This window comes from Helicoverpa zea, chromosome 6 (assembly GCF_022581195.2).
Source record: "Helicoverpa zea isolate HzStark_Cry1AcR chromosome 6, ilHelZeax1.1, whole genome shotgun sequence".
NCBI classification, from domain to species: Eukaryota; Metazoa; Arthropoda; class Insecta; order Lepidoptera; family Noctuidae; genus Helicoverpa; species Helicoverpa zea.
The window spans coordinates 5,894,363-5,966,451 of record NC_061457.1 but is presented as its reverse complement, the minus strand read 5'-3'; the positions used below and the strand labels follow the sequence as shown (position 1 = coordinate 5,966,451).

Below are 72,089 nucleotides of genomic sequence, written 5' to 3'. Positions count from 1 at the left end.
CGAGCACGACATCTGTTACCAACTTCTGATGAATTTATAAATAAGACTTCTAAACATTCAAAGCAAACTATAAATAAAGTTTAAAATGAATTTAGTATTTCATTATAACAAGCACAATCATAAACATTGATTACATTTCAATATTCGTTGAATCCACTTCGGCAGCCAGAGTTTGTGAGCCCGGACGAAACTCAATCATATCTGCTGTGCTCTTGAATAACTTTCTTCTGTTAATGGCGAGTAGATAATATTCTAAATCAAGATTACCTTAAACTCAGTCGCTTTAATTTTTCAATTTATGTTATTTTTGATGATTTAGCAAACATTTTTTATAGGTATTCGTAAATCATACGTGTATGTCCGTGAATCGTGTAAGTAATCCTATAATCATTATGTTGCCTGGGAAAATTTTGTTTATTAAATATTATTTTAAGCTAACTTGCAAAATGCATTAACGTCTTTACATAAAACACATAAATAAAATATATTGTTCGATGCAGAAATAAATTAGCTATCACAACATTTAATTTTCAGATTAGTTTTTAAGTAAGTCAAAATAAAAATAAAGCTATGTAAACCTTTCTACTTCGCTTGTATTTTTAAATATAAAATATACATATCTTGGCAAGGCAGTGAGCTCCACTAAACCACGTATACCCTTAATTATAATTAAAACTTTAATCACGTTAACCAAAGTTACAAGTAAAAAGCCTGCACTAAATCTGAACTCATTGCAACTTTTAAAAACTTATGATCGCTGCGCACATACAACCATTATATTATCATTAAAACTTTAACATAATTACGTAGGTGCATTTTCTCCGGCATTAACCTTTTTGAGTTCTTTTGGTTATATTAACCTGAGAATAAAAAGTGAGGATAGACGCTGACGTTCAAAAGTGAAATTACATTTTTATTTTGGTCTCAGAAGTAACAAAGGGAGGTCGCAAATGGCGCGTAGCCGCCGTTAATTGCAGTTAATTGACGGGTGCAAATGAGCCGCCGCCGTCGGCACAATAGAGCGAGCCCGCCTGTCGCCGCTCCCATAACTTTTCTACGAGCCCTGACGCCTGACACCCTGCCCGTCGACGGGCCAGGTTCCTATTCTATTTCAACTTAATAAACCTTTATTATTGCCCCACTAGATAAAAAAATAATAAAGACATATACTTGTATCGAGTAAATACCATTAGTTTCTGTTCCTTTTCCTCAAAAATCACCTTCTATTGAAAAGTGTTCCAAATACCTTTATATGTCAATCATGTTTTGTTTACGACTGTACTTTATGTGTACGCCGGCGAATAACCTCTATGGGAAAGTCGATATCGTATGAATAGCAAGGTCACGGCCTCAAATTTACTGGTAAGTTTCTTTATCGACCTTCCCATATCAAGCAAGGTGAGGCTTTAAGCGGAAATAATAGCACCTCACACGCAACCCTCACATTTGGGGAGGTAAGTCCGTACCCTCTTGAAATCAGGAAGCGATCATGGAGTCCAGAAATCTTTTAACATTCAGCGTCCTCCGCTGAATGCGCGGCACTCACGTTATGTCGGCTAATGACCCCCGCACGGTATTGTAATATAATCACTTCGGAATTAACGAACCGTTTTTTATTCTTAGTACACGTATTGTAAATAGCGGTGGAGGCTGTTGAAGCCTCCCTGCCGCCCTCCCATTTATCTCCCAAGCCATTAATAAAGGCATGAGACATTAATATTTTTTGCTCGAATATTAATTACACGACTATCTATTAGCGCTCGTATTTTGCTTAGATGTTTATTTCAGGTAGCTACGTTAGGTACTCAAATTAAAATAACAAATGTGTTATTTTGTATGGTGGCCTGTAGGTATAAACTACTTTGAAATACTGCAACAGTTTTTATATTAACCCAAGTGTCAGTGAGACTAACTTTATACAAACAATTTATTAAAATAAGCAACACAGTAAGAAAACAGAACAATAAAAGAGGAAATGCCCTAGCTAGTTTTTGTATCTTCTAACAACTTTTAAAAAATAAAGAAAATTGTAGCTTATGCATTTATTGGATATTTCTTACTGGCCAGAAGTTGGAGCAATAAAAAGTTTCGCCGGTAACGCGCACGGAGCGAGTTGGCAGCCGTTACAACTATTCTTGCAGTGCTCAATGTACGCTGAAACAACACAACCCAAGCCAACAAACTGATCCAGCTGTGCAAGGGTTACTTAAAAGAAATAAATCTCTCACGATTGTTCATTCTATTGGTATATTTTTTTTAAATCATAAGCATTTTGTCATTTTTGCTTCTCATGAAGCAACAAAGTCAATGTTCTAATGAGGTCTCGTAACAGTAATAGCAGAAAGAGCATCGCATCGCTGAAATGGATCGATTTTTTGGCACCTACATTGCTGCTTACATTTTACTAAACTATTATTCTAATAGGTACTAATATCCAACTATCAAAATGAAAACTGGCGATCGTTAATGTTAGAAGTATCCTTTCATAATTAGGGCATGCTCTCATTAGGAAGAACTAGTGACGCGGTCAAGACCGCGCCGCTTGGGCGCCCCTCACTGATACCTCATAAATGATCCGCGCCCCATCGCCCTCTTAGCAACACCATCTTATTCCCATTTGTCTTGTGTGTTTGCTTATTTCGATGACGATAAATCAAGCTGGCCCAAACACAATAAAACTATGAGACCTTATGCTTATCTGCTAATGTATGTACATGTAGCTTGTAGCTATAGATGCTCTATTTAGGTAAAGTTTTACCATTAAATGATGACGAAAAGTTTCAGTTCTAAACTAAACAAATTCCTTAATTTATATTAAGAAATATGCCAGAGTTTTCCTTTGTTATTCTGGTTCCTACTTACATAGTGTTGCGAATATTTAATAACCGTGTAGCTGAAATGAAATACCTGCTTTGCACCTCGCGAGTGGAAAACGTCGGCTAAGAAATAATTTCTAGAAATTCCACGCCGGAGCAAGCGCTTAATTTTTTTACATGAACAAGTTACTGGAAAATACATATTACACGCGCTCTCTTATATTTCAAAGTAATACAGAACCATTCAATTTAAAACTGCTTTGAAGTCAAATAATAAATATCAAAGTAAAAGGAATATTTTGGCGAATATAACTCGTAGCCTTTCAGTCGTACTGCTAAATTGATTGATTTAATGATTCATTATAAATACACGGAGACTTAACGTACATTAAAGTGTAACATTTAAATTCGTAGAAAAAATAAAACTTGTTTATCGAGAAATATTATTTATTTGTTCTGAAATATTTATTATAATGAACGGTTGCATCGTGAAAACCAGATACAGAATTCTCTTTTGTATCCGCGACCATTACGGATCAAGTGCATCACAGGTTGGTTGTAGTTTTCTAAACAGTAAGTAGGAAACATGGTATATTGTGCCAGTGGTTGTAGTTTTCTAAGCAAATACAGTAAGTCTGATCTATACATATAATAAATCTGCAGAAAAGTAATTTTTGTACATTGAAGAAATTGACAAAAAAAATAGCCAGTATTTTAAAGGATAACTAACAGAACCCATTTCCATCATTTTTGTCTGTTTGTCTGTTTGTCTGTTTGTCTGTTTATCTGTTTGTTTGTTCGGGATTCACGTAAAATCTACGAATTAAATGCAGACAATGCTTATATACAAAAATTCTACGTAACTTGGGGTATTACTTAGTTTTTGTTTCATCGAAATCGATTCACTCTATCAAAAGATATGATTAATTTTGTGAATTCAAGATGTAAAATATTACGACACGCAGTCTATTTGTCAAAACTGTACATTTGAATGTTGTACTTATATTAGTTGATCGGCCTATTATTAATCTTTATACAGAAAATCACACCTTTATAAGTAACTTCGGAAGAAAAAAAAAATTAAAATTTTGTTTAGCCAAGGTTAAAGTAGCTCCATCTGTGGTAAATAAAATACATCAAATTTGTCAAAGGGGCGAGGTGGTAAATGACAATATTACCATACATTCTTTATAGAGGATTATTATTTCAACAGATGGAGTTGTGTATTTTCCGTAATTCACCATATTTTAACACGTAGTGTAATTTTTCGATAGACATTTCAATAGTGTTTGTCAGTGTGCCACATCAAAATCCAACTATAATTATTACCTTGATGAAAAGAAAATTAATAGTTCTCAGCCAAATTTAAAACGGTGCCATCTTAATTATTTTTTGAACATTATGTCAAAAATGTTGACTTTAGTGGAACTATTAATTATCATTTAAAGTTACAGATGGAGTTCATATCAGGATTTTTTCATAAACATAGTTTAACTTATCTTCCACTAATGTGGTGGCCTTAAAACAAATAACTTTGAGTGAGTAGTATTAAGTAGACCTTAATTATTTTTTCTGATGCAAAATATGTAAACTTAATCCTAGAAGAAATGAGGATCTATCTCTCGCGCTGCTAAGCGTGAGGTAGAAGCCCAGATACAAAGAGCAGATAAGAAATGGGAGCTTTCTCTATTTAATACCATACACACGTAAAATGCTTTATGCGTCTGAAAACGTACAAATTACGCGCCGCATACCAGAGACATGCTTACTTTCAACTTCTGATCGCAAATACACTGTTCACGATTACGAACAGTCTCAGTAAGAGCCGAGCCAAGTCTAAAAAAAAAACCTTTTATATAAAACTACGTTTGATGTCATTTAATCACAAAGACAGAATTGTTCTCTGTTGCAAATCCTATCCACCTATATCCTATCCTAATCCAGAATGCATTGCAGGTGTGCATTGCACAAAAACCAATGGTATCCTATTCGAGAAGTCAAAAGAGTTGACCTGCCAACGTCAGCTTCTGCGCTAAGCAAGTGTTCTTCATAGTACCATCAAAATTACATTCATCGTTGAATGAGGTGAATAAATTTTCAGAAACCACAATAACAGTAGGAGCCAAAGCGTATTATCGCTTCATAGAGCTCTGATTGGCTCCAGGTGACCAAGTCAGGTCTGATTTATTCGTTCATCAGATCTTTGAAAGTGTTTCGGTGGATACTTACTGTCGTCCTGTTTACGTGTGACACAAAATACGGTATATAAACGTCCTCCGCAAGAGCGAAATTTTCCCGGTGTGCGGTAGTGACGCACAGTATACATCACTTATGTTTCTTTTGATTTGCTGGCTCCACCAAGAAATGACAAATTGCGAGCGTACATTCTGAAAATCTTGGCAAAACTGCAGGTTTCAAGTACGAACACATGAAGTGGACTCTCACAGATACGTACATTTTGCCTATTCGTGAACTAATGCAAACATTTCGGTGGAGTCCCGGCTTAGGCCACCACATTAGGCGTGCGCGATCCTCGGGCGTGTGAGTAGCGCGGGCGCCGCGCGTGCGTCGCGAGCGCGTTGCGTGAGCGTCGCGTTTTGCTGCCCTGCGGCATTTGCAGCGCGCTCGCGGCGCGCACGCGCCGCTCTCCTTGACGTTTAACTGCTAAGGCGTTTAGCGGGCGGCGGGGATAGCGGGCGAAGGGGTCAGAACGCAACTCGAGCGCCGCGTGCTCGCCGCGAGCGCGTCGCTTGCACTCTTCACACATGCCGCAGGGCAGCAAAACGAGACGTTCACGCAGCGCGCTCGCGACTCCCGCGCTACTCACACGCCCGAGGATCGCGCACGCCTGATGTGGGGTCAGCCTTACCATAGTGAGTAAGTGAAACTATCCTACCCTATGCACCTGCTGATGATGATGACTCATTTTATCATCCATCCAGCTATTCCCCAACTATGTTGGTGTTGGCTTCCAGTCACCGAATCTGTTTGAGTACCAATATTTTGCTTGGAGCGACTACCTATCTACCTATCTTCAATCCAGTCAACTACACAAGACGATATCCATGGTAAGACTGACAGACTTTCTGGCTTCTGATTAGTCGCAGCAGCTGCAGAAAATGTACAAATGACAGCTTTGTCAGATTCAAAGCATATAGACATAGATTATAGCTGTTTCCTGTGAAAATTACTTACGCACCATACGTAATAATTTTCCAAATTGGCTGACTAGATCCAGAGATATTCACAACGTCACAAACTTTACTTCTTTTGTTTAGATAAATGGTCACATCCACAACACAACCTTGATCAGTGAATCTATGCGACTGCTAAGTGCTAATCCTAATTATACTGTCACGTGAAAGAATGCACCTACGGGATAAGTAGTATTTTGACTATTATATTGCCCACGCAGACGAAGTTGCGGGCAACAGCTAGTAAATAAATAAAACAGTGCGGTTCGATCGATGATAAGGTTAAGGCGATTCTCACACTGCCCCGCATGATGCAGCGTAGCGGGTGGATGCGTTTTCTTCCGTTGCTTGTAAATATCTCCGTTTGTATGGAAAACACACACAGTCCAACACACTGAAAATGCATCCACGCGTAGGTGCGGGGCGAGACGCATGGTATGGCACACCGAATCCCGCAGTGTTGCGCGTGATTTTGAATGGGCGTGATGTGTGTGTTTGAAAATGTATCTCGATGAGAGCCGCCGTGCGTGAATCTACAAAACGCACCTACGCGCGTGAGTGCGCGAAAAGTGCACGATGATGCAGATCTGCACTCCCGCAAGAACGCGCGTAGGTGCGTCGACACGCAATATGCAGCATGATGTGGGGCAGTGTGAAGATCGACTAAGGAAAGCTCGGCACGGTCAGCTCGTGGATGGGTGACCATCTTGCCATGACAAGCACTTCCGTGTTTCGGAAAGCACGGTAAATTGTTGGGTCCCGGCTGTCAATTAAACATCTCTGACAGTCGTAACGGGTAGTTAGAAACTAACAACTATCTGACAACCAGTCTCACCAAGGAGTATGAGACTGTCCTGATAACTGGGTTGTAGACTTCAGACAGACTTTAAAACACAAACTAAAAAAGGTTTAATAAGATGGTACTCAGTAATATATCAAAGAAAAGTAGTTTTCCTCAGTATGTAAGCACTAATCCATTAAAACCAGCGCTATTTGTTCCATTTAAAACTTAATGTCCCATTAAAAGCGTTCTGTCCCAATAAACAAAAAGAAACAAGCTCGCTATAAAACGGAAAATGTCCTTACAAGTTAAAAACTGTTTTGTAACTCGCAACAAAATTAATCAGAACACAAAACTTCTACGAAAAGCTGGAAACAAACCTTTTGAGTTAAACGAAGCTTATATCCATGAAAGTAGAATCAATTACACTCGGTGGTGGAATGCTAAGAGATTGCGAACCGTCGGAATATACCGAACGAGCTGTTTGAGCCGTGAGTGTAATGGATACGGAGCCAGTGGGAAGTCGGATATTAAACCTCGAGCTGCAAACAACATACGCAATAAACCACTCTAGACATTTCCGTTAACCCCAATAATATTCCGCAATATTCTTGATATTCCGCCTGATGCAACAATATTTTACTTCGTTGTGATTTCGTTGGCAAGACTACATGTGACTGGATTGATTTATCTTGTTCTCAATTCTTCTATAAACCGCACTTGGCTTTTGTCAAATATTGTAGTCCAATCCTCCCGCTATGTAGATGAACTTAAATAAAGTATGTCGGGTACCAAGAGCTTTGTCTGGATAGATGGGAGTTACGCCAACTTTAACCATAACAACTGCATTCTATACGAATATGTCCGACTAAAGCCCGTACAGGGAATCGCAATTTTGACAAGACGAAAGAAAACCAAAGAATACAAGATCTGTGTCTTTATAAAAGCTCTTATAACATACGAGTTTATACTTTTCTTTCATCGTTGTCGTAACAAAAACTAAGAGCACTTTCGCGTTTGCGGATTTTCTTGCGCGTATCAGCTGGGCTTTGCTACGCGCTATAGATTCCGAGCAGCAAAAAAACACTCATCCTCTTTTTGCAGAAGTAGTTATCAAATGTTAACGTTGCACATATGTATACGCTCGGTAACACCCTTACGATCCGGGAAAACCGAGCGAAAAATCATCTAGCATGTAAGCCCTGTAAGTCGTTTCGGTTAGTTAGGTATTCTTGAAAGTTACGTCGTATAAAAAGTAGAAAATATACACTGTTTTTGTCATCATTTCGGAGGTTCCAGATTGGGATTCATGACATAAAATTCTTTATACTTACGTTGCGTAAAAAGCTTTGCACGCGGCGCGTTATGAGGAAAAACAACGTGGATAAAACTAAACGCGTTTGTTCGTTTCTTAGCTTTCTTACGGCTGTAGGTTTCACTTACATGATATTTGATATTGTATTTGACTTGAAGGTTTTCTTGTGACAGAAATAATGAGTATGAAATAGTTTGATCGTAGGAGATTTTACAATAAATTAAACGGCATAGATAAAATAATAGTATTTGTTAATGACGAAGAAGTAATTGCAGTCCTTATAAACAATGTCTACAAACAAATATACCAACAGCAACAATTTTTCAAATTTCATTTATTGTTAATTGATTGAATACTATATTCATCAAATGTTCAATGTTTTTTCGTATAAAAAAGTCCAAACAAAAGCCGAACAGCAATATTTTTAATATCGGAGGACATCTGGATGGCCTGGTTGTGTTGTTCGATACCCTCTGGCTGCGAAGTTAGCTGGCACATCAATCATCAGTATTCCCCTCTCCAATTGGTTGACTTCCTCTCTCCTAAATTAAACACGAACAGCCTGTTGCAATAGATGCTTATAACATTTGTTTCATACTGATGTTAATGTGTAAATCTAGCTGGATTATAAATATTCTACGAGATAAAATGTTAAATATAACCTGACCACCAGTCAAGGTCAACTTCTATTCTATTCTATAGTCTATAAACTCCACGTTTAGTTTAAATTGAATCATCAAGTCTATTGTGTATTCCAAAACTTATATAAGCGTTCTATTTGACAAGTGGAAAGTTTATCGGGATTGATATAATTGTGTTCATTTGAATTCACTTATAACACAATCAAATCACAAACTTATCATAATAAATTTAGCTCTGTTATCTTAAAGTTTTAATCTATTTTTACCGCTTAGTTAAGTTCTGTTTAAAAACAATCAATTTTATTTCAGACGGGGATTCTCTCGGCGCATAATCGGATTTTCAGAGATTTGTCCACATAAATCGAAACGAGTGGAATGAAACTGGATTAGAGAGAACATTGAAACTGTTTTTGTATTCAGAAAAGCGTTATTTAGTTGAGAGTTCACTTTAAAAATGTAACAATAGTAGGCGATGAGAGCACTCAGCTCGCTTCGATTTATTGGACGGCATTCATATATAACTGAAACAGATAGAAACCTCCGCCGCTACATAGCATCGATGACACATTTTATCGATGATTTGTGGCCGCTAGTTCCAGTTGTAAGCACTTTTCCATTAATAACATGTCATGTTTCGCAAATTACCTTTGTTACGATGTTTATCACTGTACTATTGAATGGTTTTGGTTTGAATACTGGAATCAACAATAATTTTATCCCAGTTTGTGAGGCTGGACCGACACAGAGGCATTACGTTCAGAAGCGAGTGATGATTATAAACTTGTACATATTACGTAGTGTCGTATGGATGCTTATCCAGAATTGAGTCCACGACCCTCATAGCCCTCATCCTGCCAGGATAATGGTAATAAACGACGCCATTTATTTCTCTGATTATATCGCGAAGAACTCCCGCAAGGCTTGCTTTACTCTTTATATTTGGATTTTCCTTATTCTCTTAGCTTGCAAAAGACACGATGTGCTGTAAATAGAACTATAAACCAGCTTTATGTATATGTAAGTGTATTGTTTTTATAGTCTCTTTATTTTGTGTTAGAACAAAATAGAAAAGACGCTCCAATCAACATACCAGTTTCAGAGACCGTAAAATATTTTTTGCCCATTTTTTTAAAAGAGTATACAAAACGATGTGAAATTAAAAGGTACGGCGAGTACCTTTAGTAATAATCCATAAATTGATTATTATTGTTTGAAAACTTTATATAATGCAGCTCCCTGTATAAATACAGGTCTGCAGAGTTCAAGTCTCGTAGCGCTACGCTCTGCTACGCCGTAGCAAAGTTGACAGTTTGCTACAACTATCAACAGGGCGAACTTTCTTTCTGTCAGTCATTACAGCAAAGTTGAACCTGAGTTGAACTACTTTAGACAGCTGACAGCTTAGTAATGAGTTTGAGAACTAAAATAAAAACTTAAATCACGGCTTAGGTCCTCCATCCCTTAAAAAATCTTACAAATATTATGTTTCTTAACTTGAGGATGATACACTTTTTATTCAGATTGCTATTTGGGCAGTAGTGTTTTTTAGATATTTTTAACAATAATGAGCCAATTTCAATGTTAATATAATTTATATTGTAATGAAGCAACCAAAACAATATTTTTCTTGAAAAAACAACTTTAATAGGTAATCTAAACCAAACAACTTTAATAGATTATAGAATAAAGAAAATATAATAGATTAAAGAAAATATCGCTAATATTCGATGAGTAAAATATAATTTGACATCGTTCTAATTTATATTGTGCTGATGACACAAATAAATTGCATCAATATGGCACGAACATTTGCGAATAATAACCTCGGTAATAACAGTTTGCTATTAAGCGTCCCTCGTATAATATTATGTGCCTATATTGCCATCAAAATTCAAACAGCCATCTGTTTTCATTTGTGCAAAAAAATACTATTTCCACACATTTTTTTACATTTTTTTTTTGTATTTTACTGTCTCTGTTAAATATCTGTAAAATATTCCAGGGCAGCTAGTTCTATATTGAAACTGTTAAATTATATAAGCGAAGCCTATATCATTAGAAAAGTCTGTGATAAAATATTTGAGTAGTAAAATAAAGTGGCTGTGTTACCTAATGACAAAGTAATTTGGGCGCTACGTGCTGAAGAATAATGTGGCCGTCTTGATTTTTAATTAACGGGACATTCTGCACGACGCCTTTGTTACAAAACTTATGTACCTAACTGTACATAGCAATTTACATAATAATTGTTCTTATTCCGTTTTTAAAGGAATTGAGTAACACTTCAATATCTATACATATAATAAAATGATAGGAAAGTCAAAACTGTACATTGAATATTTTTTTAAAAGAATACTTGGGGGGTGATCTATTATCGATTCTGAACCCAAATATATAGTTTTTAGAATTTTTGTCTGTTTGTCTGTATGTCTGTTTGTCTGTTTGTCTGTATGTTTGGTCTCACTGAACTCGAAAAGTACTGCATAGATTTAAATCAAATTTTGCATGAATATTACCTGGGGGCCAGTTCAACATATAGGATATATATTATCACGCTATCACCTACGGGGGATGAGCAATGAACTATAATTTCTGTTAACGTTTCTGCAACAGCGGGCGCAATAATGACACATATTTGAATGTTGAACTTTGTAAGTTTATCGGCCTATTATCAATCTTTACATAGAAAATAACGCTTTTATAAGTAACTTGAGCAAAAAACTGAATTTAAAGAAATGATATCCTAAAATTATAGACGAAGAAAATCATGCAGAAACAGATGTGCCATAAAACTGGTAGTAGGTAAAATATCAATCAAAATCAAAATCAAAAGTCATTTATTCAAAGTAGGCTGAAAATCAGCACTTTTTGAACGTCAAATCTACAAAAGACAGCCCCCAAAACGCCCGCCCTTCACCACTTCCTATGTGTTTTTGCTGGGAAGAAGAAGTGGTGGAACAAACTCCCCAGCAAACAGACAATGAAAACAGATTTCACTTTGTCATGGTATGTTCTTACTTTCAAGAAAAAAATATATGACGACGTGTGTATTTCGCTACTATAAAAACACTACAAGAAATATCAGCGCATCGTCAGGGACATTTTTATAATTCTTTCACCATTAGAAAGTTACATTATCTGCGAGTAACATAGGGTATATTTTATCCCGGTGCGGGCAGTAGTTCCCATGGGAAGCGGCACCCACGTCATGAAGAAATTATGAACTTCCCCACATTCTTAAAAACTCTACATATGTTGTTCTGACATAATATAAGCTATACCTCTCATAAACATGAATATCCATTCATTTCATCCAATAACAAACATGCATCACACTGAAAGTGCATTGCGAGTCTAAGATTTTATTATTATAAAAAAAAACATTGTAATTAATATTCAAACATCCTTAAAAATAAGTTCCTGGTTTTAATACACTTTTTGAGTAATGAAGAATGTAGGCAAAATACGACCGAAACACATTGTGTCACTTCTAAAATTAACATCAATGGTTATAACTACCTGTCACAATACGTCAACAAGATGTCAACAGAAGACAAGAGTTCGTTCGTTCTGAAAACGTACAAATTACGCGTCGCAGGCCAGAGACATACTTGCTTTCAACTTCTGATCACAAATCATCGAGCTAAGAATTATATCACAAATACACCGTTCACAATTACGAACAGTCACAGTCACACGTTTATTATCATTGATATTATTCAGTTACAAAGACAGAATTACTATCAAACGTGTTTTCGCTAAATGTTCTATTAGTTTTTGCAAACATACATTCCCAACTCTGATCTCATGGAGGTGGCGCCCGGGTGTCACCACTGTGCGGACTGTGCGACCTATCGCACCCGGCCCCGGTTTAAACCATGATCTGGAGCGAGAAGAAATGGGATGACAAAGAATGAGGCGGCGGAGCGACTGAAAATTCCCAACTCTCATCCCAGCCACTGCGGTAAGACACCACGAAAGCCGGATGTCGAGAGACGACTCCCGGCCACCGTAGGCGTGAGCGATTAGTTTTGAGTGGGTCATCGACCTTCCGGCTTCTGGGAGACCCGTTATTTCACGCGCCCCTCAAGGAGATTCAGCAAACCCCTGTGAGGCCCACTGGGGCCAAAGCCTGACACTCCCTCACGCTGCTCAAACTGATGGCTGAGAATTACGTAACTTTCCAGGATGCCATGCAACGTGTTGCAAATGCCCAGGCCTTTGGGAGCTTGGTAATCCTTTTCTCCACCTTAACTTGAGTTTTGTGGTGCATGAACAAATTAGAATAGTAATGAATTAGGTCATCTTCATCACGTATTTACCAACTCTTAATGTTCATCATGCACACCCGCTTCTCTAACTTTATTGAAGGATCACTAACATTGTTTCAGTTAGTTTAACTACGCTACTATAGCCCGTTGTCAAACCTTTTAATATCAATTCTGTAGAAGTGTGAATATCGAATGTGTAATATATCGAATTTCAGTTTGTGCATTGCACAAAAACCAACGTTATGATTTTCGAGAAGTCAAAAGAGTCGGCCTGCTAAGAATTATATTCATCGTTGGTTAATTGAATACATTTTCAGAAACCACAATAACAGTAGGAACCAAAGCGAATGATCGCTTCATAGAGCTCTGATTTTCTCGAGGCGATCAAGTCAGTTCTGGTCTGTTCGCTCATCAGATCTTTGAAAGCGGTTCGATGATAATATACCTACTGTTGTCCTGTTTACCTACGTGTGACACATAATATGGTATTTAAACGTCCTCCGCAAGAGAGCGAACGTTTGTGCTATTTATAAAGACGAAATTTTACCGTTGTGCAGTAGTGACGCGCAGTATACACAGCACTTATGTTTCTTCTGATCTGCTGGCTCTACCAAGAAATGACAAATTGCGAGCGTACATTTTGAAAATCTTGGAAGAACTGCAGGCTTCAAGTGCCAACACACGAATTGGACTTACTCTCTCGGACGTATACTTTGCGTGATCGTGAACTAATGCAAACATTTCGGTGGAATTCCAACATAACATAGTGAGTGAGTGCACAGAAAATCCCCGAAATACAAGTAGTGAAACTATGCGCTTGCCTGATGACTCAGTCATCATCCACCCAGCTATTCCTCAATTGTGTGGGTGTTGGCTTCCAGTCAAACCGAATCTTTTTGAGTACCAATGTTTACTTGGAGTGCCTATCTGATCTCTTCAACCCAGTGAACTAGACACCGCGTTATCCATGGTAAGTAAAACTGTTTGACAGACTTTCTGGCTCCTGATTTGTCGCAGCTGCTGCAGAAAATGTACAAATGACAACTTTGTCAGACCTTTGTTTTCTGTGAGAATTACGTAATAATTTTCCAAATCGGTTGACTAGATCCAGAGATTTCCACAACGTCACAAACTTTACTTCATTTGTTTAGATAAATAGTCACAAATCGTCGACACCACCTTGATTGATCAACCCGTGCTGCTGCTAAGTGGTAATCCTAATTATACTGTTATGTAAAAGAATACACCTACGCTACGGCATAAGTAGTATTTTGACAATTCCAAATTGCCCACGCAGACGAAGTCGCGGGCAACAGCTAGTTCAATAATAAAGACAAAGTACGAAGTCCCAGGAAGTACTTAAGATATTTCAGTCGCCAAGCAACATCGGCTACTGGTCTAATTACAGACACGTTTCTGCTTTGACTCGCAAGTCGAAAACACATCTGTGATGGCTTTGAATTGCAAATGCGGCGACCGCATACAACTACACAGCGCCCATGCTCTTTGTTATCCAATTATGTGAAAACCGCTGGCAGACTAAAGCCTGGCCAGTATTTTTAGACTCGAAAATTGAATCTACAAATGAAATCAGATACCACTTCCATTTAAATGAAATCTACAATTTTTATCATGGACGTAGAGGAAAAATAGTAAAAGCATTTAAATGTCGTGTGACGCATCTCACCTTTCATTTAAATACGTGAGCTATTTATTCCCGGGGAGCGCGAGTATTCCCCGACCGACGCGGAAGAGATTCATTTGCATTGCAAATGACACCGTATCGATGCATCGCCCGCTCAAATGTCATAAGAAACTTTACATGGACTTTTTTGTACTCACTCACTTCCATTATTTGCAAGTCTATTCCATGTTGCTGAATGATACACTAGATGTTCAATGACAGTAACATTATGCAAATGTCTGTATTGGTTTCGGCATCCCGAAATCATATTTTTATGTTGTTGTTACAGGATATAATTTTCATTACGCCCTCTGGATTTTCTGTGGTTTCCGCTTATGGCTTCCTATTGACAAGAGTTAAAGATATTGCTATAAATAGATAGGTAATATAATCAATGCGGTATCAAACACACTCTTACAATTTCCAAAGTAATCTATTTACTTATACTACTTACAGCCAGTTTCTTCATCAAAAGTTAAAGTCAAAGTAATGTCTAAAGTAAAAGTAACGGTCAAATTCAATTTTTCTATTAGTTTTGCTGTCACTTTAGCCTTGAAAAAACGTATTTGACCGTTACTTTTACTTTAGACATTACTTTAACTTTAACTTTTGATGAAGAAACTGGCCGTAAATCTCATACTTGCCCTAACAAAGTTGCTCTCCAAAACCATCTAAAAAATATTAATAGAGCTATAAAAATTGTTCAGGTCCCGTACTAAAAGTGGGGTACAATAACTTTCAATAAGCTGTAAAAACTGTTAAATTAAGTAGTTTATTCAGGTTATTTTGCGGCTGGTTACATGATTACTTTCACGCGCGTTTACCCATTGATGTGATTATCTGAAACGTATTTCACCTCGTGACCCCCACTGACCTATAAGCTGAAAGGGCGCTTATTCGCGCCTACTAGTTTTATGCACAGTTTAAGAGGTCGCGCTTTGAGGGTTAATTAACGAGAAGGGTTTCGGAACTGTTGGAAAGAAAAAGACGGAATAGCGCAGTTATAATTTAATAGATCAAATTTTCAAACACTACATGACTGTGGGATATAAGATAGAATAATAGAATAATAATGATGTCTTCTTAAGTAAGAGTCAGCATCTGTGAATGTTGCGTGATATGCATGCGTCCCTGCCGTGCGGCGGGCTCGCTGCGTGCGCGCATCTTACACCGCAACAGTTGCAGAGCGTTCTCCCACAACTTGACAGTCATCTCTAAACATCTCTGACAGTCGTAACGGGTAGTTAGAAACTAACAACTATCTGACAACCAGTCTCACCAAGGAGTATGAGACTGTCCTGATAACTGGGTTGTAGACTTCAGACAGACTTTAAAACACAAACTAAAAAAGGTTTAATAAGATGGTACTCAGTAATATATCAAAGAAAAGTAGTTTTCCTCAGTATGTAAGCACTAATCCATTAAAACCAGCGCTATTTGTTCCATTTAAAACTTAATGTCCCATTAAAAGCGTTCTGTCCCAATAAACAAAAAGAAACAAGCTCGCTATAAAACGGAAAATGTCCTTACAAGTTAAAAACTGTTTTGTAACTCGCAACAAAATTAATCAGAACAAAAAACTTCTACGAAAAGCTGGAAACAAACCTTTTGAGTTAAACGAAGCTTATATCCATGAAAGTAGAATCAATTACACTCGGTGGTGGAATGCTAAGAGATTGCGAACCGTCGGAATATACCGAACGAGCTGTTTGAGCCGTGAGTGTAATGGATACGGAGCCAGTGGGAAGTCGGATATTAAACCTCGAGCTGCAAACAACATACGCAATAAACCACTCTAGACATTTCCGTTAACCCCAATAATATTCCGCAATATTCTTGACTAGCTGTTGCCCGCGACTTCGTCTGCGTGGGCAATTTGGAATTGTCAAAATACTACTTATGCCGTAGCGTAGGTGTATTCTTTTACATAACAGTATAATTAGGATTACCACTTAGCAGCAGCACGGGTTGATCAATCAAGGTGGTGTCGACGATTTGTGACTATTTATCTAAACAAATGAAGTAAAGTTTGTGACGTTGTGGAAATCTCTGGATCTAGTCAACCGATTTGGAAAATTATTACGTAATTCTCACAGAAAACAAAGGTCTGACAAAGTTGTCATTTGTACATTTTCTGCAGCAGCTGCGACAAATCAGGAGCCAGAAAGTCTGTCAAACAGTTTTACTTACCATGGATAACGCGGTGTCTAGTTCACTGGGTTGAAGAGATCAGATAGGCACTCCAAGTAAACATTGGTACTCAAAAAGATTCGGTTTGACTGGAAGCCAACACCCACACAATTGAGGAATAGCTGGGTGGATGATGACTGAGTCATCAGGCAAGCGCATAGTTTCACTACTTGTATTTCGGGGATTTTCTGTGCACTCACTCACTATGTTATGTTGGAATTCCACCGAAATGTTTGCATTAGTTCACGATCACGCAAAGTATACGTCCGAGAGAGTAAGTCCAATTCGTGTGTTGGCACTTGAAGCCTGCAGTTCTTCCAAGATTTTCAAAATGTACGCTCGCAATTTGTCATTTCTTGGTAGAGCCAGCAGATCAGAAGAAACATAAGTGCTGTGTATACTGCGCGTCACTACTGCACAACGGTAAAATTTCGTCTTTATAAATAGCACAAACGTTCGCTCTCTTGCGGAGGACGTTTAAATACCATATTATGTGTCACACGTAGGTAAACAGGACAACAGTAGGTATATTATCATCGAACCGCTTTCAAAGATCTGATGAGCGAACAGACCAGAACTGACTTGATCGCCTCGAGAAAATCAGAGCTCTATGAAGCGATCATTCGCTTTGGTTCCTACTGTTATTGTGGTTTCTGAAAATGTATTCAATTAACCAACGATGAATATAATTCTTAGCAGGCCGACTCTTTTGACTTCTCGAAAATCATAACGTTGGTTTTTGTGCAATGCACAAACTGAAATTCGATATATTACACATTCGATATTCACACTTCTACAGAATTGATATTAAAAGGTTTGACAACGGGCTATAGTAGCGTAGTTAAACTAACTGAAACAATGTTAGTGATCCTTCAATAAAGTTAGAGAAGCGGGTGTGCATGATGAACATTAAGAGTTGGTAAATACGTGATGAAGATGACCTAATTCATTACTATTCTAATTTGTTCATGCACCACAAAACTCAAGTTAAGGTGGAGAAAAGGATTACCAAGCTCCCAAAGGCCTGGGCATTTGCAACACGTTGCATGGCATCCTGGAAAGTTACGTAATTCTCAGCCATCAGTTTGAGCAGCGTGAGGGAGTGTCAGGCTTTGGCCCCAGTGGGCCTCACAGGGGTTTGCTGAATCTCCTTGAGGGGCGCGTGAAATAACGGGTCTCCCAGAAGCCGGAAGGTCGATGACCCACTCAAAACTAATCGCTCACGCCTACGGTGGCCGGGAGTCGTCTCTCGACATCCGGCTTTCGTGGTGTCTTACCGCAGTGGCTGGGATGAGAGTTGGGAATTTTCAGTCGCTCCGCCGCCTCATTCTTTGTCATCCCATTTCTTCTCGCTCCAGATCATGGTTTAAACCGGGGCCGGGTGCGATAGGTCGCACAGTCCGCACAGTGGTGACACCCGGGCGCCACCTCCATGAGATCAGAGTTGGGAATGTATGTTTGCAAAAACTAATAGAACATTTAGCGAAAACACGTTTGATAGTAATTCTGTCTTTGTAACTGAATAATATCAATGATAATAAACGTGTGACTGTGACTGTTCGTAATTGTGAACGGTGTATTTGTGATATAATTCTTAGCTCGATGATTTGTGATCAGAAGTTGAAAGCAAGTATGTCTCTGGCCTGCGACGCGTAATTTGTACGTTTTCAGAACGAACGAACTCTTGTCTTCTGTTGACATCTTGTTGACGTATTGTGACAGGTAGTTATAACCATTGATGTTAATTTTAGAAGTGACACAATGTGTTTCGGTCGTATTTTGCCTACATTCTTCATTACTCAAAAAGTGTATTAAAACCAGGAACTTATTTTTAAGGATGTTTGAATATTAATTACAATGTTTTTTTTTATAATAATAAAATCTTAGACTCGCAATGCACTTTCAGTGTGATGCATGTTTGTTATTGGATGAAATGAATGGATATTCATGTTTATGAGAGGTATAGCTTATATTATGTCAGAACAACATATGTAGAGTTTTTAAGAATGTGGGGAAGTTCATAATTTCTTCATGACGTGGGTGCCGCTTCCCATGGGAACTACTGCCCGCACCGGGATAAAATATACCCTATGTTACTCGCAGATAATGTAACTTTCTAATGGTGAAAGAATTATAAAAATGTCCCTGACGATGCGCTGATATTTCTTGTAGTGTTTTTATAGTAGCGAAATACACACGTCGTCATATATTTTTTTCTTGAAAGTAAGAACATACCATGACAAAGTGAAATCTGTTTTCATTGTCTGTTTGCTGGGGAGTTTGTTCCACCACTTCTTCTTCCCAGCAAAAACACATAGGAAGTGGTGAAGGGCGGGCGTTTTGGGGGCTGTCTTTTGTAGATTTGACGTTCAAAAAGTGCTGATTTTCAGCCTACTTTGAATAAATGACTTTTGATTTTGATTTTGATTGATATTTTACCTACTACCAGTTTTATGGCACATCTGTTTCTGCATGATTTTCTTCGTCTATAATTTTAGGATATCATTTCTTTAAATTCAGTTTTTTGCTCAAGTTACTTATAAAAGCGTTATTTTCTATGTAAAGATTGATAATAGGCCGATAAACTTACAAAGTTCAACATTCAAATATGTGTCATTATTGCGCCCGCTGTTGCAGAAACGTTAACAGAAATTATAGTTCATTGCTCATCCCCCGTAGGTGATAGCGTGATAATATATATCCTATATGTTGAACTGGCCCCCAGGTAATATTCATGCAAAATTTGATTTAAATCTATGCAGTACTTTTCGAGTTCAGTGAGACCAAACATACAGACAAACAGACAAACAGACATACAGACAAACAGACAAAAATTCTAAAAACTATATATTTGGGTTCAGAATCGATAATAGATCACCCCCCAAGTATTCTTTTAAAAAAATATTCAATGTACAGTTTTGACTTTCCTATCATTTTATTATATGTATAGATATTCCGCCTGATGCAACAATATTTTACTTCGTTGTGATTTCGTTGGCAAGACTACATGTGACTGGATTGATTTATCTTGTTCTCAATTCTTCTATAAACCGCACTTGGCTTTTGTCAAATATTGTAGTCCAATCCTCCCGCTATGTAGATGAACTTAAATAAAGTATGTCGGGTACCAAGAGCTTTGTCTGGATAGATGGGAGTTACGCCAACTTTAACCATAACAACTGCATTCTATACGAATATGTCCGACTAAAGCCCGTACAGGGAATCGCAATTTTAACAAGACGAAAGAAAACCAAAGAATACAAGATCTGTGTCTTTATAAAAGCTCTTATAACATACGAGTTTATACTTTTCTTTCATCGTTGTCGTAACAAAAACTAAGAGCACTTTCGCGTTTGCGGATTTTCTTGCGCGTATCAGCTGGGCTTTGCTACGCGCTATAGATTCCGAGCAGCAAAAAAACACTCATCCTCTTTTTGCAGAAGTAGTTATCAAATGTTAACGTTGCACATATGTATACGCTCGGTAACACCCTTACGATCCGGGAAAACCGAGCGAAAAATCATCTAGCATGTAAGCCCTGTAAGTCGTTTCGGTTAGTTAGGTATTCTTGAAAGTTACGTCGTATAAAAAGTAGAAAATATACACTGTTTTTGTCATCATTTCGGAGGTTCCAGATTGGGATTCATGACATAAAATTCTTTATACTTACGTTGCGTAAAAAGCTTTGCACGCGGCGCGTTATGAGGAAAAACAACGTGGATAAAACTAAACGCGTTTGTTCGTTTCTTAGCTTTCTTAGGGCTGTAGGTTTCACTTACATGATATTTGATATTGTATTTGACTTGAAGGTTTTCTTGTGACAGAAATAATGAGTATGAAATAGTTTGATCGTAGGAGATTTTACAATAAATTAAACGGCATAGATAAAATAATAGTATTTGTTAATGACGAAGAAGTAATTGCAGTCCTTATAAACAATGTCTACAAACAAATATACCAACAGCAACAATTTTTCAAATTTCATTTATTGTTAATTGATTGAATACTATATTCATCAAATGTTCAATGTTTTTTCGTATAAAAAAGTCCAAACAAAAGCCGAACAGCAATATTTTTAATATCGGAGGACATCTGGATGGCCTGGTTGTGTTGTTCGATACCCTCTGGCTGCGAAGTTAGCTGGCACATCAATCATCAGTATTCCCCTCTCCAATTGGTTGACTTCCTCTCTCCTAAATTAAACACGAACAGCCTGTTGCAATAGATGCTTATAACATTTGTTTCATACTGATGTTAATGTGTAAATCTAGCTGGATTATAAATATTCTACGAGATAAAATGTTAAATATAACCTGACCACCAGTCAAGGTCAACTTCTATTCTATTCTATAGTCTATAAACTCCACGTTTAGTTTAAATTGAATCATCAAGTCTATTGTGTATTCCAAAACTTATATAAGCGTTCTATTTGACAAGTGGAAAGTTTATCGGGATTGATATAATTGTGTTCATTTGAATTCACTTATAACACAATCAAATCACAAACTTATCATAATAAATTTAGCTCTGTTATCTTAAAGTTTTAATCTATTTTTACCGCTTAGTTAAGTTCTGTTTAAAAACAATCAATTTTATTTCAGACGGGGATTCTCTCGGCGCATAATCGGATTTTCAGAGATTTGTCCACATAAATCGAAACGAGTGGAATGAAACTGGATTAGAGAGAACATTGAAACTGTTTTTGTATTCAGAAAAGCGTTATTTAGTTGAGAGTTCACTTTAAAAATGTAACAATAGTAGGCGATGAGAGCACTCAGCTCGCTTCGATTTATTGGACGGCATTCATATATAACTGAAACAGATAGAAACCTCCGCCGCTACATAGCATCGATGACACATTTTATCGATGATTTGTGGCCGCTAGTTCCAGTTGTAAGCACTTTTCCATTAATAACATGTCATGTTTCGCAAATTACCTTTGTTACGATGTTTATCACTGTACTATTGAATGGTTTTGGTTTGAATACTGGAATCAACAATAATTTTATCCCAGTTTGTGAGGCTGGACCGACACAGAGGCATTACGTTCAGAAGCGAGTGATGATTATAAACTTGTACATATTACGTAGTGTCGTATGGATGCTTATCCAGAATTGAGTCCACGACCCTCATAGCCCTCATCCTGCCAGGATAATGGTAATAAACGACGCCATTTATTTCTCTGATTATATCGCGAAGAACTCCCGCAAGGCTTGCTTTACTCTTTATATTTGGATTTTCCTTATTCTCTTAGCTTGCAAAAGACACAATGTGCTGTAAATAGAACTATAAACCAGCTTTATGTATATGTAAGTGTATTGTTTTTATAGTCTCTTTATTTTGTGTTAGAACAAAATAGAAAAAACGCTCCAATAAACATACCAGTTTCAGAGACCGTAAAATATTTTTTGCCCATTTTTTTAAAAGAGTATACAAAACGATGTGAAATTAAAAGGTACGGCGAGTACCTTTAGTAATAATCCATAAATTGATTATTATTGTTTGAAAACTTTATATAATGCAGCTCCCTGTATAAATACAGGTCTGCAGAGTTCAAGTCTCGTAGCGCTACGCTCTGCTACGCCGTAGCAAAGTTGACAGTTTGCTACAACTATCAACAGGGCGAACTTTCTTTCTGTCAGTCATTACAGCAAAGTTGAACCTGAGTTGAACTACTTTAGACAGCTGACAGCTTAGTAATGAGTTTGAGAACTAAAATAAAAACTTAAATCACGGCTTAGGTCCTCCATCCCTTAAAAAATCTTACAAATATTATGTTTCTTAACTTGAGGATGATACACTTTTTATTCGGATTGCTATTTGGGCAGTAGTGTTTTTTTAGATATTTTTAACAATAATGAGCCAATTTCAATGTTAATATAATTTATATTGTAATGAAGCAACCAAAACAATATTTTTCTTGAAAAAACAACTTTAATAATCTAAACCAAACAACTTTAATAGATTATAGAATAAAGAAAATATAATAGATTAAAGAAAATATCGCTAATATTCGATGAGTAAAATATAATTTGACATCGTTCTAATTTATATTGTGCTGATGACACAAATAAATTGCATCAATATGGCACGAACATTTGCGAATAATAACCTCGGTAATAACAGTTTGCTATTAAGCGTCCCTCGTATAATATTATGTGCCTATATTGCCATCAAAATTCAAACAGCCATCTGTTTTCATTTGTGCAAAAAAATACTATTTCCACATTTTTTTTGGTATTTTACCGTCTCTGTTAAATATCTGTAAAATATTCCAGGGCAGCTAGTTCTATATTGAAACTGTTAAATTATATAAGCGAAGCCTATATCATTAGAAAAGTCTGTGATAAAATATTTGAGTAGTAAAATAAAGTGGCTGTGTTACCTAATGACAAAGTAATTTGGGCGCTACGTGCTGAAGAATAATGTGGCCGTCTTGATTTTTAATTAACGGGACATTCTGCACGACGCCTTTGTTACAAAACTTATGTACCTAACTGTACATAGCAATTTACATAATAATTGTTCTTATTCCGTTTTTAAAGGAATTGAGTAACACTTCAATATTCAATAATAAAGACAAAGTCAACTTTACGTTCGGGTGCATAAAAAGTACGAAGTCCTAGGAAGTACTTAAGATATTTCAGTCGCCAAGCAACATCGGCTACTGGTCTAATTACAGACACGTTTCTGCTTTGACTCGCAAGTCGAAAACACATCTGTGATGGCTTTGAATTGCAAATGCGGCGACCGCATACAACTACACAGCGCCCATGCTCTTTGTTATCCAATTATGTGAAAACCGCTGGCAGACTAAAGCCTGGCCAGTATTTTTAGACTCGAAAATTGAATCTACAAATGAAATCAGATACCACTTCCATTTAAATGAAATCTACAATTTTTATCATGGACGTAGAGGAAAAATAGTAAAAGCATTTAAATGTCGTGTGACGCATCTCACCTTTCATTTAAATACGTGAGACCGACCGACGCCCGACCGACGCCCGACCGACGCGGAAGAGATTCATTTGCATTGCAAATGACACCGTATCGATGCATCGCCCGCTCAAATGTCATAACTTTACATGGACTTTTTTGTACTCACTCACTTCCATTATTTGCAAGTCTATTCCATGTTGCTGAATGATACACTAGATGTTCAATGACAGTAACATTATGCAAATGTCTGTATTGGTTTCGGCATCCCGAAATCATATTTTTATGTTGTTGTTACAGGATATAATTTTCATTACGCCCTCTGGATTTTCTGTGGTTTCCGCTTATGGCTTCCTATTGACAAGAGTTAAAGATATTGCTATAAATAGATAGGTAATATAATCAATGCGGTATCAAACACACTCTTACAATTTCCAAAGTAATCTATTTACTTATACTACTTACAGCCAGTTTCTTCATCAAAAGTTAAAGTCAAAGTAATGTCTAAAGTAAAAGTAACGGTCAAATTCAATTTTTCTATTAGTTTTGCTGTCACTTTAGCCTTGAAAAAACGTATTTGACCGTTACTTTTACTTTAGACATTACTTTAACTTTAACTTTTGATGAAGAAACTGGCCGTAAATCTCATACGTGCCCTAACAAAGTTGCTCTCCAAAACCATCTAAAAAATATTAATAGAGCTATAAAAATTGTTCAGGTCCCGTACTAAAAGTGGGGTACAATAACTTTCAATAAGCTGTAAAAACTGTTAAATTAAGTAGTTTATTCAGGTTATTTTGCGGCTGGTTACATGATTACTTTCACGCGCGTTTACCCATTGATGTGATTATCTGAAACGTATTTCACCTCGTGACCCCCACTGACCTATAAGCTGAAAGGGCGCTCATTCGCGCCTACTAGTTTTATGCACAGTTTAAGAGGTCGCGCTTTGAGGGTTAGGGTTTCGGAACTGTTGGAAAGAAAAAGACGGAATAGTGCAGTTATAATTTAATAGATCAAATTTTCAAACACTACATGACTGTGGGATATAAGATATAATAATAGAATAATAATGATGTCTTCTTAAGTAAGAGTCAGCATCTGTGAATGTTGCGTGATATGCATGCGTCCCTGCCGTGCGGCGGGCTCGCTGCGTGCGCGCATCTTACACCGCAACAGTTGCAGAGCGTTCTCCCACAACTTGGTCTGCTCCTCTACTGCTCCTTGGCGAGAACTGATTGCTTGTTGCTCCTGAAATGTTAAAAAAATTGTATTAAAACTGAGTCAAAATCTGCTACAAATAAAAACTTTAAATGCAGTAACTATACTATATAGTGTACTAGTATACTTATGGCAGTAGCTTATACTTGTGTGGACAAACAAAAATAGTTTGCAATACGCATGCATGTCAAAACAGTCTAAAATAGAATCACGTATAATCAGATAAACAGAGATATTTGTGAATGAAGCTGCAGATTTTTAGTTTATCTAATGCTAATCAATCAATGACAGTGAAAAATATCAATGAACGGTTAAAAATAGTTATATTTGCAAGATACAAACTGGATAGAGATAAATAAGATTTTTGTGAACGAATGATCAGATAAATTTATCTGCCATTCATGATTCAATGATTAGGTAACTTGTTCAGTGACGTAGGTATGGAAAACTTGTTTCATTGATAAATAACCTTTATCCAGTTTGGATACAATACATTGTATGCCTACCTCTTCTAGACGCTTTACAATTAGTTCTGTGTCTGCAACTTTCTTCTTCAAAGCCTCCATTTTAGAAGGTTTCCTGGGGGACTGCATTGAATTTTTCATTTCAAACATTACGACTTCTTGCAAAGTTTCCGCCTTTGTGATTCTTTGTCGTAAGTTTTTCCATTCATCCTCCTTGCTATTGAGGCGGTCAGTCAACTCCTTTACTTGATTCTTGAGAGGCTCCATTTGTGAGGTTATGTTGATGGATGTGGCTTCGTAAACCCTTTTCTTCTGTTCGTACTGTTGTTGGACTGTTTGGAACTCCTCCTTGACTGGCTTTATTTTGTCAGCGAGGGGCTGGATTTCTTGACGGACTTGCGATAACTTTTGGGCGGTTTGTGCGACGAGCTGTAAATAAAATAGTTATGTATGTTTCTTACCAAAAAGGTGATTTCGTTACACATGGTGGTTTATTATCTCTACATAGTAAATAGTATGCCACAATTTTTTTATGTTTTTCAAATCACCGTATATTTTTTTTATGATTTTTTCTACTGAATTAATATCATAAAGCTGTCGAGTTTAATTTGCACAGCTCAGATAGAACAGTTCACTCCGAGCTTTTATAAAGTAGTTGAGTAGTTGCACGGGTAGCGAAAAAGCTTTTGAAGCTGGCAGCTAACTACTAGTTGGGCGATTGACATCGGACGCCCACTATGTCTTCTCTGTGCAAGTCAAATGAACTAACTAGAGGACATGGCACGCTACTATCAAAGAGATAACAACGACGGCCGACTTCCCTGACAGTTTATGTGATCCAAGTGCCAAAACACATTTCAGATATTAGTTACTGTAGCTGCAAAATGTAAAAGTTAAATTCCTATAGCACTTCAAATTAAATCCTGCACTATATAAAATGTAACTACTCTTTAAAAGCTTTTAAGACCAAATAATTATCCTATATTTTAATACTTACTGTAATAACTTAAATTCCCACTATTACACTAAACGTAATGGCGATAACAACGTACATTAAGCACTCCATAAATATCTTACCTGAGACAAATCATGTAAAGACTTTTTGGTTAAATCTGCAGATTTATCTAGATTCCTTTCCATTGTTTCTTCGTCTTCTATTTTCAGTTTCTTGTGATTTAGGAGCGCCATTTCGACAGTTGGGTCCGCAGTACTAATAATATGTATCGTTCTAGCCAAGATACCGGCTTCGACCTGAATCACAAACCAAAGAAAAAGCCAACATTATGGACAGCGACAGTCAAGAATAAAAAAGCTTTTAATAATAAAATACTGACAGGCATGCTTATCTACCTTGAACGTTGAGAGATTGGCTCTTTGCCTTTTGTACACGGTGCTCTTTGTGCGTAGAGAATTAACGTATTTCTTTAATTCTTCTCCTCTGAGGACTGTGTCCCCCAACAGTTGTCTGACCTGAATGTTTAATAAATTATTTTGAAAAAAAATCACGACGAATTAGTTTATTAAAAACCTGGCGTTGCGTATTGAATAAGTAAGTACTGAAGCAAAACAAAAATGAAAGGAGCCCGTCGCCAAAAAACATAGCAATATATGACGATAACAATAAATCAGACAAAAGCTTCGATATCGATCTTAGAAAAAAGCGCATTATCTGAGTGGAAAGTCCCGCTTCTCGACATAATGACCGATTATTTGAAATGGGGGAAATGTTTTATCTGATTGCCGTGTCGTACTCGAAACATTCCGACAACAGTCTTCGCTTTCGATTAAATGTGATCAATGTTCACCGACGTCTTATCAAAAACTGAAGTATCGGCTTAGGTAGGTGCTACCCAGTTTTTGCGATACAGTCACTGGTATCGTTAGAGGGAAAATATATTGAGAAAATACATGTTACATAGACAGGGCTAGAATTTATAACGTTATGAGAAGTTAAAGATTATGTGGGTATGCTATATTTAGTAGGTAGTATCTCCAGTAAAAAATGTTTAACCTTAAATGAAATTCTATAAAATCCTAAAATGAAAAAAAACATGGAGAAAACAAACCTTAATTGCTATATGCTTAATTTATTCATTCAAATAGTTTTAGGTTATTGAAGAACTTAAAATCGCCATAGAAGAAAAAAAGTGCTTCAGGAAACTAAAATGAAATCCTACGAAAAAATACCTTTTACAGGTTTTATATTTAGGCGGTTAGGTACCCTATATTGCTATACCTTTTAAAAGTCATTTATGTACCTGAGACTGCAAATCAGCTAGCGTAGCCTCATGATCTTTAAGCGTGTTGGCGAGTTCGCGAACTCTGTCGGCGCTAGCCTCCTTGTTGCGGCGTATGACGGCTGCCTGCTGTCGAAACGGCGCCAGTTTGTCCTCTTGGGGCCCCGCCGTCGCTAACTTGCGCTGAACTAGGTGCTCCATCTCACTGTTCACTATTGCGATCTGAATAATATTGGCTTTACAGTGCTTGGGATACTGTTGCGTATTTGTCCAGTTATGTGAAGTCTAGTTTATAACTGGGGATGAGGGACAAATAGCAAGGAATATATTTCAAGAACCCTAATGAATCTGTTTCAAAGCCCTATATTTCATAGATACCGCGGCCCTGGTACATAAAAGGCCTATGACGGAACACGACGGTTTTTAGGCAGTAAGAGTCTGACACTCCCTCACCGCTGCTAACCCACAGCGGGAGGGGTCATTTGATGATTTTTGACGTCGGAAAAAAAAAAGCCCTATATTTCATCACAGTCGGTTCAGCCGATTTAACTTGAAAACGATAAAAACAAACTCACAGCCTGATTCATAATACAAGTTTCAGATATGTAATAGATTTATTTTACTAGTTATAGTGGTTTCAGATTTCTTTTTGTTTAATGTTCGTCTACTGAAACCGTAGTAAAATTGAAATCCTCTTATTGGTCAGCTGTACTTGAGAACTGTTTTTAGAAATGGTGACTAAAAAGCCCAGGGTACTTAATAAAATCATTTATTTATAGCTGGCGCACAACGTTTCCTTTTGTAGGTACCTACCTGTAGGGCATTTTAGCCTCCCAGCACTTTAAGTGTTTGGAAAACAAAACTTATTATATTAAAATTTGATTTAAAAAATGTATTTTTGGTAGATCGGCTCACAAAAGTTTAGAATATAAACTAGTTAGCAAAATAGGGCTTAGGGGAGATGTTCCTAAAACGGGTACCCCTCCTAAAACGGGTAGGCTTTGCCATTCGTATATTATAGGTCTTAGTGTGAACCTGTGAGTGTAGAGCGGTGCACTACCCCCTCGACGATCACGGTCAGTTGGCTCGCGCGCCTAGAGCGAGCGTTTTCGAGGTAAGACGTAAAAAAAGTTTTTTGCGGAGTTTACTAAAAAAAATCGGATTATGCTAGTGCTGACTACTCAAATATGGTGCAAGATACGGTTTTCGTAGTTTTGTATTATCATTTTGCATGTTATATGCTTATTAATGGGTAATACTTAGTGGTCTCCTTGTTTACTATTTTAAAGTTAAGGTAGTTGAAATTTAAAACGTGCTTTTGGGCAAAACGGGTAGGGGCATAACGGGTGACTACCCGATTTGAAATAAGGGGCCACTTCCTCAATTGATTCCACAGAAAGCTAATCGAAGACAAAGGAAGCCACAGAGAGCTGAAGAAGTACAGGAACAGCATGAAAAAGAAATTAAAATATGTTTTCTCTGATTGTTAACAAAATTATCTGCTGGTAGAATTATAATTTCAAATGTAACATTTAATAAAGTAAAAAAGTGATCTAGACTGATCAAAATAAGAAAACTGTTTAACATAATTAAGGAGACTAATTAACGATAAAGATTTCCTGGATAATAGGAGGCTAAGATATGTTTTCTAATTCATTTATCACATATATTCATTCATTACCTGCTTTGCCCAAAGGCGCTACCCGTTTTAGGACCCCCCCCCCCCCCCCGAGGGCAAAGCGGGTATTTCGAAGGGGTTTATTTTTTTTGATTTTTTTCTGAATTTTGAAGAAGATTAGTAAGACTATCTTATGTTTTCCAAAGTTTATTATATAAACAACCCTATGAGTACAAATACAAGTCGCATGTAATGTTCTTGGTTATTTTATTTAACATCTCCCTTAGCTTACCCGTTTTAGGAACATCTCCCCTACATTTGTCTGTGTTCAATGAAAATAGAAAGTCAATAATAAAACCTATCCTTTTTTACCTTGTCCTGCACTGCAACTAAATCTGAGCGAGTAGGATGTTGTTCTGCAGCAATCTTTTGCATAATATTCAATTCTTTCTGGCGGCTAGTGGTCTCTTGCGGTAATTTCTCTTTAACCAAATAACTATTTAACTAGAATCATAAGAATTACAAATTAAGTAATCAGAACTCATATTTCGCTACCAAGAAAACTTTATGATCGAAATATCTACCTGAACTTCTTCCTGTAAACGTTTCATGACATCATTTACAGTTTTCGGAGTAGCACTCTGACCATGAATGACGTTCAGGTATCTTTTTAATTGATCCGACGCCATTTTTAACTGTGATTGCTGAGCATCGTACTAAAAAAAAGATTGAAAATTGATCGAAAATTCAAGGTAAGACACATAAAACCCTCGTGATAAAAACGCTTTATTAATGTTACCTGATTTTCAAGCTCTTTTGCCTTCTCTTGCTGAACCCTCAGCGCTCTGCTAATATTTAAAATCTCCTCCTTGTCATTTATATCAACTAAATTAACTTGCACGTTCTCTAATCTTTTTATCACTGCAATGTAATTTATAAAATAAAGTTTAAAGTTCATCGAACACATTTATAGTTGAAGTGACATCAGCATTGAAGATTAAGAAAGTTCAAGTGTCAGAAGTTCACTATAATTATAGAAGAAGCGGAGATTTTATGAAATACTTTTTGATGAGTTCTTTATACTTGGGTCCCTTTTCTAAGATCTTACCGATGTCCCTTTCAAGTGCCATCTCCTTGATGTCGTTAATAATTTCCGAGGCATTTTCTTTCTGCAGCAACCTGGTTCGTTTGTGGACGTCCTTAAACTCATCAATTAGGTTCTGGTACAGGTCAAGAAGGTCCTGAATATTGTTATTTCGTGCCACGTCCGGTGGAATGTCTGGCAATTTTAAATATCTGAAAGCAATTTTACTCGTTTTGTTTGCGACGTAGATATTTTCAGAGCAGACTGAAACAGTGAATTGGAAGGATCCGAAATACCGTTGTCTACGGCAGTGACAGCGGTATCGTCCTACAACGGACGGCGTTTGTAACTTTTTCCTGTGTCCATGTCAACTCATCGAAAAGATAAATAAAACATTTTATTTCACAGTTTTAGAAAATATTGAAAATAACTTAGGTAGGTATACATTGTTAAGTGTTATGAAAGTATCATATTTATAAGAGAGCAAGAAATAGCTTCAGGTAATAGCATCAGGTAATCCTTGAAAATTCCATCTTTGTACTGTAACTTTTGGATATTCTTTTCTCAAGTTAATTTTTATTCTATCAGCGTAGGTACCTGCACTTGGATTTATGAATAATTCACGTAGTGAAATTCATATCTAAATTACAGTATTAACTAAAGAGGAAAGCAGTAAATTAAAGTAAATTCCAAATATACTGCATGGATTGGAAAGGTCAATTCATTTTATGTTCTAGTCACGTAAAGCCTAACTCAGTCGTAGCAATTCCAGTTAATCCATAACTGTGGCTAATTCGTTGCCAAATATACCCGAACAACAATCGGGGAATAAAACCTACGATATAGTTGGAAGCATAGATATAGGCATATGGATCGGCAACGTTGATAAAAACGAGCCCAGATGGTTTGCGGGTTTTCCTGCTTTGATTAATTACACTGTAACTCTCGTATGTTACCATTATTTTACTTATTAGTGACGTGGGGGAAAAGCTTAGGTACACATTAGCACCTGACCTATATTACTTATGTGTAATGTGGATAACCAATCTTTAATAGGTATTGCAAAAAAATATGACGCAAATCTGTTGGTGGCTGTGTTACTTCTTCGTATCTTAATAATTTAGCAAAGGTATTATATTATTAAAACTCCAAAAACAATCTAGCGTACCTTATAAAAGTAAACTTGTGCATATTTTACAAGATTACTTGAATTTGCAACGGTCAAGTCGCAGCTCAATCATATTACTCATTTTAACTTAAGACCCATATACCATAGGATTCCTATATTCATACTTAGCAAGATACGCCGTATTCTTAACTTGTTCCTTATTAGTCAAGAGCCAGTGCAGCACATGATGTATGGTCCTGGCGTCACCTGCCAGCAGCTGTGCTCTAAACCGCGTCGGTTCAACTCCTCCCGGGGGGCGGTACTTCACACTGCCCAACATCTCTAGCAAACGTAGTGACACCGTCTCGGAGTCGTCTTCATTTACATCCAACTGTAAAATTTTAACAACAATGTGCAATAATAAGCGATGCAAGTCGTAAAGGTGCGAGAATAGGTACGATGTGCTATTGTTCCTATTATGCAGGGGCCCGATTCTCCTAAGTTATAATGTCAAAATTGAATAGAAATCGAATCGTAATATGATCGCAATAGCAGTTTTAACAATATCGGGCATTCTGCTACTAATGTAAGACCAATCATATTCCAACGACATTCGATTGGTTTGCGATTGGTCTGCTATTTTGGTGATTTTGGTCTATACGGTAGTTTGCTCTACAATCATATTGCAATCGTAACTGTGAAAACTGTGAAAAAAGGCTGTCCTAGTAAACTGTAAGAAAACAATATTCGGTGTGAGACGACCTCATCTTTATTATGAGGCGTAAGATGATCTTATTCTTAACTATTTCATAAAGCCGACACCGCGCCGCAGCGCAGCTTGCCCCGAATACCGCGATCTACTGGTTCTACGTAACAGGGTCTACTATCCCTTTACATTACATACATCATCCTCCGAGCCTTTTCCCAACTATGTTGGGGTCGGCTTCCAGTCTAACCGGATTCAGCTGAGTACCAGTGCTTTATAAGAAGCGACTGCCTATCTGACCTCCTCAACCCAGTTACCCAGGCAACCCGATACCCCTTGATTAGACTGGTGTCAGACTTACTGGCTTCTGACTACCCGTAACGATTGCCAAGGATGTTCAATGACAGCCGGGACCTACAGTTTAACGTGCCATCCGAAACAGTCATTTGGTGTCTAAGCTATACTTAGAAAGTACATACAAACTTAGAAAAGTTGCATTGGTACTTGCCTGACTTGGAATCGAACCCGCGCCCTCATACTCGAGAGGTTGGTTCTTTGCCCACTAGGCCACCACGACTTCTTTCCTTCTTTTTCCTTTACATTACATACATTAGAATATATTTTCGCCGAAATTGTTTTCTTAAGTAGCTTATCTCAAACAAGTTATGTATAAAATAAACAGAAAATTGTAAATGGAGCCTCCCAATTTATATTTTCTCAAATTTAATAACAGAGTAGATAATAAATAAAGTGCTACCATTATTTTAATGTGGTTCTAATATTTCAACTTTTAACGCAAACCTACCTAAATGTTTATGGAAAAGTTCCCTATATCTAGGTACCTACTATAAAACATGTAGATCTTAAACATAAATGAATAATCGAGGTGATTGTCATGGATATCCAGATTTTAATAATGTAGGTAGACAGATTTGTAGATGTACCTACTTATATAGGTATTAATTAGGTACCTACTTAAGCTACTGAGGTGCGCATTATTTTGAGAGATGATAATCGATCAATGTACCTAATACAAAACTTTAATCTTACCTTTTCCCCAGCATTAAAATTCACAAGTAGATCCACAAGCAACTGTAAAAGTTGCTTCTCATTTAAAGCGTCGAATTTTATCAAATCGTAATTACGCCCTAAAGTGGCGTTTACTTCTTTTATAATATACTTCATTTGCTCAGACATTATGCTAGATTTCACGAACCCTTCACGTAGTTAAATTAATATTACTTCAGAAAAAAACAAGAAACCAAATTCAGTCCTTTGCTTACTTAGGGCACAGACAGGTTTGTTGACATCGTACGTTGCCATGGCAAAAGTGGTATGAAACCTTTTTAGCAACATTTTAAAATAATGATGTTACAAAAAAAAGGTTTAATAGGTACGCTTACATGAGGGTTTAGCTAGTAGATCCCGCGATATTGCAGGTATTGACGAAAATAAAAACTACTGTAGAAATTATTAATTTCTGAACTACCGGCAGAATAGTTGGAATACTCCATTTGCTACTTTGATAAGTAAATGAGTACGTACGCACATACTTTGTAGATATTTTCATCTCATCAATCATCATCATCATCCTCCTATCCTTATCCCAATTTTTAATTGGAGTCGGTGCAGCATGTTGTCTTTCAGATTTTTTTTCATCTTACTTGTCTTACGAAAACTAAGGCTAAGAGCGTGTCGAGCCACTCTCAATGTGGGTTTTGTAGTGTCCCGATTACAGCTCATCTCAATAAGTAGCCCAAACTACAGCGACATCTCTTGGGCAATTGGATAACTTTTCCAAAACCATTGGGGACATGTATGTCTCTTGGGATTTCGGTTTTTTTTTTGGACTACGGAACCCTTATAAAATAACTAGAACTTAACCATACATGGAAGTTAAAAGAGAAGACAATGTTTCTTCGACTTTCAAACTATTTTTACCTATCAACTAGCTAGGTAAGTAATTTCAAGACGTCCCCCGTTTCATTTTTCATAAATACATTTAAAGATGGTAGCCAATGCTTATTCCAAGAGAGATTCCAACCACCAGTGGGGGTGGTTCAATACTACACCAGATACTTCTAGGCCCATTTCATATTGAACTTTACGTAAGCCTCCTCTAATTCTTGCTTTTAGTGCCGTTTAAGCTGAACTTATAGTTTAGTTTGTTTCTACCATCGTTGGTGTCGTGTCGTACAGTCGTAGCAGCCCTCATCGATGTCACAACGCCAGTAACCATACACCGTAAAGTACCTAGAAAAAAGTAACGGGAAATGGGAAGAGTTTGAATAAAAAACATTTTCATTCAATAAATTATATTATATCTCTTTACAATTCAATCATTTTCCTTTTTTCATAATCGTCAAAATATCAACAAATTCGCCTTACTTAGCCTACACGATTTGTGCCTACCTCACTGTAGTAATATTGTAATCTCAGATTTTTGACTACACACTCGCACTCGCGTAACTATCTCACACTCATCACCTCACAGCCCTTTCACATATTACCGCGTCCTTACGTTTATGATTTTTGTTATGTTGATAAACACAAAAGTGAAACCCTGGCCCAGATTATGAATGATACAACTTCACAACAAACAAACAGAATATCATCACATGTAAAAATATGCAAACACTTCGAAATTCTTCAATGCATTTGTCGCTATTTACCTATACACAAGATGTTACATATTTTTGCATGTGACAACCCACGATCACATAAATTGTAATCGTGCATCTAACAACTCACTGGCAGAAAAATATTTATCTAGCACCAATTTCAATAACTTAAGATTATCTGGGAAATTAAATTACCAACTGGTTGCTATTACAAAAACAAAAAATAACATCACATATTATGTGAATACTTTATTCATTGATCAGTTAATTTAAAATGAATTCAGTTCTACTTATCCTATGGCATGCACCATTATTTTACTCAGACCCTATGTTATTAACAATTTAAACACAAAAAAATTGCCGAATAAGAATCAATTAACAGTACTAATGCCAATATATACCAATACGATGGTAAAGGAAATTAGATATAGAAGTTTCGCAATATATAAAACAAAATTAAGTTATTCCGCATTCATTATGAATTACACTAAATTGGATCCATAAACATAAATACTTTGTACTCTTCTAAGTTAATGGAAATTCAATTATTTACAATACCACATACAAAATTTATAACTAGACAAAGAGTAATAATCATAAGCATGAAAATACTACGCAATGAGATGAGATTTGGGAATATGTAAATTATTACTCATAAAGCACCTACAAAACCTAGTGTTAAGTCTCACTATTCACCTATCCTAAGAAATATTACAACCCTTAAATAATTATATAATACTACAGACTTCTGTTTCAGGATTGTTTGGTTCATATAACTACAAAATCTACCAAATTAATAGCATCAATTAAGTATTAAAACATTAAAATAGTAAAATTTAATAATTCGTGTGATGAGTCGTTTTTTCTAGATGTTCAATTCAAATGTTACTTCTCCCTTTCCTCAGTATCAAATGCAAGCCAACTACGCCCTCTACCGGTATGCAGTAATATAATAACCTCAAATTATATTAATGGTGTGTGAATGATATGAATGAGGATATAATTGACAATACGTTAACGCCCAAGTTCAACGACAACATAAACTCCTTATTTTCTTTAAAACAACTGTTTACTTTGAGAATTTACGGTTAACAGTTGTTTTAATAAAACTGACGATTATGTTGCCAGTGAACGTGGGCCTAAGTATTTTTTTATCAGCGCCTGCACATTGGTTGATTTCCGGAAGCAGGACGTACTTACATATTATAAATGCACTCGAGCTTACCTCGACTCGACAAAATAATTCCAAAATACACACGTCAAAACGTAAAAAACATAACTAATTAATTTAAGGTCCCACAGAAAATAAAACAAAATCTAGGGACGGTGAACGAACGAATGCAATCGACTACTGATGACAATGACGCATCGCCGCTAGTGGATCACCATGGACACGCTCGTCTACAAGAGACCACCCTTCCGGCCAAACAGTAGACTCAGCGTGCCCAACGCCGACGTTTGCGAGGAGTGTGCCGGCGCCGTCGGCGCTGGCGCCGGCACCCCCGACCCCACCGTGCCCAGGTCCGAACGAGGACGCGGCGCCCGGGCGCGGGGCGGCCGCCGCAGGCAGCCCGGCGCCCCCATGCTGCCCGCCGCGTCCAGCGCGCCCGAGCCCGGGTGCGCCGGCACGCCCAGCGGCGGCTCCACCGGCTCCCCCAGGCGCCTCTCCACGGGCGCGGCCGGCGAGCGCAGGGTGCGCTTGAGGCACGTCAGCTGTTCCATAGGACTACGATGCATGAGCCCAGTATAAAGGGAACCAGGTGTTTGCAGTGCGATGGGCGCTGGCGAGCCGTCGCCGCCGGGCGAGGCGAGGTGGCGGCGGCGCAGGATGGAAGTGCCGGACGCGATGAGCGCGTGCAGCGAGGGCGGCGCGTCGCCGGGGCGGGGCGAGGCGGGCGGCGTGGTGTCGGGGGAGCCGAGCAGCGGGCTGTTGGCGGGCGTGGCGGTGGGCGTGAAGTGCGCGCGGGAGGGCGGCAGGCAGACGGACTCGCGGCGCGAGTGCACGGGCGAGCCGCCGGCGGAGGAGCGGCGCGAGGTGAGGCGCGAGCTCCACGCGCTGCCGAGCACGCTGCTGGCCAGGCTGCTCATGCCGCTGCTGCACACGCTGCTCGCACTAGTGCTCATCATACTGCCGTCGTTAGGATGCAGCACAGTGCTGTTCACATATGTGTAGACATGACTAGAGTGTGGCAGGCGGGGCATGTCGTCGTCTTCTTCCACGTCGGACAACCGATACAAGCGCATGCCGTGACCAGTTGTGCGCGAGCCGCGGACACCGACGCCCTCTTGTTCTTCTAAAAGACCTGTAACAAAAATAGATGGGTAAGAACATGAAAACATCAAAAAGCGGTGTTTTGTCTAAAACAACTGTAGCTTTATAAAACCTTAAATAAATCGACGAGTATTTTTAAATACTTCATATTAATTCAAATAACATAGGCGGCATACCTGACATAGAGGGCTTGGCGAGTTGAGCCCAGGTATGCAGGGTGAGGGAGCCCTCCAGAGGTTTGACGATCTGCAGCTTGTGTGGCGGACGAAACCGCGCCAGCCCGCCTGCGCCCGCGCCCCACACAGCACTCTCCTCGCTCGCGTCCCGCTCTACAATACACAATTATTATGAAATATTATCATTTTATAAATGGTGAAATCCATTCAAAAGATCAAACAATTAAATATCACGTTGAATAAACAATACAATCGATTAGGTAAAATATCTTGAAAAGCAAAACTTTTCGTAATAGCTGTCCAAACAAACAACGCAACGTGTTGAGATTATATCTGAAGTGGCGCATTGTGTTCGTATCTTATTTACGATCTATGCTCGGCCAATAATCCCTTGCTTACACAGACCGTCGTAAACATGATGACAATTGTTGTTGTGGTCAGACTAAAAGAGGGTTATAAAATTGACCGCTATTGTCTGTCTGTGGCACTGTAGCTTTTAAACTGATGAACCGATTCGACACCAACCCACCCAGTTTAAACTCGCCTGTGGACCTGAATAGTGACGATGCCTTTCGTGATTTCCACACACAGACACAGAGACTACCTTTTGTCCTTCAGAAAATTAAGCTTTGTTGGTTTAAACCTGAACTTAAATACGTACCAGTGTACCGACGATGTCGTAAAACATGGGAGGCGGTGAGCGAGGCGCGGCGCGAGTAGATCTCCTGCGGCGTGAGGCGACGCAGTGCCGCCGCCAGCTCCGCAGCCCCCGGCGCTCCGGGGACACCCACACCCGTGCCGCCACTGGTGACGAGACGAGAGTTTTAAATTAAACTATAAAGTTGTAGTTTCGTTGTCGCGATAAAAAACAATAATATTTTTTATTTTATTTAATTGTATAATTGTAATAATAATTTGTTTTTTTAATTGTATTATTTAATTATATGTATAATTGGAGTTTTATTCGGGTTAGGGGGAAACTCGCCTCTGGGCCGCGGCCCAGATTACACGGTATAATAACAGTCGGGAAAACTGGTCCGAATGTGCGGGCCAGATTACTATGTGAAAAAAGTGACGGAGGTAAGTCGACCCATTGGGACATAATTTCATAAAATCCGATAGTTGTGAAATTTTTCACAGCTCAAAATCGTCAGGAGGCAAAAAGACTTAGAACTTTTTCATAATTTTCATCATAAATATAATACTTTGTCTAGATACTGGACTCCTAGTAGCTAATATAGACTTCGTTAAATAATGAAGTTCCTATAGATATTTGATACATAGTTTTTATTTTTACTTTTTTTTTAATATCTTGGTTAGTGGAGATAGTGGGATATTTACATATGTAGAATATGTGTGTATAAGTAGGATATAATATTTATTTTTATTTACTTACAGCATGTTAAAAAACCCCATTAAAAATTTTGATAAAAAGAAACAATGTTTCTATATTTACGTTTTACTTATAAATTGAGATTATAAATTAAGTATCTATAGGAACTTCATTATTTAACTAAGTCTATATTAGCTACTAGGAGTCCAGTATCTAGACAAAGTATTATATTTATGATGAAAATTATGAAAAAGATCTAAGTCTTTTTGCCTCCTGACGATTTTGAGCTGTGAAAAATTTCACAACTATCGGATTTTATGAAATTAAGTCCCAATGGGTCGACTTACCTCCGTCACTTTTTTCACATAGTAATCTGGCCCGCACATTCGGACCAGTTTTCCCGACTGTTATTATACCGTGTAATCTGGGCCGCGGCCCAGAGGCGAGTTTCCCCCTAACCCTTTTATTCATACTGCTCCTCAGACGTGTTTTATGTATGTGTAAGTAAATAATAATAAGCTATTCAAAATTCTATTATTATTAATGCCATATGAATCCCCCGGAACCCCCAATTACCGGAAAAATCTTTTCACACTCAATGCAAATAACAACAAGTTCAATCAAAGTTACAGCCACGATACACCGCATTTTTGCAACATTTCGCGATATAACAACTATTATTATATTGATACCATTTTCAAAAATATCCTTCAGTGTTAATAACAATATACTCACGGGTAAAGATCATCAGAATCAGTATCCGATGTGTCATCGAGGAAGGAATCGCTGGAAGGTTTGACGGGCGGTCGCAGATACGCCGCGTTCGTCGCAGGGCCGTCAGCTACGTCCGAGCCGGGCAGCGAGGGGCCCGACTGACCGGACTGGCCCGACCATCGCGATGCACACTGCACGGTCTCAAACACCTTGTGCATGCTTGATCTGGAATATAAAATCGTAATAAACGTCTACGAACAAAGAGGTTGTGTCAAAAAATGTCTCAAATGTGGGAAGTAGGTTATCAAAGTGATGGATGTGCTATCACTGTTTGTAAACATTGTTTATAAAAATGCGTATCTGTTTTGAATAAAGAATTTAAGAGGACAGTACAATAGATTATTATGATACACTACGTGTTAATATAAGTATTTTCGTACAATACGTCCAAGAATACTTGAGGAATCTCAAATTAGCTGTTTAGCATACATAAGATAATTTTTTGCAACAAAGCCTAAGAAACTTTCACTTCGCCAAGCCTCATTGACATGACTATGGGCGCCCACACTAGCTTGCGATGCGAATTTGTACGGCAAACCGTTTGGTAGATGAATACATGGTTACCCTACTAAACGGTTCTCGGAACAAAATCGCATCGCAGAAGTTTCTATTCCTTCTCTCTCATAGCCCGATGGAACGGCAATCCGACACGACCGGAGAGAGATTAGGCGCAGGACCGACATTTGCGTGCTCTCCGATGCACGGGAAGTGACGTAAGTACGTACTGTGCGAGCGGATCGCCGATGCCGGAGTCGAGGCTGAGCTCGGAGTATATGGAGGAGTGCATCTCGCGGTGCAGACTGGGCGGCACGAGGCCGGCGGCGGCCGCCACGCTGGGCATGAGGCCGCGCGCCGCCGCCGGCTCGCCGCGCTTGCGTAGAGCACGCAGCTGCTCTTGTGCCTCCGCGAGGTGAGCTGCCACTTCCACATAACGCTCCTGGTGATGAAAATTGTACATTAGTTTTACTGCGGATACCAATAACCTGCCTATTTACTTACTAGGGATAGATTTCTGACATTTGCCCCATACATCATTTGCAGATAGGTTGAAGAAGTTTTGAGAATACTTAACTTATTTATTGGAAAGCACCTAAAGGTATATTTAACACTTTCGAAGCTAGTGACTTAAAATCAAGTCCAAAAGCATTTCTTAAGCTTCTTGTGTCATTTGTTTTGAATAGTGTGAACTGCCTAACTGTAAGTGTCACACCTCCATTTCAATTAAAATACCTTATTTTTCGAAACATTTGTGTTAGATTAAAATCAGTATTAGTTAAGACTAAGTTTTATGGGATTCATTACACATTAAACAATGGTTGAAGTGCGCAACCGTAATAATCAGTAGTTGTAATTACCTTCGTGTCAGCCAGTTCTGCGGCGAGAGCATTTTGATTTTCTTTTGTTATTTCTAATATCCGTAACGTGTGCTCGTGCTCAGCACTTAACTGTGAACAATTAAACATAAACCTTCAACTATGCATATAAAACTTATAACAACATACATCTATTACATAAAATTAAAGCCATTCTTTAGTTTCTGTACTAAGAAGCCTATGTTCTAGACCGGATAATCGGATAGACTACGGATTAATGCCTTCACGAAATCCGATTTACTATTTTAGTCAAGGTTTCGCCATTTATAACTGTTATCAAGAATACCTTCGAAGAAAATACCTATATTGATATGTAAGTCTTCAATATTTCGCTAAATAGTGTGCTTAAGATATGATAATGTTTTGCAAACGTCGGTAATAAAAGGTATTATGACGCATTGTTCTGGTATGTTTCTGTAATGAAACACCTTTGTTCTTTTAACGTAATCTTATAATGTATGGCTTATTCCTCTGATACTTTTAGTATACATGTTTTTATTAAAGAATTCAAAGCAAAGTGTTGTATGTTATGTTCCGCGCATGTGGCCGGCACACGCTGTTTGCAAACGGTCATGTCCGGTAACGCGAGCGCAAATGTAACACATAATGTTTGCCAAATGGCAAATATTTATGTCACGATGTACCGGCCTCTCGCTTGGCGCGATTCAACACTGGAATATAATTACATATTTAAAGAACACTCAGAGAGTTACTGATTGCGTACACAATTATTTGCTTTGGTGTTGGCAATTATAAATAATTTACCTGTTGATAATTTCTTTCGCTGACGGCGAGCCTTGTATTGATGCTATCAAGCTGTTGCTGGAGGTCTGCCGAACGTTGCCGCTCTTCCACCAGCTCCGAGCCCAGTGCACTCGCCTCGGAATTCGCACTGGCTGAAAATTATTCAATTGTTATACATTTGTGAAGTCAAAGCCAAAGTTCAAGAGGGGAGTTTGGTACAGAAATGCATTTGCTGCGATAAAATGTCAAATAAAACATAATTTATAGTTTGCTCTAAGATTACAATATTATTTGTGAAACACGAGTAACATTTAAATGTCGAATTGCTACAATATACGCAATACATACGTATTGAACTACAATGAGAATTTATTTTCAAAATTACAAATATCTGGTTCTAAAAATTAAAGCATAACATGAATGTGATATACTGAGGATAATTCAAAGTACCTGTTTATACATACATTTCATTTATCGAGGTAACACAATAATACTATACTAGCATTACCGCATCGCCAGAACAATATGAAAAACACCAATTGTTTCCTTTACCTTTGTTTTGCCCTCAGTACACTAATATGGCAGTATAATAAATACACGATCCTTTTGAATGGATTCTTCATTTGATGACAGCAAGCAAGTTGAAACAAGTATGGTCTGACAGGGTGCAAGCCTTAAGAGAAAACACGCTGCTAGGCCACCTTGAGTCACCAGGCTTTTACTCTTCAGAAATCCAAGGAGTTCTGCTTACTCTTCATAATTCCTCTTCAAATTCGATACAAAAGTAAAACCTATATTTTCAGTTTACAGAAACAGAAAATAATGACAACTTTCTGCCCATATCTTATGGTGCTAAGCAATTGAGATGATTTTTTAACAGGGGCATGATTATGCTAATTTTATTTAAGCGACATACGATTCACATTCGACTGAGATCCAATCACGACTCAATTACGATTGAAGCGTATGTGGCATTCCGCTATTTGTTCATTGAAATAAACGTTTTTATCCTTTTCTGTCATTCAATAATGAACCATTTTGTCTGCAAATGATTTACGATTGCATAATGATTCTAGAGCAAACTACCGTATAGACCAAAATGGCAGACCAATCGCAAACCAATCGAATGTCGTTGGAATACGATTGGTCTTATATTAGCAGAAGAATGCCCGACATGGTTAAAACTGCTTTTGCCATTCAATTTCTATTCAATTTTGACTTTATAAACTTAGCAGAATCGGGCCCCAGATCTTCAATCATCAATGTATTTAATGCCTTTTCAACGAAGTAGAGAGCAATACTTTCTCTAACAAAGATTACAATAGGCTATATCGACACAACGCATTGAAGTCTTATATTGCAGATGGCTAGTGATCTCATACAATAAAAGATATTACTTAGAAAATCGTTTTTAAACTATATGGCCTTCAAATACGCACTTTGAATATAATTTCAGATGGTACATTAACATAATACAAAACTTCTTTGAAAATAACTTCCGCCATCAACAAAAACTTAAGCTGTTATTCTATTTGTAGGTCTTAAACAAACAATTCAAAAATTATATTACCAAATGTGTATGTGTGCTTTACATTATGTACCAACAAACTTATTTTTAGCGTATATTGAAGGCTACACAAACATGAGGGTTTTAAATCAATATCACATGTTTTACGACCTGGTATCAGACAATGGACATGTTAATCAAATCTTTCACAAACTGCCGAGTAAAACAATCAAGTAAATACTATTAGAATGACCTTTCCTTAAATGAATCACTGTCGATCACTAGATAGCTACACAATTAATGTACGAGAAAGGACAAACATAATTACTTAGTTCTTATTTAACTACTTCTTAGTATAAACAATGGCGGCCTCATTAACATCTGCGATATGTATTTTTATCTTGGTTGTGCTATAATGATTGTTACTATCGGCTATCGAATATCTTTAGGGTAATTTACAATTTATTGATAACAGGCTGCTCAAGAATTTTAATACATACAAACGTCTGAGGTAAGAACAAACTGCCTCAAAATTCCTCAATTAAGTGATATGAATTTGCATTGGCCGTTACCCTACATCGTTGGCTTAAGTGAAACCTATCTATCATCAAGATAGTCTAATTTATAAGCAAGCTAAGTAGGCTATAAATCCGCCTGTAGGTCGTTCGTATGACTGATAACGATAACCAACGACCTTCTGTCAGCTAGACGCAATACAAACAATCGGGTACAATTTTTCTGTAAGTCCAACAGCCGGCAACTAAGATGCGTGTGATAATAAAGATTACATAAAAGCAATATCACTGCGCTCACATTAGTTGCGACAGAAGCCAATGTATTTACTCGAGGCAGTTTAAATCGCAATTATTATGAAAACTCGTTGGCGTTCAATGAATCCAGGTTGCGCCGGGATTTCATGCTCCATATGACGCAATATAATCACTCTCGACAGGATATTACACATGCTCAGACAAAGGTTGAGTGTCCTTACAATTTGTATTGTATTTTCTTCTGCGCTTTTGCGCTAGCAAGCGGCTGTTTAATAATACGACAAATGATTTAGTCAAAGTAATCAACATTTGAATGAGCGTCTCTGTATGGCATTTGAATGAGCATTGCCGTGATTTCTCCAGAGAAAATACCGAAAGGTCAATTTCACTGACTGTTGACATTTACACATTATGTACATCTTATGTGTAATCGAAAGTTCAAAGAACATCGATCGTGAGAAAAATCTTTCACATATGGAATCGTATTTATGCCTTGAAAAGAAAGTAAAACAACAAATACGATTTAAGTTTCATATGAGGCATTTAGCAACAAATCATTTCAAATGGGTATCATAAAGGAATTCGAAGCTTCTAGAAAACAATTTTATTTTCGCTATTGATAACATGAATGGACCAATTAAAATTCGACACGACATAAGTGTGAATTTTAAGACTTGATAACAAGACATTCCATTAGTATACGAAGTACAAGATTCGAACAGTTTTGTTGATAAAACTCCGTTTTTCCGGCTAGGTGCAGCCTATTACTAATTAACAGGTTGGCCGCTGACGTCGCATGACAGCGGAAAGTCATGCATTTTTTATGTCGGCCAATCCCTTTTATAGTGTGTTGTTGTCACTGCTCGTTATTTATGCCTACTTGACAGTTTTACATATTTTGCATACTTTGATAAAAGATATTTAAAAGATATTTTGCATTAATGCGTATTTTACGTATGTAAAGATATTATGCATTAATGCGTATTACCGGAAATCAATTAGCAATTACTAAAACCTGTGAGAAATAAATTACATTGTACACTTCAATTCGGACGGAGTTAGCTATCACATTTCACCAAGTACGAAAACCCCAAATTTTTCAACTGGATTTTTCCAACCTCGCTGCTTAGGCCGACAATACACGGACCGCTTGAAGCAATCAGGGACGACAGCTTCAAAAGCTGGAACTGCACAGTGAACTGCAAGTTTTATGGACGCACATACACGAACCGCTCAAGCATTTGCAACCGCTTCACGCGGTCCACGTATAGCCGGCCTTAAAGATAGAAAGATAGAAGGTAAGGGATGTCATACCGAGCTGGTGCGCGATGTCTCTCAGCAGTTGTCGCTCGGCCAGCTCTGCGCTGTCGGCGCCGGCGGCGAGGCGCGTGGCCTCCTCGCGCAGCGCACGGTTCTCCCGTTCCAGAGCCCCCGTGCGTTTGCGAAGCAGCGCCGCGTTGGCCGCCTCCTGCTCCTCGGGGGACGAACACTCCTCTGTGTCATTTGTTAACACCTGCCGAATACCATATCCATGTATCATCCCCGAGTTTCGTAATCCATGGCACATTCGAAGAAGTTAGGTATTTCAATAATGTAAAAATAAATCTCTCAAATGTTTATCCGAAACCTTTTTTCGGGCTTTGGGATTTTAGCTCTTGCTGTCTTTCCTTAAATGAATTTGATTTTCACACGAAGGTACATTTTAAGATTGATTTTCCTGGTGTCATGAATACCTTAGCGCGATGATATCATCTTCAGGATAATAAAAGATTATTTATTCTTGACATGTGCGACAACAGAAAGATTATGCTTATATTCAAAGGTCCGTAAGCAAATCGTTGTAGTAACAGGATGGGTCATAGATATGGGTCATAGATAATTCTAACAAGTTTTAGTTTCATTCAAAAAACTTCGAGATGTATTTCCCCAAGATTTGAAGGTAGCTCTTATTTGAAGAAATAGGAAACATGATATAATTAAGACGTTTTTACCTGTAGTAGATCCGCTTTCGCGTTGAGGTCGTGCCTCAGCTGCGTGATGTGGTCCCGTGCGCTTCGCAACTCCCCCTCGAGCGCGGTGACTCGCGCTTCCAAACGCCCATTAGCAGTTAACAATTCCTTGCCGATGCGAGCCGTCAGCTCCAAATCTTTCTCTTTCTGTAAACATTGCAGTTTATTACTAAACCACTCCAACATCAACTTGAAAATCTGAAGAGATGCTACTCAATGAAATGTAGGCACTCGTATAATTCTTCTACGCAGCTAAAATTATATGAAAAAGCGCCAAATATCAAAGCGAAAACCAAGAGGTCGAAATATTACATAGTTTTACATACATATAAATACATTGAAGACAAAAAACTTGTGACATTAACCGGTTGCCAGCAAGTAAAGAGTTGGCAGCGAAGTCCTTGGACTCCATTTTACGTAATATGGTAACCTCTTTAGTCGAATTACAGTGCAAAGTAAAAAGCAAGACTTACTTCTTCTAAGAGCCGTGTTACCGCTTCGATGTCATTGTAGGTTTTTGTCATTTGGCTCACCCTGTTGCTGCATAGAACTGCAAAAAGAACACCACTATGTAGCCAACAGCACCAACGTCTATGCTATAGTAAATACTTATAGCATTTCTATAAAGCAAGCGTTGACTATACATGTTAAATTACGAATGTGTTCAGATAATTATGTGATTTAAGTGTAGATATAAGTTATCGTACTTCATATTATCTATTGATAGTATGGGTGATTTTCTTCAAAGAGCAAAATGACTTTACTACACCTTTGTTTATAAACATATTAGAACATAATTTTGCTTAGCCAACAATACTCGTAGGAAATAGCATCACTAACTAAATCACACACGTGACAAAGGCATGCAAAAGTATTGATAGCTTTATAGCCTTTTTAGAGAAAACTTAAATTATATACTTCTACGATTGCTTTATTGACATTTGGTCACGCGAGTGCAATAAAAAAGTGGTATGAAACGATGACTAATATTGACAAACGTACTTGGTCAATCGAGTTATAATGTTCTGAAGTTCTTTCGAGTTAACAACCTCCCATAAAAATACACACTTCTTCGAGCCGAAAACCGGACTTGGGACTGGGTTAGATAAGTACATTCTTGGGCAAGGTACTTATTTTAATATTGATACTAGACGCGATCAGATACACGTATCCAGATAAACTACTTTCATTGATTTAATTAAAACCTTAGATATCGATAGACTAGCTCGTGCTTGTATCGGCGGCACATGGAGACATATTATTATACCTAATAACTTTTTGTGTTCAAATAAGTTAATCTGAAGAGCAGACTTTTAATTTACCCAATTAACAATGTTGTACCTACTGAACTTTTTTCGCTAAGGAACAGTTATTGGCACTGTTCCCAGACGCTAGACGATGTCTGCGCAATATCACTGACTGTTTAGACTTTGCTAGAATACTAGTCAAATAAAGCACGTGATACCGTAAAACATGTCACGCAATCACTTTACATACACAGCGTTAGCCTTCAAGATCACCCGCAGGCTGCGGTTTTCATTAGTCGCACAGACAAATATTTGTTGCTTACAATATTGTTGAATTTTATTAAAGCGACAAGCATTATTTATGTAGATTTTCAAAGTTTAAATAAATAAAGCGTTACATAGTTTTTTTTATATATTTTTATTTAACGTCTTAATGAAAAAGAAGCTTAACTATATTGATCTGCAGTAATTCAGGTGTTCAATCGAGATTACATTACGAGCTAACCTTGGTCAAGCAAGCATCAATATTTATTATATTCTTGCTCACAATCTATTTCTGGGCACTTTTATAACTCGCTCTTAACCCACAGAATATTTCCAAAGGGGCCGCCACTGTCGATCAATATTTTATATTTGAAAGCACTAAAATAGCATCAAGACTAAATTGATCTCAAAGCTATCCTATTAATACACCAATCGATTGAATCGGTGACCTAGATGTGGTCCGTACCTATACTAGAGAATGTAGTACCTAGTTATAAGGTATATGAAGCTTGAGAATAGAGGACCATAACCTGATTCAACTAAAGAGTATTTAGAAGCACTCATAATTTTATAATCTACATGGAAATTGGAATTAGACAGTTATCTAGTGATTAAGAGATTAAAACACTTTTCAAACGTAATTCTATAACGCAACAAAGCCAGCAAGGAAACATCCTACAGTCTGTTCACAAAGAATTTCCGATAAAATTGGCTAGACTGGTTCAACAATATTTATCAACAAATCATTCAGTGACCTGGTATCTCGTATCATTCGGAAGACATATCATAAATTAAAATAAGTGGAATTTAAGATGAAATTGAAAGTTATTTCCGTGGCGTATCCAATCGGAATATTATGCATCTAATAAAATTAAATAATATCAAACCGGTATTAGCTGAATAATGATTCGGTATATCTTTAGTATTCGAAATTCCACTTGTCGTTTTGTACAAATTTTTGCACATTAAAAACATTGTTACTACAATTTTAACTTCACGTGCATAATTATGTCTCCAGTACTGAACCAAACAATCACAGTGATACACAGGCACAATGGGCGAATAATTCAATAATTGCACGGTACTTAACGAACTCAAACCACTAAGTATCGCAAAACATCGTGTAAGCACGCACTGTAAACACCGAATAACGTTTGCCGCTTGCCCGCTTCAATCACTTTGATAAGATATCATTGAATTTAAAGTTTGCGCTATATTTACCATCACCTATTGTTACTACTATTACTTGTTCTACTTATATTTATCTACTAACCAGGGAGTACATCATGTGTGTTTGGCCTCTCGGCGTTCATCGAACCCCCTATTGTTCACACACTAAATGCAACATTACACATGAACTCGGTAGTTCGAAGAATAGCACTGCTATAGATGTTACATCAATAAATAGCACAAGTTAGTAACGTTGGTGACAAAGCGACAAATACGAGCGTGGAGTTCCCGATCAAGTAAGAGACTGTGGAGCGAGCGTACTACGCAATGACGTGTGGAATCCATGGCGCTCTTGCGGAGGGCAGACAAAACATAGTTTTCTATTGTATCCACTCTGTGGGAACACTGGATTACAAAACAAATAAACATCGCAATTTTTTACTTATCACTTGTAAATGTTAAATGTTTCACTAAACACATTGTTCCGATCAATTCGCTTTCGATTCTCACGTGAGTTTTATTTTTATGGTAATATTTTAAGTATTTTATGTAGGCATGTCTACAAGGCAGAATCTAACGTATTACGTATTATGTTCAAAGATAATTACTACTGAAACATTGTTTATGACCCTTTACGTCATAAGTGTCAAATACATGATGTGGTGGTGTGCGTGTTGTGTTGAAGAATTTATGTGTCGTGTTGTGTGATGGTCGTTTAACTGCATAAAACATAATATTTAACGAGCAACTAAATGTTTAATGGGCGAAGCTGCTTTCCAGATTAAAAACTGATGAGAACTGACTGATATAATAGCTCCATTGAATGCGACGCGGGCGCAGGTATGCGGGCGTTTCCCACTCTTACCTAACTCGATTACAACGGATATTGATTGTGTTCGTGCTTACATCTCTCACACGATACTGAAAGACTTTCACAGTTTTTGTGGCAATCGTTTCCAGTACCTGGCGTACTGTTGCCATTTTTAAGAAAGGGTCATATAAAAATCTTTAGAAAAAAAAAAACCTAGTGTCATTGATTAATATCATTCAATGCTAAATTAACGAATATTTACATAATTAACGAAACTATAGCTATAAAATCTGTTAGATTTTATTCTTTATGAATGGATATAAAATTATTAATGATTTGATGATTTTATAAAATGTTTACAATATCAATTGACATTAAACAGACTAATGGCTTCTGGCAACCCTGTGCAAGAAGTTACTCATGGAAGTCATAATAAAATTGTTAGCTCATACATAATATAACGGGATAAGAATTAATGTTGTAGAAAGTTGTTACTACATAGGTACACGAACACATTGTTTACATGTACTTACTTAGACAAAGTATTAATTAGAATTATGTTTGTACAAAAGGCAAAAACACATTTAGCGACACCAATATTAGGCAGTGAGGGAAAGGGTTAGTAAGTTAAGAATATTTATACAGTGAAGGTGTTAATATGGTATCTATTTATAAGTTAGTCAGCTGGATTACAGTCCTATTTGGCAGAAACGATTAAGTAGGAAACTAACAGGCAGTCCATTAAATGATGTCATGGCAATAAGCATAACTAAGGGGATGATATGCAATGCAAATCACCGCGTTGAAGATATAAGAAGACAAGCGAGATGAAGGCCAGACGACATGGGAGGTTATAGCGGATGATGAGGTGATCGACAGTGAAAACCGTACCCATCTACAGATGCTATACCTCTATCAAGGAGCAAGGTCCTGATCACGCGAAAGTATAGTCGGCCAAATTTGTCCCGAGCGACGTGGTACAGGAAGTCCGGATATTCGCCGAGACACTCGCGAAGTTCCGCATCGGGGAGGTAGCTCAGCTCCTGGAAGAGCTCGCGATCGAAGCCCGGCGGCGGCGAGGCACGCGAGCCGCCCGCGCACCCCGCGCCCGAGCCCGCACAGCCCTCCGCCGTGACGCGCGCGACGTGCGACCATCTGCTCCGCCCGCTTCACGCCGGCGATGAGTCCCGAGCGCCGACCGAATTCTTTCTACTTGTACACTTGTATCACATACGATTCCTATGCACAATGTCTCCGACGTAAAGTCACAAATGAACTGAACTGACAAACCATTTTACACTCTGCTAAAACCAATATTTATACTGACGTAATACCTACCTGTAAAATCACGAGAATCGTGCCAACCACTCATTTGAGGATGTAATGGAACACGTCTGACAGGGTAGTGCTAGCTGGTGGATATCTTCAACACGCTCGGGTGGCCAAGCGAGCTGCTTAAATTAACTCTCTTATGAAATTCATAATACCCGAAGCACGGTTATAATGCTCACGCCATATCGCCATGTTCATTTCTAACCCAAGTGTTAGCTTAAGGGAATGAGGTGTTACTCCGAAGTTAAAATTATCGATTTATGCTTACACCGAAATGAGGGCGGAGTGGACGCTCCCACGCATTAAATAGCAGTAATAATGAATAGGGTGTTTAGATGGTAAATATTTAGAAAAACAAAGGAAGCCCAATTAATAATAGATAAACTGATGTTAGTGATATGCAATACTCACTAAACTGTATGTTGACTAATGAGATAAAGACCATTTTCTTTTCATTCATAGGGTAAACTAGGCTTTCTTAGCTACTGGCGTGTAATGGAAAGACGAAATAAATTACATCTAAGAAAGAATTTGAACAATAGGAAACAATTCCCATTCTTCCTATTTATTTACAATATTGAATGCCAATCTTCGATGATCTCAGTTCAAACTCAGTAGCCTGTAAATTACCCGCAAGTATTCACTTAAACGAGTTTTCACGGTCAGGTTAAAAAACAAACGCATTAACGGTGTAATTGGTTAGTTGCTTCTGATTTCCTAAATAACCTTAAGAAGACGAGCTTGAAGTACATTACTGGCTTGTCAAATGAACAAAAACTCTGAGAACAATATTTAAGTAAAAACACTCGGTTGCATTGTATTTACGAGTCTATTTGGCTTGAACTTTGTGACCTAGTCGTACATTGCGTGAATAAATCTATTTTATGATATCATAGCTGATATATTTGTCATTCTCCTTTTTCCAGTTTATCGAGTCGCGTTGGTTGAGAAGTGAAGGCCAGCCAGGCAGGGCACGTGATTTAGCATTGACGTAGAACAACCTCTCCGAAAGGCTTTACAACAGTAAGTATTGCACAGAACGTACAAACGATAAGGTACACTACTGAAAACTACATTCTATCTATTTATATTTTAATCAGACATTTATTAATGTGTAAATTAATAGCGTTTGCCAAATTGCGAATACTTACGATACAATGACCTCACATCGTTTGTCACGCCTCAATCGCTTATATCAATTAAATTAAACGACATACTAACTTTTTATTATTTAACTATTCCCATGGTCATGGTCATTTTTATGGTCGTTTACCTTCGTCAGGTGACCTTTCGATCTTAGAGCTGAAGATCATAAATCTGATAATTTTCTTCATTAGCTTAGTCATTCAGGAAAGTGACACACGAATTTACTTTTTGAACTAATTACAATGATTAGTAATTCAAGTAGCATTACATACAATGCATAATGTAACGCATGAACAGTCTGCATGTTCAATCGAAATAATAACTGCTAGCTAATGGACCGAGTGTTGCTGGTTTAAGTTACCAGACCGAATGATTAATCGGTCTGTGTAATTTATGAAATTTTACCTGACTCGATTACTAATTTTATAACAGTTAATAGAGCTATTTATATCGAATTATTTTTTTTTTATTGTGTAAATTGAAAAGATCAAAGACCTAAAATTACTAAACGCATTTTATGACGTGGTCATTTATCAATGACATTGATCTTAAAATTTTGCTATAACAATTACCTTACTAACTTTATAGTAAAATGAAAGTAGGTTAACAGAATCATGACGTAATTTTGGCCCTGTGCGCACACCCGCGAATACACTCATACCAATGAGCAATGTCAGACGCGTTTTATTGCTAACCATCAACAATGCCGTGGTCTATTCAACTTTGATGTATAATTAAGGGAAGCGTCGGTACGACTAACACTTCAACTCCATGCTAAACAAGCATATCCAAGTGAAAGGTGTTATCACCGGTATTACCTATTCGTAAACATCGATTTCAGCATGAGTATTATCTACGCCACTATGCATACTGCACACAAAACACATGGTTAAACTCCAAACACCGATTATAACTAAGTTCTAACACAAAAAATGTATCTGTCTATAAGTTTCTGGATTAAACCACACCATGACAATGTAAATTCCGATCTAACCACTGAAATTACACACAAAACAACCTTTATCTCAAAACAAGGCGATTTCTTTTAGTAACGGTTCTAGTGTTTGAGGCCAGTGGTAATAAACTTTCACGATCAAGTGCAGGCGTCTGCAGTACGGAGGCAGCACGCTATTTGCGCGAACACGACACATATGAACGGTATCGGGACAGATTCGCGCAGCAACGACCGGCCACGTCCACTTCCGTCGATGCCATACCAATAACTAAAACTGAATTAGTATTCTACACTTACGCTCAAGTCATACTGAAGTAACACTCAACGTGCACATGTATATTATAATTTAACGGCGCTTATTATACGCTCCTCACTGAACGAATTATTTGATAAGGAGTCAGAGATAAGAAGCCCTGAACTGATATGACCAAATTATTAATAAAAATGTGCTTAAACAAATTATTTTTAAATCTTAAGACGTTTTAACTAACTACATTTAACAAATTTTCTAGAAGCAAAGCTACTACGGTAAGCGTTATTATAATGCCGCAATTTTATACTTGTTGCATACTAAATAAATAAGAACTGTAAATAAAATAATAATAATTTAGAAAATGTGGTTTATTTTTGTTATTCTGAGAAAGGTCGCGGATTAGACATTCAACGTTCCTGTAAATAATAACTACGTCATTCGCGTACATATAATCATGATTATATTAAAATAGATATACATAATAATGATCAAAGTAAATTAAATAATAACAAGTATTGTGAACCTAGAGTGGCGTCATTCTACTACTACGACAGACTTGAATTACAGGAAGTACTTAGAACTTGCTTGGAGTTTTTCGTGACATTTTTTTCTACAGGATATTGACAGAAACTGAGCGTGATTTATAATTAAAATTTTAATTTAGGGACTGTTAAAGAATCAAAAATTACAGGAAACAGTTATATTTACTGATTAGAGAAAATTACACTTAATTCAGTGAAAGTAGTCACTTTTCATCCACTGACGGTCCCTAAAAATTCAAATAATATTATGAATGCATTTTTGTAATTTCTCTTATGTATAAAAAATAGGTGCATGTTTTGGTAGAAAATCACTCGTACCTATTAAACGTTCAATCGCAGTCCGTTACGCATAATGATTCAGGTTACGATATATTTCCTAGTCAGCGGTTAAGCGCGCACAACTTAATAAAATTCTTTTTAACTGTATTGTGGCAATACTAACGTTTTTTTATTAAACGTATTAAAACGCAATGAACCTAAACTAGGAACTAAATACACGAGGTAAGCTCTTGTTAGGAATGTTGAAAAAATGGGTTACATCGATACAAATAAAAATTTTCGATAAAAATCAAGTTTCGGCTGCATTTTCGATTTCGGGCAAAATTGGCCGAAATTTTTGCTGAAACTGATTTCGGAACATGTCGTGGCAACGCTCTGGCGAACCCTGGTGGTCATGTGGGAGCTATCCGAATTTCGCAAAACGCTGTCATGCGACATCCGCATAGTTCTTTACTAGCTTCCGCCAGCGGCTTCGCCCGCGTGGTGTGTTGATAAAAAGTAGCCTATGTGTTAATCCAGGGTATCACCTCTCTACATACCAAAATTTCAATCAAATCGGTCCAGCCGTTTTTGCGTGATTGAATAACAAACATACATCCATACATTCTCACAAACTTTCACATTTATAATATAAGTAGGATTAACACTACTTACTATAGTTCGGCCATTCAGAGAATGCGTTCCTGACACGTCGCGATTGAACTGACGACGTAACTTTGCAATGGCGTTGCAGTTACGATAAAAATATTTTTGCTGGTTGTTTACCGTTTTAACAATTGAGGAGCATTAAAACAACATTATTATATCAATAATCAATGAATGTAGTTACGTCGTCAGTTCAATCGCGACGTGTCAGGAACGCATTCTCTGAATGGCCGAACTATAAGTGCTAAGAAATGTAAAATAATGGGAAAATTTTAGTATTTTATGGTGTTCTATAGTTGAACACGTGAGTTTCGGTTTCGGTTTCGGCCGAAACTGTGGCCACGGCCGAACATTCAGTTTCGGTTTCAGCCGGAAAACCAGTTTCAGTCGGACTTGGAATGCTTTGCTGGTAATGGAGTAACTTGAGAATGACTGGCCGAATTTGAGAATATTTGAGACTTGAAGTAAGTAGTCTGAAATTTTCTCAGTCGAAAGATGGATTGATAGTGTTTCCTTTGCGGATTGCGGAAATTCGGAAAATATGTACCACCTTGGTATTTGAGGAGGTGGGGGGATTTATTTCACAATTTTATTAAGAGTGTCATTACTTAGCAGGATTAAGTAAACTTTGGCAATTTCTATACACAAAAGACATATAAATATGTGGGTGACACTGAATCTTATACCTCTACGGATTATTAACCTGCATATTTGAGAGTAAACGCCTACTTTTTCATTGAAGTGTGAGTAATCAAGCAGTTTTTAACGGAATACGTATTTATCGTTATAAATAATTTTACACCAACCCATTTACAACGAGTGACTTGCGTAGTAATAACAATGGCAATAATTTCGTAAAGAATCAATGGCAATAATGTATTCTCGAAAAACAATTGTAGGGTAACCAAAAATTTCCTAATATTTAGAAATTATACAGACAAAGTTTCTTATATTACTTTTTTATAATTTATTTATAGTAATAAAACAAATTATCTATATAAGTATGCAGTTACTCAATTATACAAATATTAAAGTAAATAATATAGATTAGCAATGTATAGCATAATTTTATCGCAATCTGAGTGATACGGTATGGAAGGAGAATAAACCGTAAATATTGCCGAGAGTAGGGTTCATAGATCAATATCCACTACTATTACAAATATAAATAAATACCTATATGACATCTTACGCCTCCGATGCTGGCTTATACACTTTTAATTAAACTAAGAAAAACTACAGATTGTAATAATTTTAAATATTACTTAACTGCTGTACGATAAATAGAAATTTAAAGAAAGGAATGCGTTGAAATAGCATTTCTTAAAAGCTTTAGAACGCTTAAATACGGGAAATAGATAGTTGCTATTATATTTAAATTTTGTATAGTACTACACAACACAACAATGAACATAATTATGCTCTCACGGTCAAGATAACTGATCTGGCTCACAGCTGTTGCGCGGTGCGACGCCGCGACGACGCCGACGCGTCTCGTGTCCCCCAACTCCCAAAACCACCCCAATCGATGACGCAGAGACTTGCTAATTTACCTTCTACAGCATGCCAAATATGATATTGGTGTTAACAGAATGCTTATAAAATTATGTATCATTAAAACTAGTAAGGTTACAAGCGAAATGTTTCACCCTCTTACATAATGATCACAAAATACAGTCTATAACAACACAAACTTAAGGAATTCAAGGTGTGTAGCGATAAAGAACTACTTCTTTTGAGGACAGGATGAGGCACGTGTGATATAGAACGCTTTACTACACCGGTCGGTGCAACGGTGCACCTCTACTCTCTAAGTTTAGCACGGGTCGGGGCGTGTGATGCGCGATGCGTGCGGCGCACAACGTTTTTCGGCCGTCGCGGTATCGATCGGCCCGGCGGCGTTGCGGCGGGCGACGAGGGAACACGCGTGCCGCGTGGCTACCGGCGCGACCGGCACTGGTGGTCGCGCGTCTCTATGCTCGCGCAAGCGCAGTGCTGCCATAGATATGACTAGCACGGACCACGGCGGACAAATACGTCAACTACATAAACAATGCGGTCGATTCTATAATATATCACCCTAACCACAAGATTGTCTATAGAATTCGAGGGACTTTGTGTAATTAGGCACCAGGAAAATATTTGTCAAAATATAAACAGATACTTTTTTTGACTATTGCATAAAAAAGGACAATATTCATTCCGGGCTGGAAAAACGTATAACTAACTGGTAACACTGATAGACCTGTCGGTCAATAACGAACCAATTGCAGATCTGTATTTATAATTAGGAAAAGCGAGCTGAAAAAACTTAAAAGACGGCTGTAGATACACACAGTTTTTTTTTTATTACCATGTAAAAAAGGTATGATGAACAATAGCAATTCACTTTATCATAAATAGCGACTTAAAAAACAATTTTATTTCAATGATGATAAACCTAAAAAATCTTCCATCAATTTCATTCAGTCACAATGAAAGGCACAAAATGCACACTTCATTTAAGATAAATACTGATTTATTGAAATAAAATATATCAATCAACCTGTACAAAAAAAAACGAGAAGTAAGACATTTCACCGAAAATTTCACTACATTTCTGAAAGATGTGAAATCCTCCGCAAGACCTTGAGCTGTTTAAGAGTTACAAAATGGTCTATGGACCGTTACGTTAAATATTTTGTAGGTATTTGTCATCAAACAGAAGTTGATCTAAAAGCAGAACATGCTTGTACCTACTGTATTCTTATTCAGGACCTTTGTATACCATGTTTAATGCAAATAAACGATTTATTATTATTATTAAACCCTCGAAATCCATTATGACATAAAGATCATCTTCAAGTAGATTACCTAACCTAAAGATCCCAGTCTACGTTTTTTTTTAATATTGCACAATTTATACCGTATCTTTCACTGTTATGATTCCTATTAAAAAAAACATACATTTCTTCCACAGAACTCCAAAACTATTTTACATAATAAATAAACTAAAATATACCTGATCAACAACATAAAACCCTTGTAGACTGCATTTCAATTTACAAATTTCATAATCAAAGTTGAAGGTTTTGAGGTTCTGTAAAAATTTACTTTACATGAGCAATAAAAATAGCAAAAAAATATATTTAATTTCGCACAAGACATATGGTCACCCGAGAAATACTTAGCTGTATTTTTACACTCTCTCATGATCCTATTTAAAAAAGTAAACTGATTGACCAAGTAGCTGTCTCTGAGGATCAATAGCGACCAAGTTTTTCCATATTAGTAATAACGTAATGTAACGTAACGTAATGTTCTTATTATACTTTTCAACTAATTGTTGCATTTAGGTATATTTTAATCGACAACATAAACGTCCATTTTTAACAGATTTCCCAAAAAGGATTCTCAATTCAGTTGCCTGTATTTTTATTCTTAAAACAACTGTTTGCTTTGTAAGCAAACAGTTGTTTTATAAAATCTGTCGTTAATGTTGTCGGTAAACTTCGGCCTTAGTGTTCAATTGCTTATTAATTTTAATCTTCTTCGTAATAAACTTACATTTTTATTAATAACTAAATAATATTCGTATTGAATTTTGATAGCATGTTGGCATTTTGATGTGATATAAATTTTAAGAGTATTAATTTTAATATAGTGAATGTTGTCGACCAATATTAAAGCAGTGATATAATTATTAACTGATGCATCTTTTTGCTCGTTAGTCGTTCGAAAGTCGATAATACTTGATGTCATATTTCCTTGCATAACGAGCACCTGCACGATCTTAATAATAAATATTGAAAGACAATGAAAGCCTAGTTAATGTTATGACAGCTTAACGCATACTTACGGAAGTAATTGAGTGTCTCCCTGATCTGGTCAGGCGTGAGCGCGAGGTCCTTGTCGCTCACCGGCAGCGCCGGAGATGGTATGAACCAATCCTGATTCTCGTAGCCTGGAAATCATCAACACATATGAGTACATAGAATTTGCAAACATTATTTCGTAAACTTTTAAAGGGCTTAGACAAAAACTCTCATGGTTGGAATGTGCGTTGTTCAATTTAAGCCAATTGTTCTATAATGCTCATTGAAATAATTACTGATACCCAGCACTGATGTGACCAAACACTAACGTCACAGGACGGCTGAACACACAGAACATTGTACACACCGCCGTCAACCGCTTTATCCCACCACCAATTCAAATCTATTCAGATCGCGTCCTATCACAATGACTTTTAACTAAATGTCGAGAACTTCTCATGAACTAAGAATACATTGCTTTAATTTTACACCTGTGAGTACACCCACTTACTTCAGGCCGGGCGTAATTATATCATTAGCATTACACTTTTGAAGTTACACAAGAGCATATGACTGACATAAACTCGTTGTTCGACTTAGAAGCCACTAAAGTTTTTCCTGGTTATACAGTTACAAGGGAACATAATGCAGTAAGTATATAGTATGATTGAAATGTAATTATGCAGTTGATTAGTAGAGCGATGGCTCGAACGGTTAAAATATGTAGCATCGGATGAGTATGGTGTTATGTGCAACGAACGCAGCAAGTTGACAGATGGCACGCATCAGACCGGTCGGGGACGCATACTGGCCAGCGGGCGATGACTCGACCGATGAGACACCATTATTTATAGCGTTTAGGAACGGCGCCGGCGCCGGAAGCCGCGACTCAAGCACTTACTAAGACGGAACACCACATATAGGCCCACTTCGTCGGATTCTTACCATTTCAAAACACATTTCTTGTAAGAAGTATTTTATAAATATTGGCATTGTTGGAACGAGACCTACCATAAAATAAACCATAGAATGTAATAAACCATGTAACTGTATTCAAACGTGAGAAACGACAGAAATAGATAGGTACCGTTAAAAATATATATAATTGTCTTAAATGATATGGTCGTATCATTTTGTAGTGATGACAGTAACCAGCCAAAATCCAATAATGAATATACTTCATCACATATTAATATTGTTGAAATACTGAGAAAATATTCCTAAATCACCGTTCACTTTCACCGGTCAGATACTTATGTATGTACTTCTAAAACGTATTCCATTTTGTTGATCGGCCTGACATTTAGTGAAACTACTCTGCCCCTGCCTCGCAAAGAGACCTTGCCATTCCAATAGAGTCGTTGCACACCGTCGTGCATTAGGTCTGGAAGCTGAACGATCTAGTTCATTGGAATGCACTGAGCTTAAAGTACTAAGGCCGATAATCTTAGATGTACAAGTTTTTGATCACAGAAAACGACACTGCAATGCCATTTGGCAAACCAAACTTACATTATTTATATTACACATGGAACAATATAAATCTCCAGCCTACTGAAAATGTCGTAAAAAAAATCAAATGCTAACAAAGTAGGCTACGACCTAGTTACTGAACACTGACCTGATGAAATTAACGCAGATCTACTGAAACAAAACTAGGACAGCTCAAAAGATGAATATTTACTTAAGGCTTTTCGCGTGTTTTTTAAAGATAAATCTTAATTTAAAATTGTTAATGTGGTCTTGGTACGGGACGTAAGAAACTATGCTCGTCAGCGCAACCACGAAGGGGTTTTACGTCAGAACACCACCCTTCGTGTTGTGAAATAACCAAAAGTTGTGAAATACCTGCGCAAGGGCTGAAAAACTACACACAACAGGCTTAGTTTCGTTGCAATTCAAATTATTTTGATTCATAATTGTGTAAATCCCATAATTTCTACTTCTTTTCATTTTTTGTCATTCTTATATGAATCTAATACTTAGGTAAAATGTAACTTTCCGTGAAAAAACTTTTATAATGTCTCATTCCATAGTGAAAATCAGTGTCAGGTTGTGCCTGTCACGTCCATTTGGGTGAGGTGGTGATATAGGGCCTGCCCTGGCATAAGCTGCTTTATCCAAGCATTGTTCAATGTCACATGCCTATTAACAGTTCATTTTCTTTTCAAAGTCACCGGGTTTTCATTGATTTAACATTCATGATTTCTAAAAATAGATTTCATACTTTTTTGTCCTTCCAGATTTTCGCCTTATCATATATTCGCCTTTCGAATTTTAAAAATACGTTTCAGTTACTTAGTAGTGTAGGTTTTAGGTAATAGGTAATTCAATCACATACATCCTCAAAGCTCGTTGGACTAAAAAAAATCTTGTGACTCAAATATTTCTTTTTTATGATCGAGCAAGAAACATCATTTTGGAATGATTCCAAAAAAGGCTACGTGACTTTTACTTAAAATTAAATATGTAAGTAACTGTTTTCTTATGCCTAGTATTTTTACCGAGTGAAAATGTGCACTATTTGAGATAGGTTAGTCCAGTGCTCGAATCTCAAAATTGATTTACCCAATAGTCCGAAACAGTTAAAATAGTTAGGTTTAACCTACAAAATGTTTCAGCATGAATGATCCTCATAAAGTTTAATTTGACACACAAAATGATGAGTGTGGCCGTGAAAAACCCAAGTATTGATTTTAGGTGAATCAGGCCGTAAATAGCAAAATTTTCCCGTGCACAGCTTTGGTTACATGTTTAGCTTTGGTAACTGTTTATGCTATTCTGTAATAATTGCGCGATTATTAATAATTAAAATTGTACAAGTTACCACTTAACGTTAAAGGTTTTTCTTATTTAGATGATACCGTTATCTGCTATAGCTACTTCATAAGATAATGAACATGGACATAAATTATCATGATTTGGATGATATCGAAACAAAAAGCTCAATAAATAAAGAAAGCTTTGCCAGTTTGAAGTGATTGAATAGGTGGTGCAAATCTACAAGCAAGGCGCATAAAAGTATTTGTACCTCCAAATTGTGTGAGACTGTCTGCTCTCAAGCGATATTTTGGTATATGTTCCTGTAGGAGACTGACTATCTCTACCTCGGGCACCTCCTCGCTATTGCACACCTCTGTTGACAAAAGAAACATTAAATGGAAATGTGCTAGCATCAACAATTATAGTAGCGGATTTGTTTACAATTTTCTAAGCAGCAGGTAGGCAGTAGAACAGGTATGGATCAAGATAATGAATAGTTGGAAAGCTGCAAGTTTCAACGCAATGTCGTGACTGGAAAAGTTGAGCGCATTGCAGTATTTAACTGTATAGACGCTTTGTATGTTGCAGGGAGTGCCTATACTCTCCGTATTTAGTATGGGTAGGGTGCTTCCAGACAGAATCGATATCTGCCGGCGCGTCGGCGGCTGACCGATCTGGGGGCCATGCACTTCTGTAATGTTCTTGTACTCTTCGCACAACGTACTTGTTATATGTAGTGTTAATGTGTCAAGCACATTTAGCAACGCAAGTGATGATTTCAGATTCATTAATGTCTCTCATCTCATTTAGCCACACAATAAGGTTAGATACAAACAAAAACTCACAAAACGTATGAAGTTTTTTAGTAATAGTAATTAATCAAAGTTTTAACTCCTAATCCTATACTATAAAAATGTAATTGCTAAGTTTTGTACAAAATGTGTAACACATTACACACACATCGCATTAATGAAACATCACCGGGAGTAAATTAAAGGCCTTTTTAGATTAGAAAATCCAACGTAGAATCTACATTAATTTCAGTTTAAGTCAATCTTTGACGAATTCAGAAAGTAAAGATTACAGCCATGAATGAATTGTGAGATATTTTGGGTTTTTCGCAGATTTTACCCGTCAGGGACCATTTTCTATCAAGGTATTTCTCGTGGAAGAATAAAAATAACTACAATTTCCAAGGTTTTATACGAAATTTTACTAAATAAGTGATGACTTTAGTCATAAAATTGTTACAAATAAACAAACTTGCACTCATATTAATGTTAGATAAGATTATATTACCTAAGACTGTAATGACATTAAGCATTTATGACTAAATGCATAAAAAAATCGTTTCAATATGTTAAATATACTGTATTGGTTCTGAAACAAAAAACTTTCCTCTTAAGAATATATTTAGAGCGATGATATCAGTGTAGTGTCGTGTAGTTTCTTCTGAATAATAATAACCCATCTGTAATACTGTGAAAAAGTGTAGATGTGACAATTTGAAGATACACCAGACAAATATTCGCCTTTTTAATTCCTCCTACTTATATTTTTCCTTGGGTTGTGCATAAAATAAATAATGCACAGCTAAGTAAACAGCTGAAGGTTGTAATTTACGTAATATCAGAAACAAAATGATGTTGTAAAAAAGTTTATACAGCCAGTATTCATTCTACAGACATGTTAAGGCCTTTTGAATCTTTATTTATTCTGTGGCATATATTTACAAGAAGAAAAACAACAATAACATTGAATGAAGATTATAGACACCATAACATATGGATCCTGGTTATGATTTTTGAAACCGAAAACATCCTTTAAACAAAAGATAAGCGATTCAATGTTAAAAGCCAATTGGTGGAAAGTTCTATACTTAGCATTGAAATAAAATGACCGACTACTTTATTGATAACTGATAAAGCATTATCGTATCGATACATTATGTACGTTTTACGAACGCCTTTTTACCCGTGTATCAATATGTATATGTATACCTACCAGCAACAAAATGACGTACAAACCACTTGCTACAAAATAGTGACGGACCATTTCACTCAAACAATTTACTTGGCCATAAGTATTGTGTGCTCATTCCCTATACAAATTTTATTTTAGTGTATCCGTTGGAACGTATCCAAAAAATGGTTACGCACAATAAAGGTGCTAGTTAATTTGTAAACAAACACAATCATTACGTTAATAACACTTTAATAATTATTTTGCCCAAACCAGTCGCTCATTACGTGTACTTATGTAACATGGAATATCCCAAATAGGTATTGCTCACGTCAAGAATATGACGCTTCGTGTTATAATAAATTGTGGTTAAAAGAACTTGCAGCATTAAAATAACGGTACGGGTATACCGTACAAGCGACGTTTCTGTGTAAGTAAGTACGGTGTAAAACGCCTGCGCTACCACCCACAATCGATATTTGAGAACAATCAGAACAGTCTGCTGCGCCAGTCTCATTAGCTTCATAACAGACGACAATCGACAGGCTCTTACTTAACTAGTAGAAAGTCTAGTGGAGTAGGTACTAATGTGTTTAGTCTTTGTTAGTAATTATTACAAAAGCTACAGCCAATCGCGTTGTAATGGCCTCTGTATAAGTATAATTGCTAAATACTTCAGGGAGACCTGAACACACAGCTCTAACGGATGTCCTGTTATAAGCAGTGTTACGCAATACTCTGTTCTATCTAGCTAGGCTAATGTGATATCTCACCATGACTCCAAGCGAGCAGCAAATCTTGTTGCCTCTCGTGCAACTCATCTCGACGCTTCGGCCTCGGCCGGTGTCTCTTTTCAGTCATTATCTTGTCACATACAATGCACTAACTAGTACAGATTTAATATTCACATCACATTGTACACCTGTCCGGTATATCTACAAGAAAGATCACTTTCACCAATACATCTGCGGACGTGCACTGTGTGGCGGGCTCCCAAACAATCAACCATGTAATTACCTACAGATAGGAGATAACTCCGATCAACGTCATAAATCCGATAACGAGCAACGCTGAACCGATCGCCGACAACTAGTAACAATGATTGAAGAAAAATTAAAACAGCGAACGTGACTTATCAACGATTAGAACTATAACAAAGATTTTCCTATTAAATTATAACAATCTCTTTGTTTTGTTAGCCGTTATTAAGTGTCGCGCCATAAGGTAACTGCATAGTCTACAGTACAAGCTAGGTGGCTGACTGGAAATTGTTTGCTGAGGCACCGGTTCGCCGCACTACACTAATGTCGCACCGATCACATGCAAATTTATCATTGCATCAACGTTCGCACCGGCTTGTTTAACAATACACATCTCACTCACGTCACGACCCTCGATCTTTAACAATTGTGTCGACATCATGACAAGGCAGATGGCACAGACCAAAATGGCAATATAGATAGATTCAATTTACACAAAATTATGGATAACGAGGTTATAATAAACATAGTCTGCCACATCTACGTAATGTCTGCAAAATTGTTTGAAGAATTTATCAAAAATAAAATGCTTCTTGGATATAGATAGCAGATACACAATGTTACACGTTTATCTTTACCGCATTACTTTGACCTGCTTGCAGTTCTGATGTGCGAACTCGTCCTAATTTCTCGAGTACGGAGAAATTCTAGGGGGCTTTCTATTTTTGACCGATAGGGGGATAAAACATTTAGTTACAATTGACATGGAAGGCCCTGTAAATAGACGCATTGCGAGGCCACACGCACAGTTCACCGGCGGAGGCGGTACGGTCGACGTACTCATTCGAATAACCAATAAAAATAAGGATGTCGTCAATATGTTGGCATCGCTACCATAGCGGGGTCACCTCCGCTACGGGTTGCCCCGCTAACTAGGTGACGCAATTTTGTGACCTTGCCACTTACAGTGTGAATAAGGGCCTGCTGTTATAGCATAATCATAATCACCCCATACATTGAAACAAGAAATAAAGTTATGAGAAAGATTACATAACAGTGGTCCTATATAACTTTCATAGTTTTCCAACTGAATACATTTGTTCTTCAAAACTGAATGGAATGGCTGGCTACGAAACAGCTAAGTTGAAAAATCCCTTGTGATTTAATTCACACTCCAGATGAACTCTATAGAGAATTGATTACATAAGTCTGACAGTTCATAGCACCGCTACAATGTGTAGACTCAATACAAAATATTAATTGGTTCGTATTCTTTGATGCTGCAAATTCACTTTCGTTTCACTTTCGATTTTTAGACTTCTGTTATCAGATAAGATGAAAGCCAAATAACGCGATTAATTGGTTTGATGCCATACGGAGACGTTATTCGACAACTAATAAATTGGACCACTGAAAATCTATTAACTGACATCGTTTCAAAGAACTAGAAAATATTAAAATGAATAGTGAACAAATCAGGATTGTTAGTGTTATGGAATGTATCTAAATTCCATGAAGTTATGTGCCTTTGAACTTGCTGTGTAAAAAAAATACTTGTTAATGATTTATTATGGCAAAAGTTCACATTTAAAAGCATGCCATTCAAGACAAACTTCAAGTTTGTAATACCTTTCATTCTTGTATTAGGTCGGGCTTTCAGGTTGTCATCGGTAGACCTTGGAGGTGGATAAATAAAAACACTATAATTACATCATCGGCACAACTGGTTGTTACAAAAACTGAACAATACGAGTTTGTGAGGTCATAATGAATCTTAATTAATTCTACAATTAACAGCCAATCACAAATTTGGTTATGGTCTGTTAAGACAAATGTAAGTGTCTATCTCTTCTTATCTGAAGTTGTTTGAATTAACACCGCGTTTCATTTATTTTTTTAATATGAGAACCATTAAACGTCGATCAATAAAATCAATCAATGAATACGAATAATAAGGTGCATTGACAGAGAAATGATGACTTTAAGGCACGTGTTATTTTATTTTTCTTTTTCTTCGATACGATTCAATAGAAACTTGTAACTTGGAATTCAAAACAAATAGCGAACAAACGGCTAGAGAATCCTATGATGTGTTTCGTATGAGCGAGTTCCTCGCGAACAGTTAGGAGGTAGAAACGCGGCGATCGACTGGACGCGCGCGCGCCGCCCGCCCGCCCAGAATAGCCATCATCTGGCACCCAGCCAATCACACGCCTTCACTATAATTTTACCCCATTCATAATTTTAACTTAAAACCCCAATAGGAAAAAGGAACAGAAACCTCCTCAAAACAACACACGTTCTCATTTTATGTTTAACCATTCAATTATCCGATTACTCACACCAATTCTGAACACTTAAGTACAGTCATATTTTTAGACATGAAGTTTTGCTAAATAATACAATTTTATTAGTTACATCCTTAAACCTTTGTTTGAATCCAGCAAAATTTAAATTGCTGATTTATGTTAATTGTACTTAATTAAGATTTTATTTAATTTGGTCTTTGGTCGTGTTCCCGCGGCTATTTATTAGCCGCCTGAAATGGCCGATAAGATAAATGGATGCTGTGATGACTCGCCGATCACAGACTTATTTATATGACTTATTCTATCTATGCTTTGACCTGGATATTAGCAATAATAATTAAGTAAATATTACCTGTGATTGTGGCGACGTGGCGAACGGCGCGCGGTGCTAGCGAGGGCGCACGAGCCGCATCCTGAAGGGCCGCCAGCTTGACGAACTGCCCTACAAATACATATCACTGTTACTGCTTAGACCTAAGATCACAGAAAAATTAAACATCAGTTTTCTTAAAACAACTGTTTATTAGGATTTTTTGCAATCAGTTTTCAAATTGAACAATTGTTTAAAAGAAAAACTGCAGTTTTATGTTGTAAAACGGTGAAACAGTGCCTTTAAGTAATACAATTCTGAATTATATAAAACAATCTTTTATCTATTAATGGGTACAGCTGTAAAGTAACCTGTATGGACTCTTACCTGAAACCCACCACATTTAGAAAATTAAATAATATTAATTTTGATTACACTACTGATAACTTTTGTTTAGATAAGTTCCATGCAGACTGCAAGACTATCTTATAGCTAGTAGTCCTTAGTTGAATAGACTTCAGACTTATTGATATAGATAAGCAACTAAAGCATGACATAATAGCATTTTTTTTGTTAAGGCTATCTTTATCTGCATGTAAACAACATGCTTTCTTTTGAGGGATTTGGTGTAAACCCAGAACAACAATAACAAGGCATCAAGCTTCCTTTCTCGTTGCTTAAGAATTCCAATCTACTTCTAATCAAGAGGGATTATTTCTTGTTATCAACTGAACTAATAGATAAATGCATATTATGTATAAATTAATTCAACTGCTAAATAATTATTAATTTATGGAAATCAAATACAAATAAATATAAATTCAATCAATAAGCCACAATTAAAAATAATAAATAGGTAGAGTGGCTGATCTCATTAGCTATATTTTGTTTTATTAATGATTCTCCTAGGGGGATTAGTTTTCTTAGGGTGGACTCAAGACTATTATTATTTTATAACTTTTGAATGAATGAATGGTAAAAGAAACTACATTTATATCATAATGATTACTCACAGAATCAATTCAGATGACTGCAGCAGGCATGTAGGAAATTATTGCTCTGAAAAAAAACAAAATTCAAATTAAGATTTTTAAAACTGGTTACACACATTTATTGGTGCATGTTATGAAAAAATGTTGACACGAAGACACAGTTGTTAAGCAGTAATATTTAAACACCATTGTTGAAATGTTGTACACAAATACCATTCCCACCGACCTGTATTTATCTCATAGTATAGTATACTATAGTTTATTCTCATTGATAAAATATATATGGCTTGGTGCACCAATTTTGAAATGGCATGGCACGAAGAATGTTGGAATGTTCTTTTAGATTGGTCTATGATTGACATACAAAGTCAGAATTAATGAAAAGTACAATATTAAATTATAGATTGTACAATAAAGTATGTAAAGAAACAATAGGTAGAGCACATTACTCAATGTCATAATTCCAATTAAGTATTAGTAAAATCTGACTAAAACATCCATCATCCTCCGAGCCCTTTCCCAATCATGTTGGGGTCGGCTTCCAGTCTAACCGGATTCAGCTGAGTATCAGTGCTTTACAAGAAGCGACTGCCTATCTGACCTCCTCAACCCAGTTACCCGGGCAACCCGATACCCCTTGGTTAGAATGGTGTCAGACTTACTGGCTTCTGACTACCCGTAACGACTGCCAAAGATGTTCAATGACAGCCGGGACCTACAGTTTAACGTGCCATTCGAAACACAGCCAATGGTGTCTAAGATATACTTAGAAAGTACATACAAACTTAGAAAAGTTGCATTGGTACTTGCCTGACCTGGGATCGAACCCGCGCCCTCATACTCGAGAGGTTGGTCCTTTACCCACTAGGCCACCACGACTGACTAAAACATCCATGAAAAATATATTTAAGCCTGAAACTGGATGTACTTTATCTTACTGAATTGTAATGCTGCATGTTAGAATAGGAAATAGCTACAATTGCTTTGTTTATTTCATGGGCTCAACAAGAGTTAAACTATTAGGGCCAAACAGATACAATCCATTACTAACTTTATACCTTTGTGTTAAGATTCAAAATGATAATCCTTCAACTATTTAAGTGAACAAATTACAATTTCAGAAGTCATGACAAAATTGCTTACATTTTCAACAAAAACGTGACTAAAACTGGTTGGTATGTAATGGGGATAACTGGAATTGTGTGATTTGTAATTTGGCCTGTAATAATTCATTTTATAAGGGAAGTGGGTTGGAGTGTAGCAAAGGGTGTGCAAGGCTTTTGGGACTTAGAAAATTTTTCATAAAAAATGAAAATTTCTGAAAATGCCTAGTTTTTCATTTCCATCGTATATAATACCTAAAAATAAGACGAAAACCATCTGGGCACTTTTTGTCTAGGACCAAGGAGCCCCGCTACGCGGGGCAAAAAGTTAAAGTCTAAGTTGGTGGTAAATAAAATGCATTTCTTCGTATTGATTAGAATCAAATTTAGACCCGCACGTGACTTAGGGCAACCCCGACTCGGACAGGTTAGGTTCGAAGGGTTCCTTCCTTCCTTCGTGGTTATTTTTTTTTAAACCACCCAGAAGTAGGACGTCGACTTTGCCTTTATTTAGAATGACCTTCAGTGCTCATTTTCAGGCGAACCGTTGGTTCTAGGCAAAAGGTGCCCAGATGGTTTTCGTCTTATTTTTAAGTATTCTATATGATAGAAATGAAAAACTAGGCATTTTCAGAAATTTTAATTTTTTATGAATTTCTAAGTCCCAAAAGCCTTGCACACCCTTTGCTACACACTAACCGGGAAGTGTATGTGACCTACCTAACTTTATTGATAACACAATCTTATTTTTTTCCTTGACATTAAACACAGATAAAAGGAAAATTACTGTAATGTGTGAATGGTAGAGCCGTCATACTTCAGCGTTTTATAGTTGGAATCATGAGTAACAGTTCCACTGAAGTACTTACACAAGGAGAAGATAGCAAAGTACAATAATCTTCTATAAGCACATTAAATATTGCAACAAATCTTGAATTAAAGTGTGAAATATCATTGATAAATGCAATCTGGAGACTACATATCGTTAGAACAAAACTACACACTGCAAATCCCCTTGCATTTTGGAACCTGTAGATGAAGTGACGTAATTTTTCGGCATGAAATGATCTTTCAAAGCTACTGCTAATAAAAACCAGTTAAAACTTACTGTCATAATTTACATCATTGCTGCAACAGTGACCTTGCAGTCAAAAACCCCAAAGAATTCATCAGTCCAGTCTTATAACAGTTCTTCTGTACACACGTTTACCAACGAACGGAATTGTAGATTTCTAGCGCCACTTTAAACTACTAACATTATTCACTAAATTAACCGTTTGTAAAGCTTTGTGTTGGTATAATTTTACTACAAATTTTAATTCCAATCCTCGCGTTCCCCGAACGGCACTATCTTTCAGTTCGTTCCGTTTTTTTTATTTCATTGTCGTATTCATTCATCACATTCACAAAACGACGGAAGACGAAAGTGTTGCAAGCCTTGGGTCTGCTAAATTCGAATTCGTCCCGCGGCGCGCGCGTAATGGGTAACTGCACACTGTATAATACTTTGGTTTTGTGCGTTTAATCAGAATATTGTTTATAAATATGCAGAAATCCTAAGTACCTACATAACATTTTATATTATTAGACTCTTGCGAAGTTGCGAGAACAATCTTTTAAAGAAGTCTTTTAGGCGGCTCTCAGACGATCAATTAAACACATAATTGTGAGTGTCCTTAACCAGCTTTCTAGGCTGTTACTGTCAGTCCCTGAGACTATTGTAGGTATTCAAACTTCTGGTATTCTTGAAAGCCTTTATTAATAGTTAAAGAAATACAATCACATTTTGTTAGGAATTATAACATTGTTCTCACTAGTTTTTTACATCATGACAATTCACACCACAGTCATTCTTTTTCATAGACTAACAACCCTACATTTTTTAAATGTCATAGACTATAAATTCCTAACACCTTCTCCTATTTTTAATATATGAACATAAATTAAAAATACCTTATAATTACTTCAGAAACACATCAGTTTTCAAAACATTAACTTAAACAAGTTTTCAAAACATTAACTTAAACACTTCTAATTATAACTCTCAATTTACACAACAACTTTATCGCAATGAAATTTAAATTTTTCTTTATATAGTGGTTTCGTCAACATATCCGCTATCTGATAATTTGTAGGACAATATATAACATCTAAATATCCTTTCTTATAATTTTCGTGTATAAAATAAAATCTCACATCTATATGTTTAGATCTCTTGCTGAATGAACCTGTTTTAATCAATTGGATAGCACTCTGGTTATCAATATTCAAACTAATCTTAATACTGCTACCAATTAATTCACTTATAAAAGTCTTTAAGTATAAACACTCTTTAACGCAATCTGCTGCTGCTATATATTCCGCTTCAGTTGACGATAGACTTACTATCGGCTGTCTTTTGGAGCACCAAGCTATAGGTCCACCTGCCAATATTATTATGAACCCTGTTGTACTTCGTCTGGTCTCTGTACAACCTGCATAATCTGAGTCACAATATGCATGCAATCTTGTAATATCTTTCCCAGCATTATACAAAATCCCTTTATCTCTCGTTCCATTCAAGTACTTCAACACCTTCTTTACTGCTAATATGTCTTGCCTTGATGGATTTTCTACCTTTTTACTTGCTTCATTCACAGCTTGACTGATATCTGGTCTTGACCTGGTTGACAAATACAATAATCCACCAACTAGTTCTCTGTATGGGAAATTTGACGTAGCCACCTTAGATTCATTTTCCTTTCCCACAATGCATGGAGTATCTGCAGCTTTGGAATCATACATATTATATTTTCTAAGTAATTTTTCTGTATAATTCTGCTGATGCAACAAGATGCCTTGTTCTGATCTTTTTATTTCAAAACCTATATAGTTTTGAGGTTGTTCATATGTTTTTAAGATAAATTCTTTTTCCAATTGATGCAAGATCTGTAATAACTTTTCCTTGTCTTTTGATATGGCCAAACCGTCATCAACATATATAGCCAATATTATAGTTTTGTCTTCATTAAAAAACACACACTGATCCGACTTTGAAGCTCTCAGTCCAAGTTTCCTTAAAGTTTCTGTAAATCTTTTATTCCATGTCATTGGTGCCTGTTTTAGCCCATATAGTCCTTTCTTTAAATGACAAATTTTATTAGGCTGTCTTTCATATCCTTCAGGAATATACATAAATATGTCTTCCTTTAACTCGCCATACAAAAATGCTGTTTTCACATCAAAAGTTATCATTTCATATTCCTTTGAAGCAGCAATTGCTATTAATGATTTTATTGCTGATTGACTTACTACTGGACTATATATTTCTTGATAGTCAATGCTTTGCTGTTCGAAGCCTCTTGCTACAAGTCTTGCTTTGTAAGTACCATTTTCTTTTATACAAAA

At 37.1% G+C, this 72,089-nt stretch overlaps 2 protein-coding genes across 16 annotated transcripts; both read right to left on the bottom strand.

Moving 5' to 3' along the window:
* Positions 1-24,821: 24,821 nt before the first annotated feature.
* LOC124631173 (intraflagellar transport protein 81 homolog) lies at positions 24,822-33,553 on the bottom strand. The gene is made up of 11 exons (XM_047165395.1): positions 33,317-33,553; positions 31,746-31,951; positions 30,477-30,664; positions 30,168-30,289; positions 29,953-30,084; positions 29,741-29,872; positions 27,772-27,972; positions 26,864-26,983; positions 26,591-26,764; positions 25,556-25,942; positions 24,822-25,079 (listed from the first exon to the last, which is right to left on the bottom strand). The coding sequence occupies exons 1-11, from the start codon at positions 33,461-33,463 to the stop codon at positions 24,912-24,914; spliced, it is 1,977 nt and encodes a 658-aa protein (XP_047021351.1). The 5' UTR covers positions 33,464-33,553; the 3' UTR covers positions 24,822-24,911.
* Positions 33,554-34,564: 1,011 nt separating this feature from the next.
* Positions 34,565-70,466, bottom strand: LOC124630866 (trafficking kinesin-binding protein milt). 15 transcript variants are annotated; one of them, XM_047164891.1, is made up of 15 exons: positions 69,811-70,466; positions 67,621-67,666; positions 66,650-66,739; positions 61,315-61,419; positions 58,328-58,432; positions 46,319-46,395; positions 45,828-45,992; positions 45,151-45,349; positions 41,581-41,711; positions 40,798-40,887; positions 40,168-40,379; positions 39,404-39,607; positions 37,997-38,139; positions 37,336-37,488; positions 34,565-37,190 (listed from the first exon to the last, which is right to left on the bottom strand). In XM_047164891.1, exons 6-15 carry the CDS (start codon positions 46,367-46,369, stop codon positions 36,289-36,291), a joined length of 2,250 nt encoding a protein of 749 aa, XP_047020847.1. In that variant the 5' UTR covers positions 46,370-46,395; positions 58,328-58,432; positions 61,315-61,419; positions 66,650-66,739; positions 67,621-67,666; positions 69,811-70,466; the 3' UTR covers positions 34,565-36,288. The 15 variants fall into 15 exon arrangements, with proteins under 15 accessions (XP_047020847.1, XP_047020848.1, XP_047020845.1 ...); XM_047164892.1 differs by lacking the exon at positions 61,315-61,419; XM_047164889.1 differs by lacking the exons at positions 66,650-66,739; positions 67,621-67,666; positions 69,811-70,466 and adding an exon at positions 65,618-66,140.
* Between the last annotated feature and the right edge of the window lie 1,623 nt (positions 70,467-72,089).

Coding starts and splice junctions, on each gene's coding strand:
- LOC124631173 (XM_047165395.1), bottom strand. CDS start 33,463: ATGTCTGAGCAAATGAAGTATATTATAAAAGAAGTAAACGCCACTTTA. Junction 30,085..30,167: donor CAAAAGAGCTTGAAAATCAG/GTAACATTAATA, acceptor TCTTTTTTTTAG/TACGATGCTCAGCAATCACA. Junction 25,080..25,555: donor TTGTAAAGCGTCTAGAAGAG/GTAGGCATACAA, acceptor TTAACATTTCAG/GAGCAACAAGCAATCAGTTC.
- LOC124630866 (XM_047164888.1), bottom strand. CDS start 63,869: ATGACTGAAAAGAGACACCGGCCGAGGCCGAAGCGTCGAGATGAGTTG. Junction 58,433..61,314: donor CAGTCTCACACAATTTGGAG/GTACAAATACTT, acceptor GATGATTTCCAG/GCTACGAGAATCAGGATTGG. Junction 38,140..39,403: donor GATTCTGATGATCTTTACCC/GTGAGTATATTG, acceptor TCTCGTCACCAG/TGGCGGCACGGGTGTGGGTG.